Below are 67,343 nucleotides of genomic sequence, written 5' to 3' on the forward strand. Positions count from 1 at the left end.
TTGCACATTATGTATAAAGACTTTGGATGATAAAAGCACAGTACAAAATAGTGGCGTCAGTCTAGAAGTTGAGTCGCTACAATTTTCCATATCCAAAGATCAAAATCCTGTAGTTGGATCAATGAGATGTTATGGTAGAATAGAAGAGATATAGGAGGTTGATTACACTAAGTTTTTTGTTGCACTCTTCAAATGTAAGTGGGTTGACAATAAGAGTGGTGTCAAAATAGAAGAATCTGGTATCTCACTAGTTGATTTTTGAAAGGTTGGTTATAGAGACGAACCTTTTATCATGGCATATCAAGAAAGTCAGGTTTTTTATGTCAAAGATCTGCGTCTGACCATTGGTATGTTGTTGTTAACTCATTGGCAAGTGTACCAAATTGTATCAAGTAATATAAAATGGTACGACCAAGTATCGTTTCCCAAGAGACTCATGCTCCTAAACAATTGTATAATCACTTAACTAATTAAGACTAAAGAACGATTCCATTGAATGAAATTGAATTGCATTAAAAGTAAACATAAAAACTTGGATGTAAAATTGACCAATTGAGGCTAAAACATGAATGAATGATTTAATTATGAGATGATGATGTTGTTGGGGTTAGATTTCACCTACTTCACTTTCATGCATATTAGAACTCATCTTCTTCATTGGAATGTTAATGGCACTTACGAAATTACTTAAAACTCAATCCCTCGGCGTAAAAAGCCTAGTCTTAATTATTAGACCTCAATCCCTTGAATCCCTAATAACAAATTTCGCATTAAGAAAAGAAGTTTAAGACAACCAAACGTCCTATCCCTATCCCTAGGCAATATTCCCTTTGGGTGAAATCCTCCAGATCATGATTCATAAGATATTTCCCAATATTCAAACAAATCAAACATCAAGTCAGGAATGGCCTAAACAAGACAAACATTAAGAATAGGAGAAAATCACTAACATTCAACGAAAGAAGCATAAAATATTTAAAACATGTTCAAATACATGAGAGTTTAGAGGTTACATCATCCCCAATAACAAATGAGTTTAGTTCTCCATTGTCATGGAGAACCTTGGTGTACAATGGAAGAATGAATGAATTGAAACCCTAGAAAGTGAGAAGGAAAGCTCCCACATGCCCAATCTCCCTCCAAAGGGTCAAAACTTATGTTTCTATGCTTCAGCCGTCCAAAGATACCAACCTTAATGTGTACAAGCCTTTAAATAGATCAAAATTGGATCATGTACCAACGTCGCTGGAGCTTAGAGCCCTAACTAAGGACAAGCAGGCACAACTACGAAGAGACTGGCCCTCAGCGCCCTGGCTGAGGGAAACCAGGTGTCCTACGGTGTAGCTGATTGGCGCTCAGCACCCCTGGAGGGGGCGCCTGATAACGGTTGAAAATACCGTTATCTGTGATTCAATTTTGATACTAAATGCACCCTTTTCGACATAGAAATTTGCTTTAACTCATGTTTTTGCTTTACTTTTTGTGAATAAGAGAATTGAGGTTATACTTAATGATTTTATTACTAAATTCCCTTAATTTTGTAGGCTAATGGAGTGATTTGGAGGAGGAGTCAAAGTATGAAGGAGTCGAAACTCAAGGAGCAAGCAGAACTGCAGAAACAGAGAAAAAAACGCAGTACTGAAAAAAGTTGTCCAAGCTGAGCGCCCCTTTTAGGGGGGCTGAGTGCCAAAAGTTGTTGTCCAAAGCTTGGGCGCCCCAAAAGGGCGCTTGAGCGCCAGCTTCGTCCCGTACACCGCCTGGGCGCCTTAAGTGGGGCAATGAGCGCCAGTTTCATGGGCTTGGACCTGTTTTTTGTTATTTTTATGTTCTATTTAAGGACTTAGACATCCTAGGAATTGTATCTTTTGATGGCTTGAGCACAGAAAAAAAAATTTCACCCCTTGGGGTTAGATTTGGGGATGTAACAACTCTCCTCTTCTCTTTCTGGGGTTCTTCTATCTCTTTCATTTTTTCATTCCATTGTTCATCTAGTTTCACCATGTTAATGGGGAACTAAATTCTATTTGTTGTTGGGGAATGATGTAAACCTTTGTAAACTCTCATGTATTGAATTGATTCTTATTTAATTATGCTTCTTTCATTAATTGTTAGGGTAATTCTTCTTCACTCAATGCTTACTTTGTTTAACTCATTCATTAGCATGATGTATGATTTGCACGAGTACCAGAAGGTATCTTACAATTCAGGTTCTGGAGAATTATTCCCAAAAGCAGTATTGCCTAGGAATGGAGATATGAGTTTTGGTTGTCTTAGGGATGATGAAAGACATTATGATCTATAATTAAGGATAGGCTTTCTTCGCAGAGGAATCGGGTTTTAAGTAATTTAGAAAGTGACATTTACATTAATGAAGAATCTGAATTCTTATATGCATGAGAGTGATTAGGTGAAATCTAAACCCCAATAACATATTCATCTCTTATTTTCAATATCATTCATTCATCTTTGTGTTTAACCTCAATTGATCAAATTGCATTCATGTTTATTTTTATTCCATTTGCATTCAAAACCTTAAAGTATTGTTCTAAAAGTTTTAATTAGTTGAGTAATCACATAATTGTTTAGTGTCGTGAGTCCTTTGGGATACGATACTTGGTCTTACCATTTTATATTAATTTATACAATTTGGTACACTTGTCAGAATCTTAACATCGCCCTGGCGTGCTTACAAGATGAGTGGCGCTCAACGCCTCAAATTAGGGCAAGCAGGCGCCCTTCCGAGACTTCCCACACTGAGGGCCCCTAAAGAGGGTAACCAGGCGTGGTTGTGTGACAACTAGCACCCAGGGCCCCAGAAGAGGGCAACCAGGCGCCCTGCGCCTTCTTCAGCCTTCTTTCCCGGTGCTTTTATTGTACCTCCTGGGTTCCAAATCCTTTATACTTTACTCCTCTTCCAAAACATACCAATAACCTACAAAATTGAGGGAATCAGTGATAAAAATCATTAAGTATAACTTTTATTCACTTACTCACCAAATTCAACTAAAACAAGAGTTTAAGCAAGTTTCAAAGTCAAAGAGGGTTAATTTAGTATAAAAATTGCCTCACAAATAATGGTAAATTCAACCGTTATCACAATCCCAAACATGAAACTTTGTTTGTCCTCAAGCAAACTGTAACCTGGCTTAAACAAAATAGCCATACTATAATGTTCTAGCACACCACAAAACATTCTCTTCTAAGACAACTAAATCACTCATGTCTGCCCATCGTAGAAAGATCAGTCAAGATATAATGAAGTCTCAGCCAATCAAGCTTCAACTATGGTGCTCACCTAACAAAGAATACACAATAGATGCAAAAGCCTTATGAGTGATCAATAGCAAAGCAACATGTTATCCTAGAGTGCACGGAACCATTCCTCAACAAAGAAAGTGTTTCACTCAAGCTCAAAGGTGTATAGTGAGGTGTCTCTTCCGCTCTACCATCACAATGTCATACAATTCAACTTTGCCTTTCATTTAACAACATTAATGAGTCATTATTTTCTACTACTAACTTAGCTTTTCGCACCATATTGTGTTAGTGAATTGTGTTTCATTCTCCATTTTTATCTCATTTTCACTATTTGGGCTTAATTTCAAGACTAATTCTTATTTTCCTTAATTTGAATTATTTGAGTTTAATTATTTCAATCATTATGTGCAGGACAATCAATGTTTGAAAGGTTGAGAAAAGATTTGGACGTATATTGCTCAGAACCGAGCGGTTTGTTGAAGACTTGACCGAACGTTCTGCTGAAGACTTGATCGAACGGTCTATTAAAGGCTGCACCGAAGGAACGAGCACCACAGAACCGAACGGTAGAGAGTGCGCAACGATTGCCTGTAAAAGCCTACACCGAACAGTTTGTGAAAGCTTGCACTTAATGGCTGAGCACAACGATAGAACCGAACAGTCTCAGTAGTGTTGCGGAAGATATTTCACTACGCGATCAAATCTGGCGGATGAAACCATTCCTTAGAGCTTCCTTGTTGAATCCTGTGGTGGAAAACATCTCCCTGATAGTCCAAAATTGGCAACTGCCACCATGACAAGGGGAGTTTTCTTTTCCCTTCTCCCCCTTTCCCTACTTTTATTGCACTTGTCCATGATCTGTTCATTGTTCTGATTTCTAATCTTATGCTTATGACACATTGAGGACACTGTGTAGTTTAAGTGTGGTCTATTGGGGGAAATTTTGATTTTTCTTTGGTAGTTTTTGTTTTCTTTGTTAAATTTTTTTCTTTTCTAGGTTGTTTTTGTTGTGTTTGTGTATAGTTTTTCATGTTTCTCTTGCTTTCTGGATTTTGTTTAGGTTGTATACTTGGCTTCACTTCATTGATACTCTGATTTGGTTGAAATCCTTGCTTTTCTTTGCTTGGAAAGATGAACATGATGTTTGAGAGGGTAATTGGTTGTTACAGAAATACCTTGTGTAAGAATTTGAGCCACTTGATATTCTTTCTTGTGTGATATGTCTCTTGATTGTTTGCACATATGCCTTGGCTTGACTCTTGATGATAATTCTTGATTGATATGCATGTTTGGAAGTGATAAAGGCAATTTTATTCTTGAGCCTCTCTAGCCAAATAAGCTTACCTTGTTTTAATCCTTTGATAACCCCTTTGAGCCTATACTTTCCCCATTTCTTTGTTTTGAAGCTCATACACTAGCCCTAAGTGAAAAACCATGATTACCTTAACCTTAGGGAATTTTGGAGCTTTGGAAGTGTTTTGGGAACAAGTGTGGTCTTCTTGGGGATTCTTATGAATTGGCTAGTTGGTTCCTCTTCTTAGTTGTTTTGTATATATGTGTGCATCTTGTCTCTTACAATTGTGTTCTAAAAAAGAGAGAAAATAAAACAGACAAGATGAGAAAAAAAGAAAAAGAAATAGAGAAAAATGAGAAAAATAAAAAATTTGTGAATAATGGAGTCAAGAAGAGGATTGAATTAGAGGTTTTGGGTGTGATTTGACTGTGTTTACACTTGTTTCCCATTGCTCCTTTATTCCTTTTGGTTTATAGCTTCTCATCCATATTATATCCTCCCTTGTCCTTGGCCCCATTTCATCCATAAAAGACATTTTGATTTGAACATGCATATGTTTTGAGTGTTGATATTAGAGGCTTGCCAAGTCTGTTTGTGTTTGCTTTCTTGAGTGCATAGAGTTGACATTGTTATCCTAGACACTTGAGAGAAACAGTGATGGTGCATCTGTGAGGTTCTGTTGCTTTTGATTCACCTTTCAAGCTGATTGATTATTTTTCCATCTTTTGGAATTGCTTGGATGATTTCTATGAGTATCTGCATTCCTTGTTATCTGTGTGTTGGATGTTGTCTACTCCTTTTCTTTTTCCAGAATCATTGAGGATTGTGTAATTTTGTTTTGTGTCTTGTGTGTCTTTTTGTTTCTGTGTCCGGATGTTGTGTCACACTCTTGATGTATTTAGAATTATTCCCTGTTCTGCGTCTTGATTTTTCCTAGGAGTGCAAAAGACTAAGTGTGGTCTATTTTGATGAGTCATTATTTTCTACTACTAACATAGCTTTTCACACCATATTCTGTTAGTGAATTGTGTTTAATTCTCCATTTTTATCTCATTTTCACTATTTGGGCTTAATTTCAAGACTAATTCTTATTTTAATTAATTTGAATTATTTCAATCATTATGTGCAGGACAATCACTGTTTGAAAGGTTTAGAAAAGATTTGGACGTATTGCTCATAATCGGACGGTTTGCTGAAGACTTGACCGAACATTCTGCTGAAGCCTTGATCGAACGGTCTGTTAAAGGCTGCACCGAAGGGACAAGCACCACAGAACCGAACGGCAGAGAGTGCACAACCTAACGGTCTGCTGAAGCATATGTCGAACGGCCTGTGAAAGCCCACCCCGAACAGTCTGTGAAAGCTTGCACTTAATGGCTGAGCACAACGACAGAACCGAACGGTCTCAGCAAAGTTGCATGACCGAACGGTCTTGTAGAGACTGCACCGCACACCAGTGAACAAACTTGGGGAGTAGTGTTGCAGCGAACGGCAAGCCAATAATGACTGAACGGTCTGATGAAGTTACCAGAGAAACTCAACAGCATTGTTGGAAGCACAATTTGGGACTTCAAGAGGGTGGCCACGTCAGTGTTAGAGTGTAATTTCGTTTTAGAATGTCATTGGGTCAAACCTTAAGACTTTGGGCCCAATTTTAGGTTATTTTGTAGGACAAGCCCATTAGAAGGACAGTTTGGTCTTTTGGGGTCTATATACCCCAAAATTACTTTCATTTCTCATAAGTCTCCCAACCGTCACTTAGCTTTCTATTCTTGGGAGCTTCTTCTTCCTTCTCCCCCTTTGGGGAGGTTTAGGTTTTGTTTCCTTTTCATTCCCATGTATTGAATCTTGTTTACAATGCAATTTAAGAATTGAAATCTTTGCTGCATCCACTTTTCATTTTCATTTTCGTTCCTGTCTTCTTCACTTTTGCACTTTACTGTTCATCGTCACCATAGTGTTGTCTGCATTTGCATTTCACTGTTCACGCGTTTTTCAATTGTTGTTTTCGTTCTCGTTCTTGCGTTTCTGAATGAATCATTGTTTGTGTTTTACTTATGTAGCATTGGGTGCATTTCAATCAGTATTTAGCTTCGTTTTTTGCATTATGTGAGTTTTGGAATTGAAGTTTCGTTTCCGCTGCACTGCGTTTTGAATTCTGCACGTTTACTATTTCTGCAATATTTATAGAACGTTCGGTTTTAAAATAGTATCGTTCGGTCTCTAACATGTTTCATTGTTAGAGACTGTTCGGCTTTGTCTTGTGCATGTGCTTAGTTTTCATCTCATTTCCATTTAGTCTTGCTTTAATACCGTTCTACTTGTTCTTGTGCTGTTCAACTTTAGTTTCCATTTTACTGTTTTAATACCCTTCTTCTTTACTACTTGTAGAACCGTTAGGTTACTGTAGAACCGTTCGGCCCTGTCTATACTGTTCAATTTTACTTTTACCATTCGGCTTTAGTCTGCTCATTTCCATTTATAGCTTGCTTCCTTCAATTAATGTTTGGTCTCCTCGTCACGACCGTTCGGTCTGTGACCAGTACCGATCGGTCTCTAACACGCTTATTGTTAGAGTCGTTCGGCCTTGTGAATAGGATCGTTCAACCCTATGAAGAACATCATTCGGCTTTACTGTTTTCCACATCTTTCATAATTTTTAATTATATTTGGTTGTATTCAATTTCCAGTTTTAATTTAGTTTAATTGTCCTTGTAAAAACACCTCCAAACCCCCCGCCCACTGCGTGTTTGACCTAATCCTCGAACCACATTTGGTCCTTGAGAGACGACCTAAGATTCACTTCCTAGTCTATATTGCATTCTTATTACACATCAAATTTGTATGGGGTGCGACACCCATTAAACATCAAACACATTCACAAGCAAGTTATCATCATAAGGACTTTTCGAGGCTTGCATTGTGGCTAGGCTAAGAAGATAACTTGTTTTTCTAGACAACAAAGTTCCTTGAGTTAAGAGAGTGAACAATTTACTTCATAATTTAACATTAACCTCTCTTTCTACTTTCCACTTGGGAAACCACTTCTCAACTTAATCCCAAATTTTATTCATTGAGCTCATCCTTCTCTTCTTCTTTCTTTCTTCTTTTGCTTTCCTGTTGCTTTGCTCAATGCTCTTTTTCTTTTTCTTTGAACTTTTTCCAACAACCCCAAACTTGAACCATTCTCATGTACCATACATGCATACTCTACTCAACTCAAGACAATGACTTCAAGGGTTTTTCACATTAAGCTCAAGGTTCAAAGAATAAAACAAATTTTTGGGTTAAAATGTTGGCATTGGTTTACAAGGGATAAGAACATATGGCCTTGATCATTTGTAACAAGCAAGCAAATAGTTCAACAGAAAAACTCAGGCAAAATCAACTGTGATTCCAAAGCAATAGCATTCAACAACAATAAACTATAGGGCACAACATCTCACTGGTTAATTCAAGTTCCACAATTTGATAAACATCATGCCAAGCACATTAATCACAATTGAAATCATGCATTTGTCTTAAACAACTATGGGCAACCATCATCTGTGCTTAAAAGCAAAAGAAATCATTATCTCAACATCAATCCAAAGCAGTAGAGCAAACACAAGATAATATTACTTCTCACAAGCAACCAATTTATCACTTCACACCAAACCATTGCAGCAAACTATCCATTTAACCAAGTACATAGCTCAATTAAAAACAAAATAAACAAAGTTCAAACATGCATAAAAATAAAGAAAACAGGAGATGTTGTCATCACTTTCCTCAAAGGCATCTGAATCTTCCTCCAAATCATGCTTTGTCATGACTTTGGCTCCGGACGTGTCACCTCCTCCACTAGCTTGGGCATGGCCCCCAGGCCAAAATGACAAATTTATGAAGACCGAAAAAGGCGTCCAAAACTTGTTTAATCCTCGGCAAGTGTGACCAAATCGTATCAAGTAATAAACTCAGTAAGACCAAGTATCGTTCTCCCAAAGGACTCACAGCCTAGTTAGTTATATGATCTTTTGATTATTTAAGACTTGTGAACAAATTGGTATAAGTTTCAAATGCAAAAGACAAGAATTAAACATGTATGCATGTGATGATCAATGGGAAAGAAGAACACAAACACTGGACGAATTATATGGATAAGTATGTTGTTGGGGTAATCAATTTCATCTTATCCACTCTCATATATTTTAGGAATTCATCATTCTTTTCATCAATGTTAATGCAACTCTCTAAATCACCTTGTGAAGAAAGCCTATCCTTAATTACGAGTTCATACAATTCCTAGCATCCCTAATAATTAATTCTGAAGCACAAAAGCTTAAAGGCAACCAACTCTCATATCCCTATGTCTAGGCAATATGCTATTGGGAGAATTTCCCCGGATCTAGATTTCCCCGTATGTGTCCATATCGACAAAATCAATAATCATGACATCGAATGAGTTAAACAATGCATGCTTTGAGCAAAGAAGAAAAACCATAACTATTAATGAAAGAAAGCATGTATCTCAAATAAGATGTTTAAACACCAATTCCATATATGAGAGCTTCAAAAGATTACATTGATTCCCCCAACAACAAGAAGAGTTTAGTTCACCATATTCATGGTGAAACTAGATGAAATACAATGAAAGAATGAAAGATAGAACCCTATAAAGTTGAGTAGGTAGCCTTAGCATCCAAGATCTTCCTCCAAGGGGTGGAAAGGTGAGTGTTTGCTTCGTACTCTACCAAAGATACCAGCCCTAGGAAGTCCTAAAGCTTATATACTATTCGAAATATTACAGAAAAGTGGGCCTAAGCCCAAAATAGTGCCGCTTAGCGGTAAACTGCCGCTCAGCGGTAAGTGCATGTGTTGATTCTTCCCCTCAGCTGCACTTCCACCCCTCAACGAAGCCAATGGGTGTTCTTTAGTGCCGCTCAGCGGTAAATTGGCGCTGAGCGGTACTTGCGGCTTCTCTTCTTTTGCAGTTTTTGAGTTCTTTTTTGATTCCATCTCTATCCTTCTTCACTTCTTTCATCAATTTCACCTTAAAACCTGCATAAAACACTAAAATCAAGCATAAACCTGTCCAACTCTCTTATTTCTAAAAATATGAACAAAAGCATGATTCCAAGCTAGTTTCTGAGTGTTAAAGGTTGCTTTTAGTATCAATTTTAAGCATGAAAATAACAGTTTTTCAACTGTTATCACCCCCACGCCAAGACATGTGAGTGATGAACTCATCAAGTGAAATGAAATGAAGTCCAGGAGAAGCAACATACAACCTAAATTCACAAACACTCAAAAAAAATCAAATCAAAAATAAGGAAAAACTGGGTTGCCTCCCAATAAGCGCTTGTTTAACGTCATTAGCTTGACACCATTATGCTCAATTTAGATTTTTTGATATTGGCGTGCTTCTTTCTTTCATCACACCAACATAATTTCAACAGCTTCCTAGTCACCAACTTGACTCTTCTAGAATAAGGAGCCTCAATCTCAAGAACTCCCTTTTCTTTGATAGCCTTGATAACCCATAAACTGTTCTTGAATTTCACTGGTTTGTCAGGTTTGGGTTCATTACTGTCCAGCACCGAGTCTTGGTGCACTTGTTTCTCTTCATTATCTCCATCCTCTTCCTTTGCTTTTGGAGAAAAACAATTATGGCTCCTTTTGACCAAATTGGCAGCTTGATCAGGTAGACTAGTCATTGATAGAACTTCATCTGTTGTTTTAGGACTACTCTTTCTTACTTGAATTGGCTGCACATCATTGAAGACATTGAAAGTCACATCTTCATCTTGATCTTTCAATGTTAAAACTCCATCATCTACATGAATTACAACCTTGGTCGTCTTTATGAATGGTCTTCCAAGAATGAAAGGGATCTCTATTTCTTCCCCCATCTCCATCACTACAAAATCCACTCGAATTTGAGTTTGTCAATTTGGATCACTGTTAACAACATTTTTGATCCCCAACAACGGCGCCAAAAACTTGTTGATGAATCGGCAAGTGTACCGAATTGCACAAGTAATATAAAATGGTAAGACCAAGTATCGTATCCCAAAGGACTCTCAACACTAGGCAGTCGTGTGATAACTCGATTAATTAAGACTTAAAGAAAACGTGATCATTGGTTTCAGATGCAAAGAAAAAAATTAAATATGAATGCAGTTTGATCAATAGCAGAATAACACAATGATGAACGGATGTCGTTTTTAATATGAGATGAATATGCTGTTGGGGTTAGATTTCACCAAGTTCCCTCTCATGTATGTAAGAATTCTTCTTTATGCATTAATGTTACCGTCACTCACTAAATCACTTAAACTCGATCCCTCGGTGAAATAAGCACGTCCTTAATCACCAGTTCATGCAATTCCTAGCATTCCTAGTAATTAAATGTGAAGATCAAGAGCTTTAAGACGACCAAGACTCATACCCTCATCCTTGAGAAATATTACTCTTGGGAGTAATTAAACAAGAATCTGAATTGTAAGGAACCTCCCGACACTCATGCAATTCATACATCATGTTATGAATGAGTTAAACAAAGCATGTAATAATCACAGATGAATTACTCTAAAAATTAATGAAAAAGCATATATTATTAAGAATCAATTCAAATACATGAGAGTTCACAAGGTTACATCATCCCCCAAAAATAAATAGAGTTTAGTTCACCATAGACATGGTGAAACTAGATGAACAATGGAGAAGAATGAGATAGAAAAACCCTAAAAGTAGAAGATGGAAGCTCCCACCTCCAAAGGGTGAAAGAGTGTGTTGTTGTGCTCCTCCAGCCAAAGATACAAAACCTAGGACGTTTAGGTCCTTTAAATAGAGCGAAAACATAACAGAAACAAAGCCTAGGCCCGTGTCATTGACGCACAAGCGCCAGACTTAGGGCGCCCGGGGGGTGAGCGATGGTTCCCTGTGCTTAAGCCTCCAAAGGGGCGCCCAAGCTTCGTGCTTTTGACGCTCAAGCGTCCAAAAAGGGGCGCCGGGGCGGTGAGTGGCACTCTTCTGCGCTTAAGCCTCCAAAAATGGTGCCCAAGCTTCGAGCACTCCTCCCTTGTAGTGCTTTTCCAGGCCTTTCGGAGCTCCATCTCCATGGCACTTCATCTCTGCTTTCCATATTATCTCATTTCCTGCCAAAACAAGGGAAATTAGTCATAAAACCATCAAATTCAACCTCAACTCTCTTATTCACACAACTTAAAAGAAAAACATGATTCCAAGCAAATTTCTAAACAGAAAAGGGTGCATTTAGTATCAAAATTACATCACAGATAACGATATTTTCAATCGTTATCAATCACAACATCTTCCACTACACCATAAGGATGCTTGATGGATTTTTCTACCATTTGCAAGATCATTCTTGTAGGTTTGACCTCAAGACCACCAATGTTCTTGATCATAGATAAGGGCATTAGATTGATGTTAGCCCCTAAATCAACTAGAGCCTTCCCTATATCATGATTCCTAATGGGGCAAGGGATATTAAAACTTCCCGGATCTTTGAATTTTGGAGGGAGAGTCTTCTGCATAATGGCACTGCAATTACCTACACTTCAATTGTTTCTTCATCTAGATATTTCTTCCTTTTACCGAGGAATTACTTCAAGTGTTTTGCATAAGCAGGAATTTGGTGCGGTGCTTCGGTCAAGGGTATAGTAATCTCCAATTGCTTGAAGATATCCATGAACCGCCCAAATTCCTTCTCTTTTTCCTTCCTTGAATGGACTTTAGGATAAGGAAGGGGCTTCTCAATTGCTTTTCCTTTTTCTCTCTCATTTTCTTTTACCTCAACCTCTTCATTCTCTTTCTCTTTCTTTTTCTCATCCTCTTCTTTTCTCTCTTCATTCATCTATTCTTTTTCACTCAACTCATCCTTCTCTTTTTTCTCAATTTTTCTCTCATCTAACATCTTGCCACTTCTAGTCATAATGGCATTACACTCCTCCTTATGGTTAAATTCAGTATTAGCCCCAAAATTCTTCTCAGACTTATACTCCAACTTCTTTGCCAGTTGGCCAACCTGTATCTCCAAATTTCTAATTATAGCTTCTGTGCTTTTATGATTGGAGATGGACACTTGCATGAATTGTTGGAGTGTCTCCTCTAGCTTTGTAGTCCTATCAGATAAGGACAGTTGTGGTTGCCATTGCTACTATGGTGGTCTATTGAATTGTCCAGCTTGCCCTTGACCCATGCTTGGGTGAGGTTTCCATCCTTGGTTGTAGTTACCTGGGCGGCCCTGATTACTCATAAAATTGATTTCTTCTTGGGCATTGGCTTTCATGACGCACTGACCATTTACATGATCTCCACCTCATAGCTCACAAAGTTGATGTTGAGCTTTAGAGACATTTTGAAGTTCTTTAGGAAGTTGAGAGAGTTTCTTCATCAAAGCCTCAAGTTGCTGACATTAACTTATTTTGAGCTAATAGGGCATCTTGAGATTGGAGTTGAAGAACTCCTCTTTCTTGAAGTTGAGCTCTTTCATTATGTGTCCCATTGTCATTAGCAGTAATATTCTCTATCAACTCATAGGCTTCATCGAGAGTCTTCCATCTAATGTTACCTCCAGCTGAGGCATCCAACATCAATTGAGCCTGAGATTTGAGTCCTCCAAGAAAAAGAATGACCACTATAGGTTCATCAAATTCGTGAGTAGGAGTCTTCCTCAGTAGGCCTTTCAAACTATCACGTCTTTGGCCTAAAGTTTCGTCCATGCCCTGCTAAAAAGAAGAGATTTCCTGCTTCCCTTTGTTGATCTTGGACTGAGGGAAGTACTTGTTCATAAACTTGGCCACCACATCTTCCCACTTAGTGAAACTATTCTTAGGGAATGAATTTAGCCACATCTTAGCATTGCCCCCCCCCCCCTCCCCCGCAAAGAGAAAGGAAACAAGCTAAGTTTAATAGCTTCATCTGGCACATCCAGAATCTTCATTGTATTGCATATTTCTGTGAAAGTGGTCAAATGTTCATATGGATTTTCGTGAGCTAAGCCATTGAATTACTTACTCTGCACCAAGTGAATGAGAGCAGGCTTTATCTCCATGTTAGTGGCATTAACCCTCGGCTTGGCAATACTATTAAAATGAAGAGGGCTAGTAACTGTTACACAATCCTTCAGAGTACGTCTAATTGGACACATATTTTGATTGTCAGCCATGTCTTCTGTTTCTTGATCAGAGACTGAAGTGAAGGGTTGTTCAAGAGTCTCAAGAGAGGGAAAAAGTTCTCTGGAAACCCTTTTCTGCCTTCTTCGTCTACTATAGTTCAGACCTGTAAAGAGAGTTTCCGATAATTTTGTGTTCCTAATGAGAATCTTGTCATGCATACACTAAAGAACACTTCACTAGAGCACCAGATAAGCCCAAACAAATAAAAAATAAACAAAAATTAAAAGAGTAAAAATAAAGAAAAAGTCTAAAGAGGTTAAGAATCACACAAAAGTATAGTATGACCACGAGTCCCCACCAACGGCGCATAAAACTTGTTAACCCATTGGCAAGTGTACCAAATTGTATCAAGTAATATAAAATGGTAAGACCAAGTATCGTTTCCCAAGAGACTCGTGTTCCTAAAAAATTGTATAATCACTTAACTAATTAAGACTAAAGAACGATTCCATTGAATGAGATTGAATTCCATTAAAGTAAACATAAAAACTTGGATGTAAAATTGATCAATTGAGGCTACAACAAGAATGAATGATTTAAGATGATATGAGATGATGATGTTGTTGGGGTTAGATTTCACCTACTTCACTTTCATGCATATTAGAACTCATCTTCTTCATTGGAATGTTAATGTCACTTACGAAATTACTTAGAACCCGATCCCTCGGCGTAAAAAGCCTAGTCTTAATTATTAGACTTCAATCCCTAATAACCAATTCCGCATTAAGAAAACAAGCTTAAGACAACCAAACATCATATCCGTATCCCTAGGCAATATTCCCTTTGGGTGAAATCCTTCGGATCATGATGCATAAAATATTTCCCAATACTCAAACAAATCAAACATCAAGTCATGAATGGCCTAAACAAGACAAGCATTAAGAATAAGAAAAAATCACTAACATTCAATGAAAGAAGCATAAAATATTTAAAACATATTCAAATACATGAAAGTTTAAAGGTTACATCATCCCCAACAACAAATGAGTTTATTGCAGATGACATTTGATATCCCAAATGTCGCCAACCTAAGGAGTAGGTGTTCATCTGCAATTTCACAAAGATTTTGGGGGTTTAAGACAAAATTAACGTCCAGATATATATTTGGACCAAACAGTAATGAAACTTCATGTTTTAAATATTTTGTAGTTGACGAAGAAACATGGCGTCAGTTTGTACAGCTTCGTTCATCCGAGACGTGGTAGATAAGTGTAGGTAAAAATCATTCAATTCATCATTCATAATTTTATATCATAACAATTGTTTCATTTTGTCACAGCAAACAAGGTCAAAAGCACAAGGTATAAGTGCTCAGAATAAAAATCCACACCTACTGTCTCGTGGTGGATCAGGAAGCTTAAGGAAAAAATAATGAAGTAGAAGTCAGATAGTAGACTTCCACTTTCTGAGGGTGATGACCCTCCTCCTCCTCCTTCACCACCATCTCGGCATGAGAAGTGGAAGTTAGCCCGTATAAGATCATCGGGCTCCTACACTTTTGACACTGCCAAAGAGATATTTGAAAGAATTGTAAGATGTCATTTCTCATATTTTTACAACATTTTATATATAAATATATATATATATATATAACATAGATCTTTCAAATAATTATGTTACACGTCGGGATGGCAACGGGTCGGGTCGGACACAGATAGTGCCTACCCGCAACCCGACCCGCATGCAAAAAACCGTACCCGCAACCCGATTCGCTACCCGCTGGATATCCGCATAAAAAAATCCGCGGATTGTTTTCAACCCACGGATACCCGTTGGATACCCGTTTTCAACCCACAAATATTTAAAAAATTTATTTTGTGAATTTTTAAATAAGGTTTAAATTAAATTACAAGTTAAAGAGAATTTAATATATTTTCTACATATTAAAAAGACATAATGTAATTTTTAAACAAGTTAAAGAAAACAAATACTAAACAACTTTTGAAAAAAAAAGATATGAGGAAGAAACACTGCGTAACTGAACTCTCAATTTAGTCACAAGATTAACGCACAAAAACCTATCAATGTATGAAATAGAGAGATAAAGAATTTCCAAGAGAACGCAAAAAAAGGAATCCTAAGCCCAAATTTCGAAAACGAACGCAATCACATAAATCTCCAAACCGTGATAACCACCAGGGTCTTAAAAAATCCAATATGCATCAATGAACTAAAATCCAAAAAAAACTCAAAACACTCATTCGAATCATAACCCCAAAATCGCGTCACCAATCAACAGGGAAGAAATCAAGAAACGAACTCCCAAAATGCGAATCAAAACGTACAAAAGAAACCTCCAAAATTAGAGAACAAATAAAACCCTAATTTCAAATCCCAAATCGGAACAAAACCCCTATTAGAACCAAGAGATAGGAAGAGGAAATGGAGCCTACTCCCTGTGCGAGCTGAACCAGAAGGACGAAGAAAAGAGTCCTCCGTTAAGAGAGAATTTTTCTAATGGGATTCTATGTATATGTTTGATATCTCTATTAGGGTTTTAGGTCAAAATTAATGTAACCCCTTTTTTCTTTAAAAAAAAAGGTAATTGAAAGGAATCCTAAGTCATTGTTATTAAAATTTCCCTTTTTTAAGAGTAATAAAAAATTAATTTTTAAAAATATTAATTAAATTTTTATTATTTTTTTTCGGGTAACGGGTATCTGCGGGTTGGATAGTATCATACCCGCATCCGACCCGTTTACCCGCTATCCATTATCCGCAGGTAATAAATATCCGCGGATAGTAACTATCCGTCGCGGGTTTTATCCGCGGATATCCGTCGGCTCGGATTTTTTTGTCATCCCTAGTTACAGGACTCCTTGGTTGAGCAGAGCTCCCAAGGTCAATTCACACAAGAAGGTCGTCAGGATATTCTTGCCACAGCTATTGGACGACCTGAGCACCCAGGACGGGTGCGTGCTTGTTGGGGTTATCAATTTTATCTTATCCACTCTCATATATTTTCAGGAATTCATCATTCTTATCATCAATGCTAATGTCACTCTCTAAATTACCTTGCAAGAAGGCCTATCCCTGATTACGAGTTCATACAATTCCTAGTATTCCTAGTAATTAGTTCTTAAAGTTCAGGAGCTTAAAGGCAACCAATATGCTATTGGGAGAAATTCCCCGGATCTAGACTTCCCCGTACGTTCCCGTATCGACAAAATCAATAATCATGGCAATGAATGAGTTAAACAAAGCAAGCATTAAGCAAAGAGGAAAATCCCTAACTAAAGATGAAAGAAAGCATATATCTTAAAATAAGATGTTAAAACAAATTCCATATATGAGAGTTTCACAAGACTACATTGATTCCCCAACAACAATACAAGGTTTAGTTCACCATATTCATGGTGAAACTAGATGAACAATAATGAAAGAATGAAAGATAAAACCCTAGAAAGAGGAGGAGGTAGCCTGAGCATCCAAGATCTTCCTTCAAGGGGTGGAAAAGAGAGTGTTTGCTTCGTCTCTGCCAAAGATACAAACCCTAGGACGTCCTAAAGCTTATATACTATTCTAAAATTACAGAAAATTAGGCCCAAGCCCAAAATAGTGCCGCTCAGCGGTAAGTGCGTGAGTTGTTTTCTTCCCCTCAGCGGCCAAATCACCCCTCAGCGGATCCAACGTGACTGCCTGAGTGCCGCTCAGCGGTAAACTGCCGCTGAGCGGCAATTGCGGCTTCTCCTTTTGCACTTTTTGATGTCTTTTCTGATTCCATCTCTATCCTTTTTCACTTCTTTCACCAAATTCACCTTAAAACCTGCACAAAAACACTGAAATCAAGCATAAACCTGTCCAGCTCTCTTATTTCTAAAAATATGACCAAAAGCATGATTTCAAGCTAGTTTCTAAGTGTTAAAGGTTGCTTTTAGTATCAATTTTAAGCATGAAAATAACAGTTTTTCAACTGTTATCAGTGTTGCTGGGACTAGCATTGGCATACGACAGTTCTTTGGGTCTTCCTCGCGTCCATCTTCATACGGATTAACTAAAGAGTATGAACAAAAGCGGAAGGAGGACATCATAAAAGAGATCACACAGGAGAACACAAAGAAGGTCCGGGCAGAGTTGTATGATGAAGTTGTTGAAATGGATGCGCACCAATTCCAGCAGCAGTTTGAGCATTATGGCAATCGTCTTGCGTCATCTCCTATAGCGAAACATGTTGTGCACCCTACAAGTAAACTTAATAATCATTTTTGTTTATTAATTTACTTTTTGTATAACCTAACATTTAATTTGACAGGTAGAAGCGACAAAGGAAGTTGTTCAGCTGCCGGTGCACTAGGGGACGACATGGACAACACTCATCCATGTCAGCTATATATTCTCTCTCCTACCGGGACCATGCTAGTGGCTCGTGGAACAGTCTATGAGGCAGCCACTGTAGTGCATGGTGTGAGCTAGCAGAAGATGAGGTCAAGGTCACGGTGGATGAAGTTGTCATACCATATGCCCTTCTTCTTGTGCCTACAGAGGAGTTTTTCACTGTGGCATAGGCATTTCAGTCCTTCGCCGCCTGGCCTAGACATTTAGTTGGTGTTGTATCTGACCCTCTGGTAAACACTCCTACTATATACTTCTCAATTTTAATATTTACTTTTTATGGACGTCAAAACATAACTATTTTTTCATGTAACAACAGATAAGTCAAGAGGTAAGTCATACACCGAAGAAGACTCATTTATTTGAGGACGACCCTCTTGATGCGTTAGACGAGCTTGTTAACATCATTGCAGATGCACCGTTGATTGTACCATGGGATTCTACTACATTTGGAAGAGATGTTGAGATCCTATTGTACTTGCATCAACAAGATGTTAGGGAGCTTACTTCGGGGAGAGAAGAAATTAATATTACACTCGCTCAGTTGTGGATGATGAACTTTTTTATATAAAATTGATTTATCAAGTTACTGATATCAGATCATTTCTTCATTTCAGGTATATGTTTGGTGTCAATAACAAGATGGGGTTCAATGATGTATATGGGTTCATTGACCCCTATATGACTCATGAAAGAAATAAATTTGATGAAATCCAAGCACACATCACCACCTTCTTTGCAATGGGGAAGGACATACATTTTCTTCCTTATATACTTGGGTAAGTGAAGTTTGTTAACTTTAAAGTTTCATTTATGAATTTTGGTATATAAGAATTAAGTTATTACCAATTTCAGACGTCATTGACAGCTACTTGTGATCTTCATACCGGAGAACATTGTTGTTTGGTTTTGTTCATTACATAAGTCTCCTCCTAGCCCTCTTAAACAAGTAGTAGATTGGTAAGAACCTTAATGTTTCAATTTTCTTTGTTATATAAATGTATGCTAAAGCAATTTTTTTTAATAGTTTTCTTGCAGCACATATGATGTTGTCTAGGAGATCTACTGCTACAGCTAAAAAACTTGTATGGATGACCCTTAAGGTTTGGTATTTTAGTCCATACTTTGTTACATTTTGTAACATTCCAAAGATGTTATTTAACATTTTATAATTATGATGATATATTGTAGTGTAATAGACAAAACGGGTCGTATGAGTATGGTTACTACGTCATGTATTGGATGATGACCACTATTCATGCACATTACACCAGTGGATGGGAAACGGTAATATTTAGGTTTGAATTTTATTTTCTCTATAGTTTAGATTTCATATACACTAATTGAAATCATTGTGTTTTATGTAGAGATTTAATATGACTACCCCAATTCCAGAGAAGTCACTTAAACTCGTGAGGAAAGCACTGGCTAAATATCTAATTCAACTATATAATAGTATGTAGTAGATATTAGGATATAGTAAGTTCTAAGTTTATGCTTCTAAGTTGTTTTATGCTTGTGTACATTATTATTAGTTTAACTTTGTACATTGGATTGATTTATGCTTCAAAGTTGATTTATGATTACATTGAATTGATTTATGCTTCTAAGAAGTTGATTTATGATTACATTGAATGCATTTATGTTTTAATATAATTTTTACTGAAAATATACGCTTATGGGTTGTTCTGGATGTAAAATTATATGCAGATATGTTTCTGTAGTTGGGAATGTTGTAGAAACAAACATGTTCTTAAAAAAAACAAGGGGATACGCCTCGGTTGTGAGCATAACTGAGACAGAAAAGCCTCTATGGCATCGGTTCAGGTCACAGCCGAGGTAGAAAGTCTGACGAAAAAGCAAAAATAAAAAATAAAAACACTTTACTACCTCGGTTCAGGTCTCAACCGAGACAGTAGAGGCCAACATACTGCCTTGGTTCAACAGGAACCGAGGCGTAAAGTCGTTCGAAAAAAATAAAAGAAACAAAAACCATATTGCTTCAATTACCTTTGAACCGAGGCAAAATCTTATCCTTTTATGTCTTGGTTCTGAACCGATGCATAAAAGGGTAGACTTTTTGCCTCGCCTGTATATGCCTCGATTCATAAACCGCTGCCTATAGGCGAAAATAACCTTTATCGTTTCTCATTACTACACTAGTGAAAACTCAATAAAATATTGATTTTATAAGACGTTTATATTGAAGAAAACTTTATAAAAATATTATAAAAATGAAATAAGACAATTAAATTAAAAAAACCATCACAAGATAATAGTTAAAATAAAAATAATTTTGTTCTCCATATGATTCTTCTAATTGGTCATGAATGTATAAGAAAAGGTAAAATTCAACGTTAAAAAAAGTTTATATAAATGCCCAAAACTAAAGTTAACTTTGGCAAACTAATAAAATACATTTACTAGCAATTTTTCGATGTTGAATTTTTTATTCAAAGATAAATATATTTAGGGAGGACTAAATTGGTTATTTATATCCATAAATTATTTGGATTTGCTAACGTGCTTTGCGTGGTTGCGAAATGCTTGGAGGTGCCAGTCTGTTGTGTCTCATTCACTATGCATAAGTCATCCAAACGTGACCTTTGGACTGCTCCAATGGCCATGCTTCGAAAGCCACACATCACCTACTTGTTACTTTACTCTTTTCCATTGGAGCAAATGAATATTAATTAGGCATAAAATGTATTTTCTGTCAAATCAAAATAAGGATAAATTTGTTAGAATAAATGATAAGAAAATACAAATAAAATTAGTTGGATTTAGATAATATACAGTTTTTAGAAAATTAATTTGAATAAGTTGTTATTTATTTAATATTAGTAGTTCTATGTTACTATAGTTGGCTATGGCATCAAATTAACAATATATCCAAACATTTATAACATAATAAACTATTTTATCGTATTTTTTAATTAAGTTGTTTATATCTTTTTGTTGTGTAACGTAATATTCAATTATATATCCGTTACTTATCTATTGCCTATAAATTACTATTGACAATTTATTGTGTTACAACACTCATTATTTCATAATTACTATAATCAATTTGTTGTTGTCTTATAACATTCAAAGATGTGTTTGATAGTATTGTATAGTATAAGGTTTTACAATATTTCTTTCAATAAATGGGTCTCTAGTGTTTATTTGAATGGAACTTTGGAGAGGTGATGTACGCATATTCCAGGGTATTATTACTTATGGATTCATATAGTTGATCTAACCCCATTCAGGCTACCTCCACCATCATTAATATAAAAATAGTGGATAACATCGCGTAATTTAGAAAAGTCAGCGTAAAAATTAAATAAAAGAATGTCGAATGAAATTCATCAAAGTTCGTGTAAATTGTCTTAAAAAATACATAATTAAATCCAAGTGCCCGCTTAACTTTACTCGCTGAAAAAAAAAACTATATAAAAGTAGCATGCGTCTAAAATAATTTAAGAAAATTTTTGTAGTATGTTGAAATTAATTTACGTATAAATTAATTTGTAGTATGAAATTTTTGAGTGGACTAATTTTAATTTATAAAATTATTTTATTTTATTTTATTTTAATGTGCATTAAAAAAACAATTAAATATAAGAAGAAATTTTAATATTCCATTGCTTAGTTTATCCAACATTCTCCTCCTCAAACTACTCTATCCTTCCTTGTTTTATTAATAATTGATTATTCTATTTTGACATTTGATTTGATATATACTTTTCTTCTAATTAATATATTTTTTTAATTAGATGTTTCTCTTATCACTTTATTATAAAAAAACACACTAAAAAATATTTAATTTTAGTAGGGTTTATTAACAAGAATTATAATAACTTCTAGTAGGAGATAAATAGTGGAGATTTTAGAAATCTTTAATAAATATTAAGGAATTCTTAAGAAACTCCTCTAAAATTTGGTAACTTGTAAATTTTTACCTTATTATATTTTATTTTTCATTTTTCCCTTTTTAATGATTTTTAAAATTTGTAATTTGACCATTCACATTTTTTTTTATTACGTTGTGTCTTCCATCATAAGAGGAAACAAAGATTTTCTCTCTTTCTCTGTGTGTTGGGTCTCTCATCCTACGCGAAAAAAGAAGTTTTCTCTCTTTCTATGCTTATTGTGACTCACATCCAACAAGGAAAAACAGGCTTTGTTCTTCCTCCCAACTATGCCAATTTGAAGCTTAGTATTCTCTTTCTCTTTCAATTTCATTTCAATCCGATTTTCAAGCTCCATTCCAATTGTGCGTGGCGTGATATGGTTGCATTGCCCTTTTTCGAATTTTATTAATTATCATTATTTTTATATGTTAGGAATCTGATCACGGAAGTGTTCAAGAAACAAATAATCAACCTCAAACACCATAATAAAATAATGTTATTTAATTTTTCTTTATGTCTAATTTTAGGAGTGGGAACAAGTGACATTGTAATGATTCTCTAATTTTAACTTTTTACACTTTATCGTTTACATTATTTGATAAGAGACTTTGATGCATTCTAAATTGGGGTTTCTATGCTGCACATTGAAATTTACAATAGGCCATTTCCTGATGGAAGAAGAGAGGTTGATGCATTCCGAATTCAACTTATTTTGGAATGTATTTTTTAGGTTTAATGTCTCGATAGGTCCCTATCTTTGTTCAGAATTTGAAATAGGTCCCTTTATTTTTTGGCGTCTCAATTGAGTCCTTATTTTTGTTAATTTGATGCAAATAAATTCTTTCCGTCAATTTCATCAAACGGCATTAATGAATGTGTGACGTGGCCTTACACGTGTCAATACTGTCCTTAGGCCACGTCACACATTCATTAACACCGTTTGATGAAATTGACGGAAAGGATTTATTTGCATCAAATTAACAAAAATAAGGACCCAATTGAGACGCCAAAAAATAAAAGAACCTATTTCAAATTCTGAACAAAAATAGAGACCTATTGAGACATTAAACCCATTTTTTAAATAAATTTCAGATTATAGAATCTATAAGATATTTTCAATTTTAAAAATACTTTTCGGTTCGAAACAAATATCACTTTGGAATGTAATTTTTTTAAATGAAAGTTGTATTGTATTCAAAAATACATATTTAATGATAAATTTAATGATGAATATTTTGAAATTAATGGATTTTAGGGAATTGTAGGAAGAAAAAAAGGGAGGTGCAGGAAGAAACAACCTTCGTTCCAGACTTGGGAGAGTTACTCCCTCCACCACTACACACTTCTCTTTGCACCTCCTTGTTCCTTTTTTTTTCCTTCAGTGATATTTAATTTCTGATTTTAACTTTTACCTGAAGTTTTGCCTCAAAGTATCTAAGTTAACTCGTCTTCAACCAATCCCCACCCTCAAGGGTTTACACTTCTTAACCTACCATGGCCTTCACCTTCCACAAACATGACAACCACTGTAATCTTCCATTGATGCACACTTTGCACAACCTCCACCATCGCGAAGCCAAATCGCAATTTACCCTACAGAAACCCAAAACCAGGCAACCCAATCTGAGATCGAACCAGGTTCGTTTCTCCTTTTCCAATCCACGTGAAACCTGCAAAGAGAAATCCAAACAAGAAACACAGAGCGTGCCTCTTTGGCAGCCATCACGCGAACCAGATTTGTGCATTCCTTTCCTCACGATTCAAATCTGCAAAGGAAAACCTAGAGAACACAAAATGTGAGACCTCTTCAAACCTCCATCCACACGAATCCACCACTTTCAAATCTAAGAAACTCCAATCGTTAATCTCATCCTTTGCCACGCATCCAATTCGCGAACATTGCAAATCATATTCGTCTTCTCCATTCGCACCTTACTTGTGTTCACCCAAAGCCTCTCGCATTCTCCATAGTGTCGCCGTCAATGGATCAATGGATAAACACTTTCACCAAATTGGGACACCCATTCGCTAATGCCTCCCTTGATCTGAAACAGGACAACCCTTAATACACCGTTTCTTCAAAGCCACACACTTAGCAGCAATGCAAGAAATTTCAGGATCACCGACCGAATCACTTCCACACAAAGCCAACCGCTCAAGATTCTGGCAATTAGATGCCAAGATTTACAAACTTGCCTTAGTAGGGTTAGTCCTAATTAGCACTAATTCAAGCAAATTAGGGCAACCTTTAGCAACAACTATCAACCCATCATCGCCAATTCGATTCGCCTTCCATCCATCAATGTGAAGCTTTCGCAAAAAATTTAAATAATAAACAAAAAATTAAATATTAAATATTAAAGAGAGAACCCTAAGGCCACAACGGAATTGAGACACCTAAGGCCACAACGGAATTGAGACATCTGTTTAGTCTTGAACGAATACCACGTCAAGGTCAAACGGATGTCTCAATTCCGTTGAGGCCTTCGCAGGCTCCATTGACGAAACAAACAGCAGTGAAAAGATGAACAGTAGGACGACGCTCTCCCAGACGCTAACCGCACCGCCAATGGAAGCAATGAAACCAAAAAAAGAAAACTGGAAAGAAGAAGAATAAACGAAAATAAAGGAAAAGAAGAAGAGATGAGATGAACTCAAATGAAAGTCGAAAGAGAAAAGAGAATCTGTGAGTCTTGGGAGTGGAGGTGTAGTGGCAGGGTGAATAAGTGAGGTAGAATCAGGGTTTTCAGATAAATTAAAAAATCTTAAATGGTAAACTTTTAACTTAAAGATAGTTTTAGAAATAAAAAAATTTGAAGAGAAGCAGAGAGTACTGTGTGGTGGTGGAGGGAGTAACTCTCCATACTTGGCTATAAGGAGCTTAATGGATTAGACAAATTTACTTAGCGAATGAGATTTGTCCAACGAGTATCAATTGGATAATTTTCTAATAAAATTGGTTCAAAATTTTTTATTCTACTCAACCAATTCTCTATGTTTTAATTATTGCTTCATATTGAGACTTTATAGGATAATTTTAATTGAATTGGTTATGATATTTGATACTTAATTATTTAAAGTCACATATTTGAGATGTCATTTTAATTCAATTTTGTATTCAATATATTAAATACATAATATATTACTGGAAAGAGATATCTTCATTTCATAAGACATACAATATTAAGTGGTTAAAAATTGAGAGAAAGTTGACACCACTACAACAAAACTTTAGTATACAATTATTTTTGTGCAATAAACTCACTCTAACCTAAGGAATCAAGATTTATAGGCTGATGTGCTTGAGATAGGTAAGTGTTAATATATGATATAGCATGTTTAATATGATTTTTTTCAAAATGTTTTTATTTGATATTCATTATGTTGGGCCTATTTTAAATTTAGAATCACATGCAAATATAAAACATTTTCAAATGAATCACATAATATTTGTGACAAGTTTTAAATATATTATGGTTATATACATTATTTGGATGGATCTAAGTTTTATGTTTTGTATTTATTATGAATGAATATTCTTCTTTTGAAATATTTGACGTTCTAAACCCTATGTTGAGTATAATACTTATGGATTATTATATTTATCCTCAATTCCTCTAATAAGAAATAATAAACCCGAGTCCTACACAGATTAAAAATAAAACATAGAAAATAATATATTACAAAGAAAAAAATAACAAGCGTTATACACTAGCCAAAGGTTGCTAAATATATCTTTTCTTTGTTATTTTAAGTGGATCTTGAAATAATCGAAATTATAACTTCCCAATTTAAAAGAATTATGAAGAAATTTTTTGTTATAAATGTAATTTTAATATGATTTTTTGAAAGTATTTATAATAGCTCGAGTTTTTAAAAAATAAAAAGAATGTTGTGATTTTGAAAATATGTGTCTTACACATTTTTTGAAACATAGAATAAGATGCAAGAAAATACTAATTATCTTCCTTCACGTTTTCTGTCTTTCTATCTATCTCGGTTGCGTGTTGCTCCCTCCACCACCACACCTTTCTCCCTCCACTTCCCATTTACTATTTTGCTCCTAAGTAAAAATTTTTTTAGGATTATTATTTTTTAATTTTACTTATTCACAACCTATTCCACTAATAAACTATTCTAGTCGCTGTGAGATACTACAAGTTGCAAAGGTTGGTGGTGGTGGAAAGAATTATCAAGCAGTCTCCCTCTCGTGGTGCAGTGTTGCTCTCGTGGTGCAGTGCGTGTGTTGCTTCCTCCAGGTGCGTATTCGAATAAACCTTCAAATAAAACCCTAAAATAAAAAAGGTAACCTTTAAACGGAGGTAACATCCTTCAACGGATGTCAACAGGTTACGTTTTTTATTTTAGGGTTTGTTTTATTAGTTTATTCTTTATTTTGGAAATATTTTAATAATTTAATTTAAATGTTTTGATTTATTATTTTTGAATATATTTTTAATGTACTTTAATAATGTAAGGAAAATGAAGAAGAAAGAAACGGAGGAGGAGAAGTGAAACGGAAAAGACAAATGAGGTTGCAGAGTAAAATGGAAGACAAATTGTTAAATGGAAATGAGAGATGGAAAGATTGGGTGCAGGGAGTAAAGTAGGAGAAGTAGGTTTGAAATAAATTAAAATAATAAAAGTAAAAAATTTTAATCTAAGGATATAATTGGAATTAAAAAAAATTGGGGAGGTGGAGGGAGAAAAGTGTGACGGTGGAGGTAGCAACACCCATCTCGGTTTACTATGATAAATATGATTTTCGAAATGAAATAATGAAACAAAGGCTATTACTTCTTGCACCTCCACAATTATTAACTGCATCCTCATAATAATAGAAAAAAACTTAAACATCTTTCACTATCATCAGTGTCTGGCTGTGACTTAGAAAACTCTTTCCAAAACATATTTAATGTATTTTAAAAAAAATTAAAAATTCATTTTGAAAAACATTATGTGTTCTAAAAAGTTTGGTTCGAAAATCCTATTCTGAAAAATTATTTTCAAAATACATTTGATATCTTCTAGAAATCGTATTCTAATTTTTTTTTGTTCCGAAATTCTATTCAAGAATTTTCATTTCAGAAATTTTATTTAATTTTTTTTTTTTGGAAAACTTGTTTCGGAAATTTCCATAACATGTATTCTGAAAATTAATTTTGCCTAAAATGGTTATTTTGAAAATTTGGGGTGCACGAAGAAATGTTCGGTGCCAAGAGTAAAATCCTAAAAAGGAAAACAGACTTAGGTCCACAACTTTGCTCTGTCCAGATTTTGGAATTGGGAGAAAAAAAATATATGCTTTTAAAATAAATTACCTTTATTTAATATCTTATGTGAATAGTTATAACTGTTAAGTAAGATATAATTATTTTTAATTAAAAGTTTAATAACCTAAAATTAAGAGTTGACTGTGATTTGATTCAACTTTATCCTATAATTATTGTTGTAATCAAAACAATCATAACCCTAAACTCTAAACATCACCTAATTTAAAATTGTGCATATATTTGTCCTTCTTCTTAAGTACTATATTTATTTTACTTCTTTAATAAGTATTACAAGAATGGACAACAGTAACCATTATCAATAGAAATATTCTATCAAACTTTTATACATTTTTGTTACAATTGATATACATAACGCATTTTATAACCCCTTATAAATATGAAATCCTCACAATTAGAAGATATAATTATAAAATCATGTAAAAGTAATATTTACTTCGAATATCTAAATAGACATTTCAGCCTTCATTCATTAATGTAAAAAGTGAGTGAAACTTGACCTTGAAATGAGTAGGCCAACAACACTAGATGGCATCATAGAATTCATTAATACAAGATTAACAAGGCATGTGGAAAAGTATATTTCGAGGTTTGGTCATAATTTATATTATAATGAATAAATTAGAAGATATTAGTAAGCAAATGTAGATTTAAATTGACATGTTAAGAATTAAATAGTGACCAATTAAATTAATGGATCGGTTTTTGAAGTTGAAAATTTCTTTGAAGATTGTAGAGTTAAGTTCCAATTTTGGCTCATTGCTTGTAGTTTAGTAAAACATTGGTGTTGCAAAATAACCATAAGAAGGAAAAATGGCTTTTTTCCTTACACGGGTAAAAATGAAAAGCAAATGCGGTTTATTTAGCAACAAGCAAGTGAATGATTATTGGGTATTCAAAGAGATTTTCTTGAATGTGTAGCTATAGTAGAGCAAAAGCATGTGATAAAAGTTTGTCGTTTTGTAAAAAGAAAACAACAAGTGTTCAAACTATAAATCAAATAACTATTATTATTAATTTTCATTTTACAATATATCTCTTTTTTCCCTTGCACTTTTATCTTTTTATTAAATGACTTAAAAATCAAACAAGCCTAAAAAATTACTTCCTTTATCCAAAATTTGGGATGAGGACGCTAACAGTTTTTAAAACATGGCTTCTTTTCCTATTAATAGATAACCAATAACACAGTTTTAATCTTTTGCCCAACCACCTGCGCTATTCCTTCACATGCACCCCCACCATTTTGTTATCGTATTAACTTTAGTTACAGAAAGAAAAAATGTACCGTTTGTTGGGTGGGTGGAAGAACTTATTTTCTTAAGGAATATATATATATATATGAATTGCGATATAGAAGGGTCTTCTTACCAGAGTTAACACATTCATGCTCCTTAGTTTTCACTTTGTTTGAACCCTTTTACGTTTCATGTGAACTGAAATAAACGACTGATTAGTTATCAAATTTTATCAAGTATACTGCAACAGCATTGGAACGTGAAGCTAAAAAAACAAAAAAGACAAAATTCATTTGCAACACAAACTTCCTTCCTAAGATCCATTTTCAATGGCTTTCAAAGTTCAAGGCAGCAAACTATTCATATCAATCAATGTCGGCTTCCTCGCTTCTCCTTGGGATCAAGGTCCCTGAAACCAAACTTCAGAACTTAGTATGAAGGCAAGGATACACTATTATATGACAAAACATTGAGCATAACTCCTACCTCTGAATGTGGTCAAGAATCAAAAGTCTTGGTCCAGGGGGAATCCTCACATCTCTGAGAGCACTGAAAGACATCATAGAGAAACAAAGGACTCATGCTCCAATAATGCCATTAAACAAAATATATGAAGAAAAGATAACACCTGACACGAAATTGAACTTCCCAACCTGTCTGTGAGTAAAGGCAAAGTATTGTCGTTTAACAAGCCTTTCTTAAAATTCTTCTCGTAACTCAGAAGGCCGAGATTGTTCAACATGTGTCTTGTTTTAGCATAGTGAATATCTTCAACCGGTGGTTGGGAAAACTTTTGTCCTATCTGCAAAATCAATGAATAGTTGAAGATATGTTATTAATGGGATACCAAATTATAAACCTGCATTACACAAAAATCCATGGATGCAGGCAAGAACACCTCACTCGAACATAAAGTCCAAGATTTTTTTATAAATGATACAACAAATAAACAAGACGGTTTCCTTCTTGCCTACCTGGAAAAGTCCACCTTGAACAAGTGCAAAGAAAAGTCCAGAAGTGACTGCGTTTGTTGCTTGATTTGGTGCACCCATGCCACTTACCAATGAAAACATGACCCCCGAACCAAAAGCTGCCGCCATGCTGCAATAAATTTAATGGATTCTCAAAAGTTAAGTATAATTGCTAAATAAGAAAGCACATTGGTTGTAATAAGGAAATATCAAACCAAGATACTGAGCTGACATCAATTAAAAAATGAACAAAAAGCTTTCACTTTGTATAACATATTCAATCACATATGATTCGTAAGAATTATGTGAGGCAATTCATTTTTACCCAGAAAGGAAGACCTTAAAAGATAAATTTTTACCCTTCAACGACATTCAACCCAGACACTGAGGCGAAATTTTAAAATTAGAATATATTTTGATGGCTCTGAGTTTACCTTCATTTGAGCAACATGGAAAGTTGACAGCTTTAAACCAACAGTTAGAATATCCAGAAAATATCTCATAATATCTTTAGAGTATATTTAATTTACACTTGGTAGGGTTCAGGAGTCTTATTCTATTAATGGTTTTGGGCATGTACTTCCCTCATTCTCCCAGGAAATTCAGGGTTAGGAGTCTTATTCTATTAGTGGTTTTGGGCGTGTACCTGTAAAAAGAATGATTAATTGTCCTCAGAATTTAGTATAAAAAGATCATGGATTACTTCACATTATGTCAGTCATATTATGAGTTTCTGTCCAGATTTATCTCCATCAAAATGCAATTTCTGTTTAGCTTACACAAAGAAACGCTTTGTTTGGTTGGGAGAGAATATGAAAAAAATAAAAAATAAAAAATAAAAAATTCAAAAAATAGGGTGACCTACAATATACTATTTCTCTTCTATTTTAATTGATCTGTTTATCTCTATATCTTTCTTTGTTTCCTATCAAATCAATCAAATTACACAACTTTTAAAACACTTATCTATTTCTCACATATTTCTACCTTACCAAACATCTAAATGTTTTTTTTTTAAATTTCTTACTTTTTCTCTTTTCACAACTTATTTCTTCTCTATTTCCATCATAACTATTTTTTCCCTCAACCAAACAGAGCATAGAAGTACAGATCTCATTCCGAAATAAAAATACTTTTACAAGGAAGATCACAGCTCAAGAGGAAGAAGACAAAAGATATTAATTAATTATATAAAACCTTTTCATAATTTTTCTCTATTTTTTAAATTTTAAAATGTTTTATTTATCCTACAGGAAATAATGTAATTATAGATCCTGTAGATAACTCATAATGTAACACGTAAGATCTCAGTAGACGAGGAAAACTACATATATAATTATACTTCATCGCACAAAACCTTTTATTCTACTATTTCTTTTACTTCTCTTAAATTTTCACAAAATATTTTCTTTTGATAAAAATAATTATATGAAGAAATACATTCCCTTCTTTGTTACCAGTAATAACTCTTATGAGGGCTGGAAGAAAGACATTGGAGCAAAGAAACAGATTTACATAAGGTTTATATTGAATTGGAAACAACATATAATTGAGTATCAAGAGAAGTGTTATAGGAAACTTTGAAAAAGAAAGATGTTCTGCGACTTACATCTAAGCTAATAAAAGGCATGCTATATGCTACTTGAGTAAGAACACCACGAAGTAAAACTAAGGACTTTCCGTTTGAGATAAGATCACATCAAAACTCAACTTTAAGTAGTTACTTGTTTGATCTATCCTTGATTGTACTTACCAAGGACATTCAGAAGAAAATATTATCCCTAAAAACATATTTTAGTGGATGATTTAGTTTTTAATAGAGAAATCAAGGAAACTGATTAACTCTAAACTTCAACTTTGGAGAAAATATTTGAAAATAAGGGGTTTTCTCTTCAAAGTAAGAAAGCACACAATTGCTTGAGGATGTCCTACATAGGATACAAGTGAGATGGTTAAAATGAATAAAGGGCGTCAAGGTTATTTGTGATTGCAAAAAATATATTCTGTGCCTATGGTAATGAATATTGGACTTCAAAGGATCAACAAGACAAAAAAGGAGGAAGCAACAGAAATATAAGAATACTAGGAGTAACAGAAATATATGAATGACAAAATAGATGTGTGACCACAAAAATTATTATACGTTGCCAAATGATTATATATGAAAAGATATTGATATGGAACCAATTGAAGAAAAAGAATACAAAGTCAGTAAAAAGGGTTTAGACATGTACAAAGAAGACCACTAAAACCACAAGTGTTGACAGCATATTGCATGATTTTTAGTATAGTGAAAAAGGAGAAAGGGATACAAAGAAGACGATCATTAGGAAGTTGTTTAAATGGATTTCATGATGAATAGTTACATTCTTGCCATTGTTTTTTTGTTCTTGTATAACTAAAACCAATAATTCATGAATACAGCAACATATAAACTTCATAACACTTTAGGAATAGAAAGAGAATATCCATATCAAACGTATTCCAGTTAAGTACTTGACACTAATCCAAAGAAATGAAGAGTACAAGCCTCCATGAATAGCCGGAACTGTTAAAGTGTCAATTTCCTTCTATCTTTAAAACAACAAATTACGCACAATAACAGTGTGATCAAAGTAAGATTTTATGGAGAAGCAGCTCGACCTTGAATTACTATCCATTTAAACAGTACTTCATCAATATCTACATTAGTATAATAATTCATAAATCAAAGACCATATGCTAAATACTTCAAGCCATGAATTGCACAGATAAATTATATTACAGAAAAATGTAGCAGCTTGAATTTAGAGCAAAAAAACGGGAAAGAATTTCACCTACAAAGCCGGATCCAGGATACAAAGATCACTAAGAAGGAAAAATTGTATCATTTGAGGCATAAAGCTCACCTGGACTGAACATCTTCCTTGCCCCTCAACCTTTTCAAGACACAGGAAATTCCAGCATTCACTCCCGTCATCACAGCAAAGTTCCGAGCCTGAATAAAAGGACCTCCAGCTAGAGCCTACATAATAATTAAAAAAAACAAAAAAATTACACTAAAAGTAGAATTAAGTAAATGAATAATCATAACCCTAAAATATTTTCCACTGAAGAATATCAATTAAAATTACCCTAATAGGTATAATAATAATAATGATAATAATAATAATAATAATAGTAGTAGTAGTAGTAGTAATAATAATTACAATAATAGAGAGGAAGTGAAGAGTAGAAAACAAAACCTGAGCTTGCTTAAGAGATGCCATGGCCTGAGGGTTGAGAGCGGCGTTGGGCGGAGGGGTGGGGAAAGCAGAGGGAGCATCGGCGGTGAGGGTTCCCATGAAGGCGCCGATGGCGGCGCCCTGGGCGGCGCTGGTGGTGGTGACGACGGCAGCCTCGACGGGGAGCGACTGCTTGGAGAGCCAGAGTTTGAAGCCATTTTCCAATTCCTTGAAACGTGCTTGGATTTGCTCTAAGGGATTCTGACTCTGAGACGCCACCATAATTCCTTGCTTCCCTTGTTCCATTCAAGGATATCGACTACTATTTCGTTTTTATTTTGATAACGTTCTCTTATACTCTCTATCACCGTCTTCTCACCCCTTTTATACTAAACATCAAAATTACCTACGCACCACTATGCTCCTTTTTTTTTCACCCTATTACTCAAACGGCGACCAACAACCCTCTCACTAATCAATTTCCTAATATTTTTATTAATCACACTAAATTACACTTTTCTCTTCGTTAATATCTAAATTATTAAATGTTTAAACTAAACTATAATTCCTAAAATAGCAATTATTTTGAAGTAAAGTAAATATATACTGAATAAAACACACAATTCTTTTTTTTTATAACATCTTTCGTACACATACTTTCTGTAATACAAATATCATAGTTCCACGTGAATGAGAACTAATGTACCGACCAACTTGATTATTTATTGAATTGAATTCTTAGAAGCCGCCAGTAGAAGTCGTAACATGTGATGATATTACAGTAACTTATTTGTCTGCATAAAATGGTTTTATTCTTATTAATATATTGGTTCACAAAATTTACGTTAGAAAATATTTTGTTATGCACGGTTAGTATTTTCTATAATCACTTAATTTTCAATTTAAATCAATTATTGAGACAGAAATAAGCCAAATTAACTCTAAATATTTTATTTTATTTTGGTTATCATGTGCATGGTATAATTGGGTTACTCTAATCCAATTTTTCACACAAATATATATATATATATATATATATATATATATGGAGAGAGCCTTTCACTTCTATGTTGGAACATTGAATTGCGTTAAATGTATTTTTTTTCTCTTATAAATTTGTTGAACTTACTTTGATACAAATGTTATTATGTTTTTGTTCTCAATTTTTATTTTATTTTTTTTCCTTCAACTTATTAATATTTCTTAAGTTATGGATGATGTTAAAGTGATATGTTAATAGTTAAGTATGACTATTAAATGTATTCGTATATTTTATTTAAATAAGCTTTTCATTATCAATAATTTATAGATTATTTTACTTCTCAACAATTTCTTTTACTATTTTAGGTTTTTTCTCTATAAAGAAATATTTTAATTGTATAGTTTATTGATATTTTTAAGTGATGAGTATATATATATATATATATATATATATATATATATATATATATATATATAAAAGAATCTAGAAAATTGTGTTTTATAATTGATACTATGTTTAAAATGTGAGATTCGTTTATTTTAATATTAAAAGTTTGAAGTATAAATAGAGTTTTTATAAACAAGTTTTATTATTTAAAAACACATAATTTTTCTAAAAACCTTATCTTAGAACTCTTTCTTTTCTCTCTAGGTTTTCTCATGACCCGTTCATCTATTTGAATATCGGAGACCGTTAGGATGATCTTTGAGACGAGCTCTCCACTTTTATTTGATTAGTTTCTCTAAGAGAATAAGTTGGTTTTCTGTCCTTTGTTGATCAATGGTCTTAATGGTGTGTTATGATTGTGTTTTTGTTGTTCATAAAGGTAGATAAAACTTGTGTGTTTGGAGGTGTTTTTACAATTCTTGAGCAGTTGGTTTGTCTTTCAGGTAAGGAAAGTTAATCGCACTATTTTTAACTTATAGATAACTTGTAATTTCTAGTTGCATGCTCATACAATTTTTGGTTTGTTTGTGTGATTGAGTTATATGATGAAATATGATGTGTGGAGTTAAGTTAGGATTTAATTTGGCTTACATTATTTGTATTTTGAGATTTGGTATGTTGTATAGTTGGTATTGTAATTGAGATTAATTGGGTCATTGAGTAGTGTACAATCTTATAATTGGTAAGTTTTAGCATTTGTGGTTGTTGCACTGATTTTGCATATTTGGAATGGCATAAGTTTGCAAAATTGTGTTATGCAGAATTATGTAAACTCACTGGAAGAGAATATACTAGTTGGACAAAGTTAAACTCAGAGAACTACTAAATTGGTAGTCGCTAGGCTAGAATAATCTCACTAGATGCAACCAAAGTTAGAGAGCTCACTGACTTGACATTCATGAGACGAGAATATACTCGTTGAGCGATGTCAAAGTCAAAGAGCTAGTGACTTGGTGGTAGATGGGTGAGAATAATATCATTGGACGCAAAAAGTTAGAGAGCTCACTAACTTAATACTAGTTGAGCGAGACAAATCTCGCTAAACGATTTTGGGAGAATTTAAGCTTGTGGATTCCAGTGATAATCTTTCTGGCCGAGCTATCTAGTCATTAGGCAAGTGTGTTTCAAGCGAGATTAACAAATTCTAACTTTATTTTTCTCATGTTTGCTTTTGGTATGTTGAAATGATGGTTGCTTTATGATGTTCATATGAGAATGATTGGTACTAATCCAAGGAGGATTATTTGTGGTTATCATAATGTATGTATATGAATTTTGTATTGAGAGTTATCATGTCACTCTAATAACTATCCAATCTCAAGTAGAAAATGGTGAAATATGTGGTGAGAGGAGTAATAGGTCATAATCTATGGGTTTTACCTTAATCAAAGATGTTAACAGACTAACCTTGTATGTGGTAGGATAAAACTTATTGGCAATGATTTTGCAAAATAATAAAGGTCACTACGAATGTATAACTTGTCAGAATATAATATCGATACATGTATTCGGATCATCGAGTCTAATATAAGTCTTTGTATTTGGTATGTTATGAATAATTTATATATAATAATCTTTTTCTTTTTAACAAATTCTAGTTATGTTAATTTAGTTATATGATCATTTGTATGCAATATATACTTATATATAATGACTTTGTACTAATTATATATTAGTCTTATTTGTTTATTGATTATCATACCTATTTTGTTTAATAATTTTATACTATTAAATGAAATTTATAATATATATATATATATATATATATATATATATATATATTAATTAAGTATGAATTTTATTTAATTATCAAAGTATATTTAATGAAAAGTATATCACTGTCAGGAGATTATAATAACTAAAAAATCACAATAGTTTTCATAAAATCCAAATCAATAATTTCTTTAATTAAATCATTTCAAAATTATGAACAATTTATTTTTTGCTAAGCAGATATGTTTTTATTTGAAGATATTGTTACACGGCCTTCTAATATTGACGAAATCCTAATGAATATTTTCCTTAGAATAACTTTTTTTTTCATGATTTAAAAAATATTTTAATGTTATTAAAACTTTTAATATGAAAGATTTGAAAAAAAACTAATGTTATTGTTCTGACCTATTATGATCCACCAATACTTTAAGTTAAATCAAATATTCATGTGTAATATGCATTTGTATTAGAATTTTTATAATACTTTACCATACTTATTAATGAAATATGTAATATATAGTAAATAACACTTTTATGATAACAATAACCTATAGTTTTTTATATTAATAATTTTTATACATATAATTTTAATTTTAATTCAAACTTAAAAAAGAACTATTTATCATACTTTTAAAAATTATATCACTATCGTACTCTATTTTCTAAAAGTAAATACATCAACATATTAAATATGTATTGTATCTAATATAAATATAATCCGTGCATCATAGATTCCATATATTTAAAAACTATTGATTAGATCTAACGTTAACGTGATAAGAGAGCAGATAATAATTTAGAAAAAAAGAATGGTTTAGTTGTTCATATTATCTAAGTTTGTCAACGTATTTGTAGCTTTTATCGAGCATTTGAAACTTGAATCCTACTAACATAGGTGTCAGATTTTTTGACTTTGACCAATTCAAACTTCGACAATTCCATATGCTTATTCATCTCATGCGAATTTTAACTACATGTATGGCTACAGGGTGCCGTCCTAATACTAAGAACATTTCCTCAATAGAAATTAGGTTTAATCCTTTAGTACATCCCTATTTATGTACGAATGTCTCAATTGGGTCCTCGTTTTTTAAAGTGTATCAAAATGGTCCTTAATTTTGAAAATTGATATCAATTGAGTCCTTTCCATTAAGTTGGGTGGACGGCGTTAAAAAAATTGATGAGTGGATGCTGAGATGACGAACGGACGCTCGTCCATCAGCGAACGAACGCTCGTCGACCACCGAACGAACGGTCGTCCAGTGTGGAACGAACGGTCGTCCAGCAGTAAGAGGTCGACGAGCGTTCGTTTTCTGGTGGACGAGCGTTAATTCTCTGGTGGACGAGCGTTCGTTCGCTGGTGGACGAGCGTTCGTTCGTCATCTCAGCATCCACTCATGAATTTTTTTAACGCCGTCCAGCCAACTTAACGGAAAGGACTCAATTGATATGAATTTTCAAAATTAAGGACCATTTTGATACACTTTAAAAAACGAGGATCCAATTGAGACATTCGTACATAAATAGGGATGTACTAAAGGATTAAACCTAGAAATTACTTTAAAAAATTGTTTATAATTAAAAGTATCATTTTAAAATAAGTCCCATATATATAACTTAAAAGAAAGATATTTATAAGCTAAAGAAAATTGTTTATCATTTTTTCAAATTTCAATAATTCATATACATGCATATCAATTGTTTCTACTGTGCATTTCATTAACATTTAAAGTTTCAACAATAATTTAATTCAATCTAATTCATAAATATTGATTTACTTTACACTCACTAGTACAAAAAAAAGTGTATAACGTCACGCGTTTAAGGTCGAACCACTGAATAGCCAACGTTAAAAATGAGCGGTGACACATTTTTTATGCAATTATTAAACGTAGTTTAGAATTGTAATTTGACGTAAAAGGATATAAAACGTTGAATGTCTTTTAAATTCGACGTCAAAAAGTTAGTGAATTCAATAAAAATTTGAGCGGGAGATTGAAAATTCATTCCCTTTATCTTAGCGCGCGATATCCTCTTCTTTTAAACTTTTCTCGAACGAAGTTTAACGATAGCATCAGATGTAATCTTTCTTTCATTTGATACAAATGCATATTAATTAATTACTTTATGTATCATTTTTGTTTGTTTTAACCGATTATTTTTATGCTCTTCTCCTTCATAGGCGCATTCTACTTTCTCTCACGAAACTTTATTCCGATGAACCCACTTTTTGAAGGTTAATTTTCGTTTTTATTTTGAAGAACTTATGTGTTGAACTTGTTTGTTATAAAATACCAAACACTGAAATTTGTTATTTTTTTGTTTTTCAGGTCTCATAGAGTTGTAAAAAAGATCAGAATTAATTAAAAAAACAAAAAAAATTGATTAACGTCGAATATTGACAAAATTCGATGTTAAGTTAACATCGTATATTAACAAAATTCGATGTTCATTTAATGTCGAATTTTTTAAAACGTCTCCTGATATGACGTCGTTCATGAATTCGTCCTTAAAAACCCAAAATATTCAACGTTGTATGCGATTTTTGTTCTAGTGACTTACTTATTTTTAGTTAAAAGTTCGGTTCAATTCAACTTATTATTCTTTCAAATAAGATATAATAAACATTTTATAAACATTATTATAAATTTTGATATCTTAACTATGTTGACACTACAAATGTCTATCAAATATTGCATAAAAATTATTAAAAAAAATACAAAATTATCTTAAACCAATTGGTAGATAAAACGCATCATAATCCATAAACAGAAACACCTTATTTTACTTAATTTAAATATATAAAAATTTTAGTAAAAAAATAAAAAACAATATTATTTATATATTTCCTATATTTATTCTAAGTCATACACATTAACTCCTTCATACACATTAACTCCTTGTTATTCTTCACTATACTATTATTTTATCACAAATTTGTGTGTTAGACTGAAAATTTCAACTTTGTTTTATCTTGACTTTCTACGTTCTTATGTTAGTATTGTTTTTTATGTTTATATGCTTGAAAAAGAATCAACGGTTGAACTTTTTTAGCTATAAACATTGTGAAATAGAAGACTTCTTTTAGATATTTACTAAGATATTGAAAAGACATATACTAAAAGATTATGAAAGAGATTTCTTAAATGAATAATATAAATTACTATCATGCCAATAGCTGACTTTTTTTGTTTGTACGTTTATTTTTCCGCATTTAATTTATATTTTATATGATGTGACATAAATATTAAGGAAGCTAATGGTGGCGTTTTTGAACCTCTGTTGCAGCTTATTGATTATTTAACTGAAAATAGACTAATGAAATTCATAGGCTTAAATTGAATTGACCTCGTTGGTTGAAAAAATGTTAATGATTATGTCAGGCTCAGAAGAATGTTAACAATGCGAAACCATACATAGGGATTTTAATACTTCATTCTAGATTGCTATAGTGTTGAATATTTTAACGTTATTGCCAACAATTTATGTTGTTTTTTCTTCGTGAGTTATTATAACAATATTTAAATATATTATTTAGAACCTTATATTTCATTCACAATATTATTCTGTATTAGAAATAATCATTTCAAAATATCACTTCTATTTCAAAACATTTTAAGATTTAATTCAAGATTTCCTCTCCAGTTTTAAAAAAATCCCATATCTCTAATAAAATATATTATTAATAACTTTTCCTTCTTTATTAACGCTTTCAATATATAGATTTTGATTTAGGGTTTGAAATATAATATTGAAAATTATTTTATTTCATATTATTATTTTATTCGGGACTAATAATGTTTGCACTTTAAAAAAAAAGTTGTCTACTCACTCTCACAAATCTAACTACATGTAAATAAAGAGAGAAAATGTTTATTTTTAGCTATGACATTGGTATAGGTTAATCATTCCAAAAACAATAACTAAGACTAGAGATCTTCTATCAAATGAACTTTCAACTTCTTATTAATTGAGAAAAATAATTTAACTTTTTAATACTTGTTAAATTCTGTTGTTTTAAACATATGTTTTTGCCGTACAGAACAAAAAATGAATAACAATAATTAAAAACAAATATATGTTTATTAATATCTAAAAGCTTCTACATTGTATTAAAGATTTAAAGATATGACACATACACAAAATAAACATGTGTCAACCATTAATTTTAAATTTAAATTTTGTTGCATTGAATCTTTTATCACTAACACAAAAAAGACACATCTATTTTAGATTAATTGTAATTTATTTTAGATTAATTGTAATTTATGAAGATGTAAATTTAATGTAAATTTATGTCTGCTAAAATTTCCAATGTAAATTTTTTTATGTTGAGTTATAATAAATGTAAATTTACATTTACAGACGAGTATTACAAACACTACAAGAAATTGTTTGATTACCGAAGGGTATTTACAGACGGCCTCACGGCCTTCGGTAAAAGTAATTTACCGACGGTCAGTTATAGTATTACCGAAGGTCTATGATCCCTCGGTATTGAATACAAAAATATCGCAAAATACAGGCGGCTTTTTACCGAAGGTCCTTAGGCCCTCGGTAATGAACTGGTGATTTTAAAAACCGAGGGTCCTAGGCCGCCGGTATGTTTGAGGGTGAATTAAAATCAAAACTTCTGATTTCCCTCTCCCATTTCGAGCTCGTCGACGAAAGCCTATTTCCCTCTCCCTGCGAATCATCTCCTCAGGCGCATTGTCTCTGTCGTCACGGTTGTCCGTCGAGCTCATCCTTCATTAGGTCGTGTTAGTGAGGCGGCGTGACAGTGGTTGTCGTTGACTGAGGCGACTGCCGTGGAGTAGGAGGGTTGGTGACTGAGGTGTCATCCTTCATTCGGTAGGTTTGGAGGTGTTTTTGAGGGATTCTCCGGGAAGGGTGTTGGTGGCCGGTGATTGGGGCATTTATTGCGGCTGCCGTGGAGTAGGGAGGGTGTTCCCGCTAGGATTGCCGCAAGGTTAGTGTTCTGTTCATTTGAATTTTAGGTTTGGGGCTTCCTCCTTAATTGATTTCTATTTGTTTTCGTGCTTCCAAATTCTTGCAATTCCTTGCAAGTCATTCTATATTGGATTGTGGTTGTGGCAACAGGGGTGGTGCTTCGTGGATAGCGTGAGGAGGGCATTGCGGTGGTGACGTGTTGTGGACGTTGCTTTAACTGGTGGTGTAGTTGGGCTGGGTCTGCCATTGCAGAGGGTGCTGTGGAGCTTTTTATCAGGTTTGCTATCTTCCACCGCTGTAGTTAACTGCATTTAGAAGTTCCTCTTTTAGTGTTGGATAATAGCATGATTTTTCGTTATTTATGTTCTTGGAAGAATTTAAACATCATATCAAAATGTAACAGAAGATTTATGCACAAAATTGTTTGTTTGTTTTTGTCGAACACCATCAAATATAGTTAGCTTCTACTTCTTGATTTGATATGAAACTGTACATCAGTATGTCAAAACTAAGTATTGGATTTTGTGGTTGTTTTATATGACTTCCTTTTGTGCATGGACTTATGCACAAGATATCATGAGTGCATCAACTTATCCCCATCTACAATAGGGCAGCTTAAAACCGGGCAGGTTGGATTGACTCCCGTTTGTTTTGTGGCTTGGAGAGACCATGCCACTTATTTTATGGTGGGTTAGGTTAGAAGATCATCTCATGTTTTATTGCGATTCTCTTATGAAGCTTTCTGTAGATAGTAAAATTAATATTAGACTCCAGTGTGGCAGAAGGTTATGACACTATATTAGATTATCCCTTATATAAACGTAGAACTAAGAAAATAAAATAACAGAAATTATTGAGATAGTTAGAGTAAAAGAGATAGTGGAAGATTATTTAAACTTTGAGGGATCATAAAATCTATTAACCAGGGAAATAACAGTGCTCTTTCCACAGCCACTGCTACCAACCAATGCTACTGTTTTTCCAGCTGGAATGGACAAGGACAGTCCTTGAAGGATTGATTTGTCTGGGCGTGATGGGTAGGAAAAGTGAACATCTTGAAAGTCAATGTCACCTTTGATTCTGCTAGGCATCTTCCCTTCTGATTCATTACTTATTAGAGGCTTTGTTTGGATCACATCCCCCTGCTCATTGCCCTCCAACCAAATTGTTTTTCTGCAGAGAACTCCATCCAAGAGCAGCATCCAGCATCTGTGTAACGTCCAGAACCTCCTTGGACGTGGCTGGTGTGTGCTCTGCTGCCATGCATTTCCACGGGTTTGCCTTACTTCAGCAAAAGAAAACAAAGCTGGTGGCTCCCAATTTTAATTCCAACTCTGTTGATTGTTTGCTCCTTCATGGGCCCTAGGCCATAACCTTCCCTTCCCATCTCCATCATTACATTATGGATTACCTTTTCTCTCTGTTTCTTGTTTCAAGAACACAGGCAAGCATAACCTTTATCAATGTCTATAATATCTCAGCTCATTTCACATGATTTCTCGTTGCTAGTTTTTTATATTACCTTTACTCATCTCTCATTATTATATGTGGTACCACCTCAAATACCAACTTAAACAAAGCAGGCACTTCGTATATAATGCTGAACATCCAAATCTGTAATGCATTTCTCCCAAACCTTTTCTTCCCTTTCCTTTACCAAATATTGAACATCGGTTTCTGTTATCAATATGTAAAATCAAACACCTTTTCTATATATCCCGGACGCCAAACCTCCTTTCCTACTTTATCGCCATTCTGCATGTGATTCTACAACCTAATTATCTAACCTAGCACCTCTATATAAATAACATGTAAAGGCAGTAAAAAATTATGGCCCAGAATCAACCAGAGACCTTATTTATTGGTCTTACTACCAAAATTTCTAGACAGTTGCTTTTATAATGTCTTACTTCACCAATTATTGATCTAAAATCAAACAGGGATCGATGTAGATGTAGTGTATGTACAGACATATTGGTAGCTATGCTAGGGGTGTTCAATTATTTTTCTCACTACATATACTACTTTTTGTTCATTTTGTGATGCTTCTGGCCTTATCTCTCTACTGGGTTTATGGTAATATACTGATTCGTGATACAATTTCCCATCAACAGCCACCTGAAGAAACAACTCTGCTATAAGTAAAAATAGACATCATCTGATTTGGTTTAAGGTAGTTAAGTTTTTCATTATGCTTTTATGGTCACTCTTTTTCTGGGGTATATCTTGGGATACCAAGTGTCCAGACCTATGAATGTGTGCATTTGACTTTCATCCAATTATAAACAAATATCTTCAATTTTTTTTATTTTATCTTCTCTAGTATTATATGTTTTATTTGAATCTAGTGTCTCCTATTTTTAGTATTTCAATTGCAAATTTTCCATTTTATTATTTAGATGTTTTAAAATTATAGCATTTATGTTTTTATATGATGATGATGGTCTATTATTTTTATATGCCAGAGTGTGAGATGCGTTATTCGCTGTTATTTCTGGCTCTTTCAATTCATTTCTTTTCCCCTTTTTAAACAAATACTGCTATGATATTAAATATTGGAAAATTAATTTATGTTTCTAGTGGTACTTCCACGTTTTATAAGATTAAGCTAATGATTTTTGCAAAGTGAATTTGGTTTTAAAATAAGCACTGAGAACGTATCTACTGCTAATTTAATTTAAAGCCTGTTATGATATTAATCTTATAAAATTTAAGTGCATAGATTCTTAACTGTTCATTTCTACTACTTACAATTGTTTTAGAGAAATATTTATCAATGGGAAGATCTCAAGATCACTAACAACATTATATATACCTTTTCAATTGGGTACACCGTTTTCTTGCAAACAACACACTTTTCCTGAGTTCCAGAAAACAATCTTGAAACCTTGTTGTTTTGGACCTGTGGATTTCCCAGAGACAATACAGAGGGAATTACTTTTTTTTACTAGTAGCAATTGCATTTTTCTGTAATCCTAAAGATAGAAAGATTTTTTTTGTGTGTATTAAGAATGTGTAAAAACCTGATCAGCAGATCTTTCGACTCTAGCAATTCTTGGAATACCTTCAAGCATGAATTATAAAGTCAGATGAAAAGAGAACAGAATAACTTCAAAATAGTGTATATTGTTAGAACTAAAAGAAGTACTTGATTTGAAGAAATAAGTAACGTGCATCCAAATCTCAAACATCGAGAAGAAGATAGCTGTTAGATAAATGGTATGCTTTCAGAATCGAAATATGAATTCTTAAATTACTGTTAGTAGAATAAAATAAAGATACATAAAGGATCTAAGATTAGGTTCTTTACAATTAAATGCATACCAGATACGATCAGAACTATTCATGAAAGGTACAAAAAGTTTATCAGATAATGGAAAAATGCAACCTCACACAGTAATAGTAATTCATCTGAAGAGTGTTGAGCACTCTTTGAAAGATATGAAGTAGAAATAGGAACTAATTCATCTGAACTTAGTGTCAACAGGAATATCCTTTTATTCTACACTTTGCCATATGGATTCGCCACATGGATTCACCTTGGCCTCTTCCCTACTCAGGGCCACATTCTCCTTATTCAGATTGAAAAACAAATAATATATCTCAATCTGTTATTCACACTGGACCATTCTCTCTAAGTTACAATAGATATCATCAATTCTGGTCTATTTCCAACCCTCAATTCTATGATTACAATGCTCCTTTTTCCTATATCTCATTCAAGTCACATTGTATGATTATTACTGGAAACAGAACAGATTTTTCGAGCATATACTCTTTAGCTATGTGTCCTCATAAAAGAAGAAAATATACACTTTCCAAGCATTAAATCATAAAAATCATCATCAATCCACCAGAAGAAAAAAAAAAAGAATCATTCGACCAATCTAAGAGTGAAAGCTCAAATGAAGCTTTGATCAAATTCAGAGGAAAAAAAATATAAAAGCATGATCCTGTGTTTGGTCTCACCTTGAGGGTGCCCTTGCAGTGGTGGCATCTGAAACACGATTTATGGTACACCTTGTTGTCAGCAGTAAGCTGTTCCACCCAATACACTTTCTTTTCACAAGCTGTGCACTTCTGGGTGGTGCCTGCAAATGATGCCATCTCAAATGGTGATTTAGAATTTCAGTTGGGGAATTGAATAGAGGGTGAGTACTTTCTTTCTTCCTTGTATTATTTTTTTCGAAATTCTGGGATGGGAAAATTTACAAACAGGTGGTGATCATGTTCAATTGTCCATTGGTCTAATATTTAAGAGTTGAAGAAAAGACAAATAAAAACAAAGTTAGATGTATTCATAATGGCCAGTTTGATGATTTGATTTGGGGCTACCCGATGACGGCTTTGGGCCACCAATGGCACTGGCAGAGCCTCTGCTGAAATGACATTTTTAAATATTACTTTATATGTTATGTTATTAAATTATTATAGTAATTTTATTAATATTTGTTCTACCCGATTGAATCTTGAAGTAGTACTTTGATCAATTTGGTCTAGTTTCAACACCAGATATTTTAGCTTATAGCCAGATTTGGTGTTTAAACCATTACTTTTTGAGTTAAAATGGAAGTAGAGTGGTAATTTTGAACTTTTTGTCGTGCATTACTCATTTTAAGCTATTGTTTGTTTATAATATATAACATTATTATAAGTTGGTATATAAAGATTATTATATGTTGCAAATATAGGTTTTTTGGAGGAAGACCCACTGTTCAATTGAATAAAGTTGGTGTCAAATTTGGAGGTGTTGCAAATTAGGAGGAGTTAAGCATCTGAAACAAGTATGTACTCAATCATATTTTATTGAAGTTTTCAAAGTCCTGTTTTTGGTGCCTGAATGTGCATTTATTGTAAACTTTGTTGGGTATGTGTTGATTTTAGCATTGTAAATAACCTTATTGGAATATTTTGAATTGTGGACTTGTATTTGATTTAAATTCTGATTTGTATGGTAAAAAACTACATAACAGACCTATAATCCGTGCCTTTGGTTCATGTTTATGGTCCAAACTTGATCTCACTCTCTCCCTTTATGTCCAACATCCAACCACATTTAAAGTAAGTCTTAATGTTTGACCAAGAAACACAAAATACTAAAGTAGGCTACCAAACTACACAGACACTGTTCTAAAAAGTTTAGAACAGTTAAACCTACCTAGTACAAAAATGACACTACCAAAAGTACCTAAAACTGAAAACATGACTACCTAGAACCTAAAACTAGTTAGCAGAATAGGATAAAAGTCATAATATGGACAAGGTTAAGAACCTTGTCCTTCCTAGCCAGTTAGTCTTTGGTTGTTTCTTACATTAGTGTGAAGGACCATTTGAACAGTGCACAGTAGTTTGTAATGACCAAATACACTTGCATAATTGGTTAAAAAACAGAAAGGTACACAACTTCTCAAAATGACTATTGTAGTTGCTATTTATGCAGCAAAAAGTGCTAAAACAGCACCATAAATGACCAAAACAGCAGAATCAAAGATAGCTAGATCAATAAACATGTAGGAAAAATCCTAAACAACAAGATCTAGCTTGAACATCTGAGCTAGGAGAATTAAAATGGCTAAAACACCACAGAAAAACAATGGCAAACAGCAATAAAAATGAACTCTGCACCTAACAAAGTGGCTGGAAAAATTAACAGCAGTGGCTAAAATGAGCAACAGTGATTGTGAGGTTCAAATGATTTGTCAATCAAGTTTATATCATCAAATTGGATGTGTGCAAACACTTAAACAGCCAAGGAATACACTACAACAGAATTTCACTACTGCACTTCCAAATATAGGCAAAAATGATGGTTTAAAAGGTGATTTTGCATATAGGTTCAAAATGCACCAAATGAACAGTGCACACTAATTTCAAATGGTAAAATACACTTGCTCAATTATTCAGAATGCATAGAAATAGCCAGTACATTCGTATGACAGTAGCAGTTGCCAAGATTCAAGAAAATTAGACCAAAACTGCATCAGATTTGAAAACTAAGTGGAATCAAAGCTGGAAAGCACCAACAAAGATTATGAAAGTCCTAATTGAGTAGATCTAGCTTTAGAATATGAGCTAGGAGAGAATATGAAAGTCTTTAGAAGACCACTATTTCACACAATAATTAGTACCAAACTAGATCAAAAAGTGGACCAGAAATGTAGAAGGACAGCTCCATATTCTGACTTCAATTTTAAGCTTTTCATACACCATTATCTAATCTACACTGGTCCTAATCCTCTGCATAACAGATAAGTGCAGATTTTTATAATTTGTATATAACATATAAGCTTTTCAAGGGTCTTGTTTCTGTAATTTGTATATAATGTGGCTGGATTTTCAATGTGGCTTCATTTTCAATGCTGTAACAAGTTTAATACAACAATTACAACCTTTATAAACTGCCAAATAGCACAACATCCCTGCTGCACGAAAATAGACACCCACTACAACTTTTTCTTCTTCAAAAGAACTTCATAAAGTGCACTAGAATTGTTTGAATTTGCAAACTGCATAAAGACATCCATGGTTAAATTGTTGTATATATCCATGCTTTTATAGATATTTGATTGTCTAAATTATGTTGATGTGTATATGGTATGTTCATTTACCTTGTATTTCATTTCTTAGCCTATAACTTCATTAAGTGGAGTAGTCATTTAAGTACCTATGGTACTACACACATTCTCAAATCAATGAGAAGGGTAAAAATACACTAAACACTTAGAAACTAGAAATTATTAGGAAGTACTCTAGAGAAGAGAACTTTTGTTTTAATAAGTTGTCTCCTCCAACTTTAATACAGAGCCCCCCTTAGTATGTCTAAGGCATTTCAATACCGAGGACTTCTCTTTGCATGCCCTTATTGAATGCCTATGACCATAGTGTTGAAATTGCCTTCCATGTTCGACTTGAGTAGCAATAGGTTTATTACTTATGTCACATGGAGTGTTGCTGTTTTGGCTAAGTTTTTATTTGTTTGGCTTGTCACAGAACATGGCCCATTTTCCCAACCATCGTGCATGGATGTACGACCGTTGTTATAGTGGAAGGAGAGGTTTGAAGGAATCTTTTGTCATTGGAGTTGAAGAGTTCGTGGAGACGGCCCGACGATATCAATATTATGCCCTTGATGGAGGGATTCGATGTCCATGCATCAAGTGCGAATGTACAAGCATTCTGAAAGATGAAGTCGTCAAAGTTCACCTTTACCAAAAAGGGTTCATGCCTAATTACACGGTCTGGACATTTCATGGTGAAGAAATTCCTTCGACCTCCACTGCAGCTGAAAAACGGCTTGCATCAGGTTCGAATACTGTTGTACATACATGTGAGATAGATCAATTTGCCTACATGCAAGAGATGGTCGACCACGCTCTTCGTCACCATGCTGCAGAAGCAGACGATAGTCATGATGAAGAGCCTCCAAATGAAACGACGCAGAGGTTTTACAATTTACTGACAGAGGCAAATCTACCTGTATTTGAAGGTTCATCTGAGTCAAAATTGTCAGTGTGCATTAGACTCATGGCTGGCAAATCTAATTGGAACGTTCCCATTCAAGCAGTGGACTTCTATACAAAACTGATGTTAGATTTGACACCACCAAACAATTTGATGCCGAAGAATTATTACCAAGCCAAAAAATGTGTTTCAAGGTTGGGATTGGATGTGAAGAAGATTGATTGTTGTGTTAATGGATGTATGTTATTCTATGACAATGACAGTGGCAAAAATGATGCACTGTTGGTTGAATGCAAGTTTTGTGGCTCACCTCGATATCAGACAATGCATGCTGGACGGAGGCAAAAAAAACCAATTCCATTAAAGTCCATGTTCTACTTACCTATAATTCCAAGATTACAAAGATTGTTTACTTCAATGCAAACAGCAGAACACATGACATGGCATGATGGTAACAAAACTCCGGGACTTTTGCGTCATCCTTCTGATGGTGAAGCTTGGAAGCACTTCAATCGTAAACATCCATCCTTTGCTAGTGAACCGCGTAACGTCAGACTTGGTCTATGCTCTGATGGGTTTACCCCGTACATTCAAGCGTCTGCATCACCGTATTCATGTTGGCCCGTGATAGTTACCCCATACAATCTACCACCTGAGATGTGCATGACAAAGCCTTACATGTTTTTATCGTGTATAATACCAGGTCCATCTAATCCCAAATCATTGATTGATGTTTACTTGGAGCCTTTGATTGATGATTTGAAGAAGTTATGGAATGGTGTTTGGACGTATGACGTTTCAAGGAGGCAAAATTTCCTTATGAGGGCAGCCTTGATGTGGACTATTAATGACTTCCCAGCGTACGGCATGTTATCTGGTTGGAGCACACATGGTCGATTAGCTTGTCCACATTGCATGGAACATACAAAGTCATTCCAATTGAGTCATGGCCGGAAAAGTAGTTGGTTTGACTGCCATCGACGGTTCTTGCCCATTGATCACCCCTTTAGAAGAAACAAAAAGGCATTTCGAAAAGGACAACTTGAAACGGATATGCCCCCGCCAAAGTTGACTGGATCACACGTGTGGAGAAGAGTGAAAGACTATCCAAAAGTCACTGAATCTGGTCAGAATAGGCTAGAAGGGTTTGGGGAATGGCATAATTGGACTAAAAGAAGCATATTCTGGGAACTTCCCTATTGGAAGGACAACTTGCTAAGACACAACATCGATGTCATGCACACAGAAAAAAATTTCTTTGACAATGTCTTCAACACAGTCATGGATGTTAAAGGTAAGACAAAAGATAATGAGAAAGCAAGAAAAGATTTACCTTTGTATTGTGGACGAAAAGACTTAGAGTTGAAGGCACAAGGTAACGGCCGATTATTTAAACCAAAAGCAAATTACACCATGTCAAAAGACGAGACAAGAATAGTGTGTGCATGGATCAAGGAGCTTAGAATGCCAGATGGATATGCTTCTAACTTGTCCAGATGTGCCAATGTTCAGAACGGTACTATTCAAGGGTTGAAGAGTCATGATTGTCATGTATTCATGGAGACTTTCATCCCTCTTGCGTTCAGTTGTTTGCCAACACACGTGTTACATCCACTGATAGAAATCAGTAACTTCTTTAAAGATTTGTGTTGCACGACACTAAAGGAAGATTCCCTTAAAAAGATGGATGAAAATATCCCGATTATTCTCTGCAAATTGGAAAGAATATTCCCTCCTGCATTCTTTGATTCAATGGAGCACATTGCAATACATCTTGCATATGAAGCTTGGCTTGGGGGACCCGTGCAGTACAGGTGGATGTATCCCTTTGAAAGGTTTATGGGAGAATCCAAACGCTCAGTTAAAAATAAAGCTAGAGTGGAAGGCTCAATTTGTGCAGCTTACTTGCACAGAGAGACAACTTATTTTTGTTCACATTATTTCAAGAACTTCATGTTGTCCCCCACTCATGTCAGAAATGAAATGCAATGGCAAGTTGAACGACGTGAAGGTGCATTATCAGTTTTTCGACAAACAGGCCGTCACGCAGGGAAAGAATTCACTCACTGGTTAACTGATGCTGAATTCAACTCTGCTCATGTCCATGTCTTGATCAATTGCAGTGAAGTAAAGCCGTACCTTGAGTATGTCATCATCCATCTCTAATCTATCAAACGGTTTAATTGTTATACACTAATGAATTTCATTTGTACCAGCTCATTTGTTGTGGCTGAGCAAGTCGCAGAAGGAAACACTTCTGCTAGAATACACTCAGAGTTTCCGCATTGGTTTAGAAATCAGGTCCGTAGTTTTTCCTACGTTTAGAGCAAGGTAAATTTGACCATTGCTTTTATAATTTTGTTACTACCTTTGTAGGTTTTTAATCAGGCATTAACTCCCACGGTTCAAGAGTTAAGACATCTCTCCAATTGGCCAATGAGATGTGTCAAAGAATGGCACACTTACTTCATCAATGGTTACAAATTCCATACACATGAATGGTCTAAAGGAAAGAAAACATCAAATTGTGGCGTGTATGTCAAGGGCCTAACAGAGGGGTCTTATGATGATTTCTACGGCATCATTCATAAAATATATGAGTTAGAGTACAACAGCACTACTTCTCCAAACAGAGTGGTACTCTTCTATTGTGAATGGTTTGATCCTTCTAGAGCTGGTACTAGAGTCGATCCACGCTTTAATATTGTCGAACTGAACCAGAGATTAAGATATGGGCCTTTTGATCCTTTCATTCTACCATCTAATGTGAGACAGGTTTATTATGTGTCATATCCACCATTTCGCAATATCGACAAGCGTGGTTGGGCCGTAGCAATACAAACGAAGCCTAGAGGTCGCATAGACTCAAATGAAGTTGAGGAAGATGTAGCCTACCAACTTGACCAAATGTCACAACCACAAGAAATTATCGAAGTTGAACGTATAACCGCATTGGTCGACCCTGATGGTGATGGAGATGAATTAGAAGCAACAGTACAAGGTGATGAAGAACAAGAGGAAGAAGAAGAAGAAGAAGAAGAAGAAGAAGAAGCAAATGAAGAAGAAGAAGAAGAAGATGATGATGATGATGATGACGATGAAGAAGAAGAACAAGAAGAAGAAGACGATGATGAAGATGAAGATGAAGATGATGATCATGATGACGATGATTGAATGTTGAACATCTATTGTAGCAAATTGGACTATCATTTCATTACCATTATCTAAAATATCATCTTTAAGTTGTATGCAATTACTTGTACATTGACTTTGAAAACAATTCATCCTTCTTTATTTATTTATATTTATTCGCTTTGTTTGTAACCATTTCAATGTAGTAATGACAGGACAAGGTTCAGAGCGTCCTGATAAAGGAAAAGGGGTAGCAAGGCCTACAAAGAGGCAACGGCAGACACCAAAGTATGTACTTAGGGTGCCTGCTAGACTACCTACCCCTGCTCCCGGTAGTTCATCATCTGTGGGGCCTCCTCCTACCCCTATTATACAGACTCCTACACCAGCAGTAGACCCCACTCCTCCTCCTCCTGCAGTACACCCTTCTACTACCACTGCAGTAGACCCTTCTCCTCCTCCTGCAGCACACCCTTCTACAACCCCTGCCACAGACCCTCTTCCTCCTCCTATTATTGCCACCCCCACTCCTCCCCCTATTGTTATTACCCCCACTCCTCTCTCTGACCCTACTTCTATACCTTCCTCATCTTCTGTACCTCCTTCTGAGACCGTCACACCACTTGGTGATCCAGATTCAAGTGGTGATGCTGAAGATCTTGACCCGCCCCTCCATGATCGACCATGGATTGAGCCCTATGGTAAAGGGTAAGTTTATAATCTGTTCATATCATTTGATGTTTAAACCATATTGTAATTGAAATGAGTTTTGTTATGCAGGTTTATTCCATCTAGGGTTGCTTCCCAGGCCATCACACGTTCAATAAAGCAACAGTTTTTAACTCCATGGCCTACTTGGGGAGCAATACCTAAGGACGACAGGAAGCCATTCTGGCAGCGCTTTCAGGTGACCAATCTATTACACTAATGTTGGGAATATTTTAGTATGTTCTGTAATCAATGTTTGTTCTCTTTAATGTTACAGATGAAGGTGCAGTGGAAACCTGAACATGAAACTCAGATACACAGAAATTTCCACATGAAAGCATCTCATCGGCTGTCAGAGATGTTTAGGGATGCCCGGAATGCAGCACAGCGCCCTAACTGGCTGGGTGAGCACATTTGGAACTCTTTACTGGCCCATTGGAATACAGTAGAGTTCCGCAATAAGTGTGCCAAAGCCCAGCGGAACAGAGCGTCTGAAAGGGGTGGCACCCTGCATACTGGTGGGTCGATCACCATTCATGAGCATGCCATTCGTATGGTATAATCTCATTACATAACTTTTTCTTTCATACACAAGTTATGTATATTGTATTTCATATGTACGCTTGTAATTCTTAATTATGTTACAGGCACAGGCTCTAGGACGGGCGGTCCATGTTGATGAGGTCTTTGCACAGACTCATGTTCGGAAGGGAACTAATGAATTTGTTGATGAAAGATCTCGGAAGACTCATGTAAGCAAATAACACTATTACTAATTTTTTATTTCTGTTATACTGTCGTTCTCTGACATTGCTTTTAATGTTTCAACAGGAAGACTTTTCTACGAGACTTTCACAGGTTAGATCTGAACATGAGTCAGCTCCTACACCGGATGATGCCAGTAATGCAGATGATGACATCCGTAGGACGCAGTGCTGGATCGACACCGTTGGTGGGAAGAAAAAGGGACGAGTGTATGGTGCGGGACAGCTTGCTGCAAACTATACAGCATCCAGAGGAGGTACTCTGAAGCACCAGCCTTCTTCTTCCACCAGTACTCCTGACGAGGTTCTTCAACTCAGGCAGGAACTCCATCAACGTGACCAGGAGCTCACTGATCTCAGAGCAGAGTTTTCAAATTTTAAGGCCCTGGTCATGACTGTCTTGCCTCAAACCTCACAGGACGTACAAAATATCCCTCCCACCCAATCACGACCGTCCTCATCACCTGCTGCCACTCAGCAGCCCACTTCAGTCCAACCCTCATCAGTCCAACCCACACCAGTCCAGCCATCAATAGAGGAGCAGGATGATGAAAATCATTCTGATGATAGTTATGTACATTATTAGGTTTCATTTTCTTATTACTTGTTAGACAAACATTTGGATATTAGAACATTTTGAGTTGATATCATTTCAATGTTAGATGTACTTACAGACTTTGGATGTTACAACATCCTTGTGTTACATTGTTTTATGTTTGAACTATAAATACATTATTTATATATTAATGGATGTCCTGTGCATTATTTGATGTGCCTTGGATATTGATCATTGATTGGATCTTTGAGATGCACATTATGCATGTTTGTATGTCTTTGAAAATTGTTATGCAGGTCTGTTTGTAAATTAAATTTGTTATACAGGTTTGGGTTGCAGAGGGAAAACCATTTCTCTAAAACCTGCTCTGCATTTTACCGAAGGCTTTTGCCCTTCGGTAAATGCCCTCGTCTGGCCATTACCGAAGGCTTCCGCCCTTCGGTAAATACCCTCGAATGCTCCTTACCGAGGGCTTCTGCCCTTCGGAAATTACCGAAGGCTTTCGCCCTTCGGTAATTACCGAAGGCTTTCGCCCTTCGGTAATTACCGAGGGCTTTCGCCCTTCGGTAATTACCGAAGGCTTCTGACCCTCGGTAATTACCGAAGGGCAGAAGCCCTCGGTAATGGTTAGCGACAAGGGATTTACCGAAGGATTTTTGGCCGTCGATAGGCCTTCGGTAAACGTCCATTATCGACGGCTTTTGGCATTTTCCGAGGGCTTCTGGCCTTCGGTAATGCCCTACTTTTTTGTAGTGAAATATAACTAACATAAATTTTGAAGTTTTTCCTCTAATTTGAACCAAATTTATGTCTAAATTTACAAATTTACATATGTTAATGTCCTAATAGACATATGTTAGTAGACTAAAAGACGTAAGATTTTGAGTTTTTTTTTAAATTGAACTGATTTTGGCTTGAAACAAAAACTTGAAAAAGAAAAATTATACAAAACAATATATACATTTTAAATATAACATTTTCAGTATATAATATATATTTTCAAAGTAAAAATAAATATTATCCAACAAAAAAGATAATCTAACTTTTAAAAAAATTAATCAAAACCTAATTTTCTACATTTTTAAAGAGATAGTTTGCTCATTTTCGTCTTATTTCAGTCATTTTCTTGTTTGATGTGGATGAGAATCCTTTAAAACTTAAAACAATAATACAATGTTATTATGTATAGAGTTTCTCAAACCATACAATTCATGCACAAGTTATAAGTGTTTATCGTTGTCTAGTTTTCAATGACTATTGTCCTAATGATAATTTTGATCCAATATGATTTAGTATCTACGTTCGAAGTAACTACTTTGCCCATCACACTAAAATTAATGAAGGCACTAGTGTATAAAAATATAGGTTCAAAAACGGGTATAGAAAATGTCACTTTTCTAGTTAAAGGTACAATTGATATAGAAAAATTTCGCCATAGTTTGTCTTCCTCTCTCACTAGCCAAAATCAAGGCAACCACATTCAAACCATTGTTAAATTTTATTATTGAAAACATAAGAAAATGTTTATATACAATGAAACAACTGAAGAAATATCATATAACAGAAAAATTGTAAAAAGATGTTTCCTTTTGGCTTGACTAAGCTTTAACCTCCTCAGGTCAAAAGCTTTTAACATTCAGAACACCAATAAGCTTTCTCAAACTTTTGAACCTTTCACGTTTTAAAGTTGTTGTAAGAATATAAGGAATTTTTCTTTAGAGCTACAAAATTCAACTTCAAGCTTGTTATTACCGACTTGTTCCCTTATAAAATGGAATATCGTTTCTAGATGTTTACTTCTACAATGTGATGTTGGATGTTTAGCAAGATTTATTACAGACTTGTTATCAATAAGAAGCTTCAGTCTACAATTTTTCAATCTTCAATTCTTGCAATAGTGAGCTTAACTAAGCTCCTTGTCAAGCAGTTTCAAAAGCTGCTATATATTTAGCTTTGCACGAGGATAAAGCAACTGAAAATTCCTTTACAGAGTTCATAAGATTGGTGCACCATCATAGAAAAATATATATACCCAATTGTACTTTTCCTATAATCTTTATCACCACACCAATCTAATCAAAATAGCCTATCAATTCAACAGACTCATTAGTTGTTCTTTTAGGAATTAAAATCTCAAAATTTAAAGTGTCTTGTAGGTATTTTAAGATTGGTTTGGGATTTTGCATGTAGCAACTAATTAAGCCAACACTGAAGTTGAGATCTGGTCTGGTATTACCCAAGAATCATAGGCTTCCAATAACTCTTTGATAGTGTGTAGGATCCATACTTTCTGTTGAAAATAGAACGCAGAAAAAAACTAATACGTTATAAATTCTATGTGTCTATTTCATTGATTGAATGTAGGCTCTTAAATGGCCACAAAATATATTACAACAAAAACAAACAATTGATTGCAAAGATTAAAAAAAATAACTACCCAGTACAATAATACTTGAACAAAACTGACTAAAAACACAGTTACCAAGATGTTATCAAAGACCTAAAAAATGAAAAATAAAAATAGTTGTGATAGGCTTAAAGTGAAACGCACAACAACAAACCAAAATTATAAATGGTTAAATATGTTTTTAGTCCCTCAAGTATCAAACGTTTTTGGTTTCGTCTCTCATCCAAAGTTTGCTTCACTTTGATCCCTTTCCTTAGAAAACTCTAATTTTTAGTCCTCCAAAAGCAACGACATTAAATTTTATCTGAGGTGGCTAACAGTGTGCCACGTATGATGTCAGCTTTCATGGTAATTGTGTGCCACGTTTCTATTTCTTTACGAAACTCAGAATATGGGTTTATTTACTTGAAAAATTAAGGTCCTTTAGTTATCTTTGATCAATCAAGAAAAATTAGGTTTACGCGAAGCAAAATTAGGTTTCTTGATGTGGTAGCCGCGCTTGGTGTGGCTGCGGTGGTTGTTGCGATCACTGTGAAAGGAACGCGTAAGCAAGCAAGGTAATTTTTTGCTTTTGTTTTTCGTTAAAGGTTGGTGTTATTTGGGCGTAAAATGTTGATGTTAAAATGTAGGTGTAGAAATGGTTTTCGACGTGTCTTTGCATCACATGGGGAAGTTCATTAATAATAACGAACTAGAATTTGTTGGAGGAGAGGTACACGTTATAAAAGGAGTTGATCTTGATCGGTGGTCGTATTTTGAAGTATTGAAAATTGTTAAAGAATTCAAATATCATGCAGAGTTCAAGCTATTGTAGAAGGGGTCCAAACAAAGGCTAATGAACAATATGAGAATACTGAGTGATGATAGGGAAGCAATTTACTTGGCTAACTACGCAAAGGAAAATAACGAAGAGGTTGAAATCTATGTGCAACATGTTCATAGTGAGACAGTTGAATTTAAGTTTCTTACTTTTGGTCAAGAGGCAAATGAATGACACATACACGAGATGGAGGAAGAGGTAAATATGGGTCACCAAGAGGTTAATGTGCATGAGGAAGAGGTCAGAAAGAGTCTTATGGTGCTAAGGAACAGGAAGAGGTTAATGTGGATGTAGAAGAGGTCAAAATGTGTGAGGAAGAGCCTTATGTTGATGAGGAACAGGAAGAGGTTAATGTGGATGTAGAAGTGGTCGACATGGATGAAGAATAGGCTTATGCGGGTGAGGAATAGGAAGAGGTTAATGTGGATATAGAAGAGGTTGAAATGGCTGAGGAAGAGGCTTATGCTGGTGAGGAACATGGAGAGGTTAATGTGGATGTACAAGAGCTCAAAATGGCTGAGGAAGAGGCTTATGCTGGTGAGGAACAACCTTATGTTCATGAGGAACAGGAAGAGGGGAATGTGGTTGAGGGGCAAGTTGAAACTTCAACTGAAGAAAATCTGGATGATAATGAAGAAGAAAGAATGACAAATGATGATGATGGGTTTGGAATTAAGAATGAGAGGGTGGAGCAAGATCGTAGAAATATTAATCCTGTATTGCATAGGTGGAGTAGAATAAAAAAGAAGAAGAAAATTGTGAGGAGAAGAAACAATGTTGGTGAAGGGTCATTTATGATTAATGAACAAGTTGGAGACCATGACATAAATGAAGAATACAATACTAATGAATTGTCTTCAGATGTAGATATTGATGACGGTGTGAGTTTAAAAAGGGGGAAGTTTCCAAAGTATAGAGCAAACGATATGAACAAGACCTTCAAATTCAAATTGGGGACAGAGTTTTGTTCATTAAAAGATTTTAAAAATGCGGTAATGGAGCATAACGTTTTAAATGGAAAAGAAGTTAAGTTTGTGAAGAATGATATGAAGAGAGTTAGGCAGTGTGTAAAAACAAATTTGGTTTTGTTATTATGGCTAGAAAGGTAAGATGCAGCCCAACGTTTAAGGTGAAAACTCTGGTCGGGCGTCACAGATGTGGAAGGGTTTTTGGAAACAAAAGTGCAAGTGTACAATGGATTGTACAAGTTTTAGTAGACATGTTTATAAATGTGGGTAACATGACAATGAACCAAATCATTGATGACATTAAGAAGTCATTCAGTGTTGGAATAACTCTGTGAAAGTTGGAAAAGCAAAGCCAATTGCAATGTATTCTTTAGTGGGTGATGGAGAACAACAATATGCTCGTCTATATGATTATGTGGATGAATTGTTAAGAGTTAAGGCTGGAACCTTCAAGATTAAGGTCAATCAACCCTAACCAACTTTGGCACCAAGGTTTGGGTCATTTTATATGTGTTTAAAGGGTTGTAAGCAGGGCTTCTTAGGTAGTTGCAGGCCCTTCATTGGGGTAGATGATTGTCACCTGAAGATAACATATGGTGGTTAGTTATTAGTGGTAGTGGCCAAAGACCCCAATGACCAATATTTCCTACTAGTTTTTGCTATGGTTGAAAATGAATGCAAAGACACCTGGAGATGGTTTTTGACACTACTGCTGGCTGATATTAGGGACATAGATTGTCAACATTGGGTATAATTTTCATTATTTAACAAAACCTTAATGTTCTTTTTTTGCAAGGATTAATGATAGTGTTTGAGGAGATTTCTAATGGAGTAGAGCACATGTTGTGTTTAAGGCATTTGTACAAAAGTTATAAGAAGAAATTTGGTGGAAGAGTGTTGATTAAAGACGTTATGATGGGGGTTGCGAAGGCAACATTTATTCAGGAGTTGGGAAAAAATGGGTGGGTTGAAAAATTTTAATATTGATGCTTATAATTGGTTACTTGCAATTACAACTAAATGTTGGTGTAAACATGCATTCAATACTTATCTTAGATGTGATGTGTTGATAAATAATTTGTCTGAGTCATTTAATAGCACAATTTTACTAGCAAGAGACAAACCTATCATTACTATGATGGAATGGATTAGGTCATACATTATGAGTAGGTTTGAAATGCTCAGAGAAAAAATAAAGACATATCTAGGAGATGTTATGCCTAAACCAAGAAAAAGGCTTGTTAGGGAAGTTGAAAAGAGTGGGAATTAAATTCCTGTTTGGGAAGGGGCTGTAAAATTTGAAGTCACTCACGACTTTACAATGGACAAGTTTGTAGTTGAGCTAAGTAACCATACATGTAGTTGTTACTTTTGGGATTTGGTAGGAATACCTTGTAGGCATGTTGTGGTTGTCATTCATTATAAATTAGAGAACCTTGAATATTATATTCATCCATATTACAAGAAATATGCTTATGAAACTTGTTATGGTCCTGAAATTATTCCAATCAATGGACAACAATTGTGGCCTACATCTAATTCTGCTGCACTACTACCACTCATTTACAAAACACCTCCTGAGAGGCCTAAAAAACTAAGAAGAAGAATATGTCAGTCATACAAAGTTGTCAAAGAAAAATATTGTTATGAATTGTAGCAGCTGTAATGAATATAGACATAATGTTAGAAGTTATAGAAAGGGAAAGAAAAGAAGAAAGGTACAACTTAGTATTATGTTATTTACAACTTCAATTATTTACACTATGAGAATTGTAATTACCTTACTCCATTGACATAACACAAGGGGAACTGCGAGTGGAACAGGATCTGCCACTACAACACAAGCTGAAAGAACATCAAGAAGCGCAAGTTCCACTATAGGAGGATCTGCATCAACATCACAAGGTGGAAGAACATCAACAAGGGCAACTTCGACTGCAGGAGGAGCTCAATCAACATCACAACCTGGAACAACATCCACTAGTCCAACTGGTGTGGAGGAGGATCTGCACCAACTAAGAAAGGGGGAAGAAGAACATCCTCAAGAATACTGGTTGCACAAGTTTTAGGGTCTCAAGCTAATAGCAATTGAAGTTTTAGTGTAGGCATGTGATATTTTTAATGTATTTTGTATGACTGTGACCCACTTAGGGAACATCTTAGTAATGGGTATAATAATTTTTTGTCATACAGTAGCATGATAATGGTTGAAAAACCGTTATTTTTATACTTATTTTTGACATTAAAAACAACCTTTATGACTTAGAAACTAGCTTGAAATCATGCTTTTACTTAAGTTTTGGAAATAAGAGAGTTGGATGGGTTTTATGCTTGGTTTTCCTTGTTTTTGCAGGAATTAAGATGAATTGGATGAAAGAAGTTGAAGTAGAAGGAGTTAGACTCGAAAAAGGAAGGAAAAGTGCACAAAAGAAGAACCGTTGTCACCGCTCAGCACCATTTGCACCGCTGAGCGCCAACCTGGCTGATGGATACACTGTTTCGCGCTTAAGTGGCATCGCTGAGGGCAAATTCAAGTATCCCAGTCACCGCTGAGCGCAACTTTTGCCGTTGAGCGTCATTCTTTAGAACCACACTTACCGTTGAGCGTCAAACTGCCGCTGAGCACCATTTAATTGGGCTTGGGCCTATTTTCTGTAATTTTTAATAAATATATAAGGGTTTAGTCGACTTAGGGTTGACATCTTTGGACAAAAAGAGGCGAAATTACACTTTCTTCACCCCTTGGAGGAGGATTTTGGATGCTCAAGCTCTATTCTTCAACTTCTAGGGTTCTATCTTTCATTTTTTCATTGTTTTTCATCTAGTTTCACCATGTCTATGGTGAACTAAACTTTCATTGTTGTTGGGGAACCGATGTAATCCTTTGAAACTCTCATGTATTGAATTGGTTCTTTAATCTATATGCTTTCTTTCATTAATTGTTAGGGTTTTTCTTCTATACTCTATGCATGCTTTGTTTAACTCATTCAATTGCATGATCATTGATGTTATTTGTATGAACACATATAAGTAAATCTAGAACTGAAGAAATTCTCCCAAGAGCAATATTGCCTAGACATAGGGATAGGAGGATTGATTGCCTTTAAGCTTCTGTGCGAATGTAATACATGAATAATTGCTAGGGACATTGTAAACTAGTGATTAGGAGTAGGCTTTCTTCACCGAGACATCGAGTTTAAGGTAAATTAGAAAGTGACATTAACATTAATGAAGAAAGATGAATTCTTGAATACATGAGAGTGGATAGGATGAATCGGAAACCCCAACAACATAATCATTCATATTATACATCAACCGTTTTTACATCTTTCAAGTCCATTGATCAAAACTTTGCATTCATGTTTATTTTTCATAGTTCAACAACAATATTTTCGGTTACAAGTATAAGATAATCAACAAATCACATAACTGTTTAGGCCATGAGTCCTTTGGGAAATGATACTTGGTCTTACCATTTTATTATTACTTGATACGATTCGGTACACTTGCCGAGGGTTAACATAGCACATGTAATGTTCAGTAAAGTGCTAAGGGACCACTTGAATGAGTTAGCTTAATTATTTCTCTTATTTAATGCTAAGGGACCACTTTTTATTTGTTCACCCTTAGTTGTATTTATTTGTTCATGACAGATGCATTACCAAGGGTATTTCTATAAAGAAAAGTTGATGTTACTTACATATTTCATGCCTTGGCATAGTCTAAATCAACCATGTTATTGCTTCTGTAATAATTTCTTATGCAAAGAAATGTACTTTGTTGCCTTAAATATTTTGGTTGTGTAGTTTGGATTGTCATTCTATTATACTAATAGTCAAGCACAAATTTGTAAATTATGCTAAGTTTCTATTTCATGGACTGATACTTCTTTACACCAAGGATATCCTGGACTGTTATTTCTTTACACCAAGGATATCCTACATCAGATTCCATTCAACTTTAAACTCAAAAATACCAATTCAGATTTTAAATTCAATTCTATTTTCATCATGAAATTGTGTGTCCAACAACCAAACTTTTTCCCAACAACCAATTCCTTACATGACACTAATTTTCGTTCTTTAACATTTCAACATTTTATTCATTTAAACACTTTTATCAGAGTCAGATATCAACATTTTATAATCACAACATTAACAGGATGAACCATAATTTATAGTCAAACTCAAGTACCAAAATTTTATTCAATTAAACACTTCACAATACTACAACAACAAAAAATTACAATATTAATTACAACTGATCTTCAACAAGAACATAATATAAAACATAAATGTTAATGCCCATGACAAAACAAACAACAACAATATCATTTTTCCAACCTTTTTCTATTGCTCTAATTTCCTCTTCAGTTTCTCGTTCTTCTTCCTTAGATCCAGTAGAACCTTTTGCTTTTCCAAACAAACTTCAACTTCTTCAGGTTTTCTTTGTAAGCTTCCTTCAATTTCATAATCTCCTTCAACAACTCATTCAAAGTAGTTACAATTTGAGTTACTCTGCAATAAAAATTACAAACCATTAATAAAAACTTCATCACCACAAGTAAAGCATTTTGTCACTTACTGCCCAATTTCTACATCTCAAAAATAGTTTTCCTTTGTTCTTCAAAGTAGTTTCCTTCAACAACAACAATCTTCCTCCACAACCACAAAATTTTGATGGTAACTAAGAAGAGGATCCACATGTTTGCAACATTCCCGAACCAATGCTCCTTCACGTGCAACCAATTCCTCCACTCTCAGCTTTCAATTCACTACAACAATGATTTCCAAAGTAAATAACCTATATCAACTTAGTTCCCTCTATTCCCACAAAAACCCTATATCCCTAATCCATCCTCTATTCCCACGAACAACACCAAAATAAATCGTATAACCTAAATAAACTTACCTCTTGAAAAAGACGAACTTCAACCTTTTGCTCTTCAGCCTTCTTTCAAGCTTAAAATCTGATTTCGTCTTTGGCCAACTGCATACAAAGCACACTTGTAATCTAAGATATCACGTTAGGTTCAAGTAAATAAACTCATATTCTGAGTTTCATAAAGAAATAGAAATGTGGCACACAGTTACCATGCAAATTGACATCATACACGGCGCACCGTTAGCCACCTCAGATAAAATTTAACGTTGTTGCTTTTGGAGGACTAAAGATTAGAGTTTCCTAAGGAAAATGATCAAAGTGAAGCAAACTTTGGAAGAGGGGCAAAACTCAAACGCTTAATACTCGAGGAACTAAAAATATATTTAACCCAATTACAAATTAAACCCACTAATTTTAAAGTTTATCCAACAAAACTCCCTCATAAACTTAAAATCTCCCTTCTTTCATTCCCGATCAACTTCCTTTATTCTTGGATCAATGTGGTAGGCAACAACTTTAAATTCTTCAAATTTTACATCTTCTACACCTGCCAACAGACACACTACATGAACCTCATAAATGGAGTTATAAATTTCATTAAGACTCTAAAATCTAGGCCTTATAGGTTTGTCTTCTTCTTTTTCATGCTCGTTCACCCCATATGTGACCTCTAGGCATTTGGTATTGTTATTCGAGCTCTTGTTAACCATTTTCATGTTCTATCTCCAAGAAATCATGTTTGCTGAAGACTTTTCTTTCGATTCACCTCAGTTTCATTCACTGTTTTCATCTACCTAGACATCCTGACTTACCATAATTTTGCATGAAACTAGGTTGTATAGCTTGTAGGCTTTTGCCTGTTCATCATAGCCAATGAAAACATACCTTTTGCTTTTGTCATCAAGTTGTGTTCTGATTTGACCTTGAACATGTCTATAATCCATGCTTTCGAAGACTTTAAAATGCTTGACACTCGGTTTTCTTCCACTCCATTCTTCATGTGGTGTCATTCCATCCAGCTTCGAATTTGGGCACCTGTTTTGTACATATATAACACACTGCATAACTTCCACCCAAAACACCTTTGGCATATTCTTCCCTTTAAGCATAGCTCGATCCATATCAAGGATGGTCCTATTCTTTCTTTCAGCCACACCATTCTGTTGTGGTGAATACGGAGCTGTAAGAAAACACCTTATCTCTCGCTCTTCACAATACTCCTTAAACTTTGCTGATGTGAATTCACCTCTCTTGTCAGACCGTAATGCTTTAATTTGCTTGTCAGTTTCAGTTTCCACCATCAGCCTGAATATCTTAAATGCTTTCAGTGTTTCTGACTTCTCCTGTAAAAAATATACCCAGGCATTTCTAGAAAAATTATTTATGAATGAGATGAAATACCTCTTACCACTAAATGAGTTAGGAGTAATAGATCTACATAAGTCAGTGTGTACCAGTTCGAGTTGCTCTTTTGCCGTGTACATGACCAGGTTTGAAAACTCCGTTCTTGACTGTTTTCAAATCATGCATTCTTTACAAAATTTCTTCTCAAGTTCTATTATGGGTAGTTTGAGTATTAGTTCTCTCCTTGACAACTTGGCTAAGCTTCCAAAGTTAAGGTGTCAAAACCGAAATTTCCATATCATTGCTTCATCTTTCATGTGTAGCTTTAAACACCTTTCCTGCAAGATCTTCAACTCTAGTTTATATATCCAATTTTTCTTCATTTTTACCCGATGTGCAAGATGATCATTTTTATCCTTCAAATATAGTATATGATCCTTTATTAAAACTGAGTTATCTTTTTCCAACAATTGACCCATGCTTAAATGTTGCTCTTTAGTTTGGAAACATAGAGAACGTCCTTGATTTCTTCAACTTGTCCATTCTTATGTATGTGTCAGATTGTTCCACGTCCTTTTACATCCACCTTGGAATCATCTCCAAAAGACACGAAACTAACCTTTACCTTGGTGAGTTTATCAAACAAATTCTCATCTCCACACATATAGTTGTTAGCTCTAGTATCTAGATACCACATGAGTTGGTAGTAATCTTCTTAGTATCTAATTTCAAGCACGACACTACATCTGAGTTCACCACTTTCGTTTTCGAGCTCTCCTCCTTCATTTTCGAGCACTTTCATCAACATTGGGAAGTTATTTGACAACTCAACTCTCACCACGACATCAACACCACACAGCCACCAAACCAGGGAAGAGGGAAGGAGGGAATGAGAACTCAACGAGAAGACCTTAAAAAGAAATGGTCAAAAATAAGGGAGGACGGGAGGAGCGCCATAAGAGAGGAGAAAGAAAGAGGTGTAGGCTTTTAGATATGAATTGCAGTAGAGAGGAGGAAGAAAGGAGAAATGGGATGTAGGGTTTGCAAATCTGAAATGCGGTAGAGGAGGAAGGGCTGATGCTTGATTTATATTATTGAATGAGTCAACTTTTTTAAAAACAAAAAATTCTCTAAGAGGGGTACAATTGGAAATATAAAAAACAGGGAGGTATTGACTGGAACTGAGTGAAGTGCAAGGAGAAACACTTTTTTAAATGTAAGTCAAATCAAATTGACTCACACATATGAAATAGATTTAAGTGAACTAGAAAATAAGTTAATTTTTAACGTATCAATAACAATCTTTTATTATAATTTTTTAACAACTTTATTATTATTGTTATTACTATTTACTTTTAATTATGTAGATTGATAATTTATTTTTTTCAAATATTATAATGGTTTTCAATAATATTTGAACAGTTTAGATATTTAATTTGTTTGCTACCAAATTATGTAAATTAATATTCTAATTTTCAATTATTATATGGTTTAATTGTTTCCTTTGTCCCCAGTTTGGTTGAATTGTGTCAAATTCATCCTCATTTTTAAAAAAGTTTTATTGTCGTCCTCACGTGGTGTAAAAGTGTCAATTGAATCCAAACATTGGAAAAATTTGTGTCAATGTAGTCATCTCCGTTAAATACACACTAACGGTGTTAAGTGACTGATTATTTGGCACTAGAGAATTAAAACGTGGCAAAAGAGAGGTTTACGTGGATGCCCACAGTTCTCAACATGTGCAACACTTTCCTGGCCTTCTCCCTGGCCCTCTCTGTTCCCGTTTTTTCAACCTCCTTCAAAACCTCCACAACCCCCGCGTCCTTCGCCAACAGCTACAGCAACACTTTATATGTGAGAGAGAATTCTTTCTTCTTCAATCACCATTTTCCAGTTTTAGAGAGAGAGAGAGAGAGAGAGTTGGTGTTAGGTTTGTGGTGGAAGGAAATAGGAAGAGGGTGTGTTTGATGTGGTTGTTATTATTGGCTTTGAAGTAGTGGGAACAAAGAGAAACAGCTCCATTATAATATTACGCAGTTTTCTCTTTCATTTCAATGCTGGGTTTGTATTTTGTCCCTTTTGCTTGGTTTTGTTTATTCTTCTTTTCCCTTTTGTTTTATGGAACACAGATCCCTCTTTTGTCTCAAAAAGAATGCCTTGCAACTGTTGGGCTTATGTGGGTATTGTCATTTGTCAAAGAAATAGAAGAAAATGTGTGCTGTTTTTTGTTCTTATTTTTATTCTTAGTATTGTTTTCAATGTGTAAAGAATTTTGATTTTGTGGATTCATGTTTCTGTGAACGGATACCGATTTTTTTTTTTTTAATTGCTTATGGGGTTAGTGTTTTGATGCTTCAAGTAACTCTGTAGTTTTCTGATCTGCTAGCCTCTCATTAGTGATTTCAAGTTGGGGTGGTTTTTTCCAGTACCATTTTATGATTTCTACTATGAGTAGCTTTTCCTTCTTGTTTCTAGCGCTTCACGCAATTATCATTGTTTATTGGCTTTCTATATGTTGCATTTCTGGTGGGGCTGTTGAGGACGAACGAGTTGGACTCAGAGGCGATTCGGGAGAATTGCGTGGCAGCGCTGTTTGCGCTGAGTCATAGGAGCTTGAGGTTCAAAGGGTTGGCGAAGGACGCGAGGGTTGTGGAGGTTTTGAAGGAGGTTGAAAAAACGGGAACAGAGAGGGCCAGGGAGAAGGCCAGGAAAGTGTTGCACATGTTGAGAACTGTGGGCATCCACGTAAACCTCTCTTTTGCCACGTTTTAATTCTCTAGTGCCAAATAATCAGCCACTTAACACCGTTAGTGTGTATTTAACGGAGATGACTACATTGACACAAATTTTTTCAATGTTTGGATTCAATTGACACTTTTACACCACGTGAGGACGACAATGAAACTTTTTTAAAAATGAGGATGAATTTGACATAATTCAACCAAACTGGGGACAAAGGAAGCAATTAAACCTTATTATATTTAAAATAATGTGTAACAAAATAAATGAATATTTTAATGGTTCTCTTATAACAAAATGAATCGAATCTAATTGTACTATGATAAATATATAGAATAAATTAAAATAAAATCAAATATAGTCAAGTTAATCCGTATAACATACTAACTCGATCAAATTAAGTTATAAAAATTGTAGTTTATAAAAAATTAGCTAGACTGAACTTACTCAATTTTTATTCAACCTCTAAATCAATCTCACATTAACTCACTTTAATACTATATTTCAATTAAGATTGAGTAAATAAAAAAATATATAAACATAGATTTAAGAAAGAAAATATTTCTATTTTTATAAAAAAATAGTTTATAGATTCTCTACTTAAAAGCAAGTAAGACCTAACTCTAATCCTTCGTTTTGTCCATGTCCTTACAAGCTAATATCAATTAGTCATTACACAAAAGTAATGGTCATTAGATATAAGAGTTCAAGTTCCTTTTAAAGCGCTGGTAGTTTTGGAAGCTGAAATTGTCATAAATTATAATCGTAAACCATGTCAATTGATTTTTCCATCC

At 34.6% G+C, this 67,343-nt stretch overlaps 2 protein-coding genes across 2 annotated transcripts; one reads left to right on the plus strand and one right to left on the minus strand.

Moving 5' to 3' along the window:
* Positions 1-28,691: 28,691 nt before the first annotated feature.
* LOC124848937 (Mitochondrial import inner membrane translocase subunit Tim17/Tim22/Tim23 family protein) lies at positions 28,692-33,030 on the minus strand. Its single transcript, XM_047326763.2, has 6 exons — positions 32,693-33,030; positions 32,357-32,472; positions 29,472-29,598; positions 29,151-29,299; positions 28,984-29,046; positions 28,692-28,906 (listed from the first exon to the last, which is right to left on the minus strand). Exons 1-6 carry the CDS (start codon positions 32,975-32,977, stop codon positions 28,867-28,869), a joined length of 780 nt encoding a protein of 259 aa, XP_047182719.1. The 5' UTR covers positions 32,978-33,030; the 3' UTR covers positions 28,692-28,866.
* Positions 33,031-49,280: 16,250 nt separating this feature from the next.
* On the plus strand, positions 49,281-53,572 carry LOC148203874 (uncharacterized). Its single transcript, XM_088107793.1, has 6 exons — positions 49,281-49,294; positions 51,660-52,067; positions 52,140-52,266; positions 52,345-52,623; positions 52,715-52,819; positions 52,899-53,572. Exons 1-6 carry the CDS (start codon positions 49,281-49,283, stop codon positions 53,415-53,417), a joined length of 1,452 nt encoding a protein of 483 aa, XP_087963919.1. The 3' UTR covers positions 53,418-53,572.
* The last annotated feature ends 13,771 nt before the right edge of the window (positions 53,573-67,343 follow it).

Source organism: Vigna umbellata, chromosome 2 (genome assembly GCF_029865625.1).
Source record: "Vigna umbellata cultivar VRB3 chromosome 2, Vumbellata_1.0, whole genome shotgun sequence".
Classification (NCBI taxonomy): domain Eukaryota; kingdom Viridiplantae; phylum Streptophyta; class Magnoliopsida; order Fabales; family Fabaceae; genus Vigna; species Vigna umbellata.

Bases quoted from the DNA above. Each gene is read 5' to 3' on its own strand.
- LOC148203874 (XM_088107793.1), top strand. The intron at 52,068-52,139 runs GTAAGTTTATAA...TTTGTTATGCAG, and splicing joins ATTGAGCCCTATGGTAAAGG to GTTTATTCCATCTAGGGTTG. The intron at 52,820-52,898 runs GTAAGCAAATAA...ATGTTTCAACAG, and splicing joins AAAGATCTCGGAAGACTCAT to GAAGACTTTTCTACGAGACT.
- LOC124848937 (XM_047326763.2), bottom strand. From the start codon at position 32,977: ATGGAACAAGGGAAGCAAGGAATTATGGTGGCGTCTCAGAGTCAGAAT. The intron at 29,300-29,471 runs GTAGGCAAGAAG...TTGATTTTGCAG, and splicing joins TTCAAGGTGGACTTTTCCAG to ATAGGACAAAAGTTTTCCCA. The intron at 29,047-29,150 runs GTTGGGAAGTTC...GATGTCTTTCAG, and splicing joins TTGCCTTTACTCACAGACAG to TGCTCTCAGAGATGTGAGGA.